We start from the raw sequence: 72089 nt of genomic DNA on the forward strand, positions 1-72089 counted from the left end.
AAAAAGTAATTAGGGTAATTAATTTAGATCACTTTGTAGTGCTATGTTTTCACCTTGACACGAAAGAGTGTTTTTCTGTTGATCGGTGTCAAAATAGCCAAATTAAATCCACTGTGAGTCAACGTTGTAAAACAATGAAACATGAAAACTTCCGGGGGTGGAGGTTGGTCAAATACTTTTTATAGGCATTGTATGTATATTTTTTGTAAATTCTATTGTTTCTTTATTTTCCCATAAATGCTTACAAGAAAATGAATCTCAAGGTAGTAATTATATATTGATGATAAATTTACTTTGAGAATATGGCAGGTGCAATAAAATACTTACTTTGGTGCACAAAACTGAAAAGCAGTGTATTCATTAAACAGGCTGGAATATCCAAGTGGCCTGAAACACAAATGTCAGAGCCAACAGGTGCATGAATGTTGCAATGAGGAAGGGAAAGGGCATGATGGTCTTTGTTAGGAGAGTAATGAAGAATGGTAGCACCCAGTTATATACCCAGATGTACAGGTAGGTGCCATTAAAGAAACAGCAGGGACCAATACAGTTTGGCACCAGTGGTGTTGCAGGAGTTGCTGGTCAGTGGTGAACTCAACATACTACTGACCTAGGGACTCCAGCTCTGTGCTTACTCCTGAAGCTTGAGGTTTGAGGTCAGTGTTTTCCTTCTAGATAGATGTCAACCACAGCTGACAAGTTCCATCTGCCTGAAGTGATTGGTTTTAAGGCACCAGTAACTTGCCTTTGCCCTTCCTCCTGCCGGTAGAAACAGTTCTGCCAGGCTTAGTAGCTAAGCCACACATGAAGGGCAGGAGCTGGATTTGGATTTCAGAGGCTATTTGAGACGTACGCCATTGGGAGCATCCCCACCAGCTATGACAATCTTAAGGATCCATCGTCATAATAAAATGGCATCACACAAATTTGCTCATTAAATCTTTTATATCATTTATTGTCTGTTAAAATTATAGGTCACAATAAACATCGGCTTTAACAAATATTTTATTGCATGTCCACACTTGCATATAGCAGTAGTTTATAACCACTATCAATAAGAGTCCACAAACATTTTCATAAAACAAAAGCATTTGCAGCTTGTTAAAGCACCAAGCACTGGTTCATCAGTTGCTGATGAGTTGTTGCTTCCCGTGACACCCACCACCACCACCAGAGGGCCTGTACTGCGCTGTGCTTTTCTATGTTATTTCCACGCAGCAGTTCACTGAACGTTAATAGTGAATCCCAATACTCAACGATTAGGACATTTGGAACCAGTTCCTTTGACTAGGTCCTTAATCAGTATATCAATGAGAAGATAGTGAGGCAAGTTCTACACGACGCCAGGAAGTAAGAAACTGCACCATGTGGCACCACAAAGACTATCTTAAAAAAACAAACACCAAAACGTGCTCCAAGAAAAAGAGCAACCAAGAAGTTCCTTACGAGGAAGTAAAATTAAAAGACCCATCCAGTTGAGGCACAACCTAGAAAACCATCAGAGCACCTTGGAGAGTGGACTGTATGATGCTGGGGTCCGGGGAATGTAAAGGAAATGGAAAAACCTTAAGGCAATAGATGTTTTATCTCCTGTAGTGCCTAGACCAAACTGTTTAACCATATACAGGTGGCTACTCTCCACAGTCAAGGTGTAGTTTACATTTAGTGACTGATGAAGCGTGAACCAGTTCGCTGGTCTGAGAGCGGGAGATCACCTCTCACTGTCACGCTGCAGTTCATGATCACGTATTGCCTCAGGAAACCCTCAACTGGCCAAACCTGTCCCCTTAACATCCGACTTGCCCAAGCTTCCTTTATGAATTGCATCTGCCTTGCAACGTCTGCCCAGCTCCTTCACAAGGCAGGCAAACTGCAGGCTCAGAGCACAACATATGGTCTGCTCAAGATGTAGATCAGGAATCAGGAACTCTTTTCAGTATTTTGCAGCAAATTGACTTCAGCCCAGGTTTGCTTTGGAACAATAAATGCTGCAGACCGCAGCCCAGAGTAGTTCCAAGCTGTACCTAGAATACATCTCGGCAGTCCCAGGCCCCGGCACAATGCAGTCGATATATTTTTTTGCTTGCTTTATTGATAGTGCTTTGAACTTTAAGGAAGGAGCATAATCCTACATAAAAACTTTATGAAGGCACGCCTATGACAGCACCCTTTGTTTCTACCATTGGGCTGCAGCTGTTCCTGGTGTCTAATGAGCAGAGCCTTTAGCTGTCAGCCTCTCCCCGCGGCCTGTGGTCCCCAGTGGGTTGCTGCTCACCCACGCTGCCACTCAGCAAGCAGTTGATCAACTGGCTAATCTCATGCTGGCCTCGGTAGATGCGCTTTAGGTCCTGGGGCAGACAGCAACAGGATGTAAGGTTCAGGTAGCTGAGTTGTGAGCAGCTGCTCACCACCACCCTGGAGAACAGAGAAAGAGAAAAATCAAACCTCTCTCCACAGACCTAAAGCAACAAACAGAAACATTTCCTGAGAGAACTGTGGTAATGAAAGGCAAGCTCTGCTTGCAGAGATTCTGCATGGAAAGGAAGATTTAATTAGACCGAATGCTTTTGTGACGAGAAAGCATTTCAGGATGTATACTGTATACATTTCTGACATTAAACTTGACCTTTGAACTGAATTAAGAAAAGATTAACTTTATTTGTCACATGTATAGCGAAATAGCCATAGACCATAAAGAAAGCAAAAGCAATGTTAACATTCATTTGGAGAGGACTAGAATATAAAAAGCAAGGATGTAATGCTGAGGTCTATAAGGCATTGGTCAGACTGCACTTGGAGTATCGTGAGCAGTTTTAGGCCCCTTATCTAAGAAAGGGTGTGCTGGCATTGGAAAGGGTCCAGAGGAGGTTCATGAGAATGATCCTGGAAATGAAAAGGTTAATCCATCGGGAGTGTTTGATGGCTGTACTAGCTGAAGTTTAGAAGAATGAGGGGAGATCTCATTAAAAGTAGTACGTAAATGCCATTACATAGAAAGCACGGCAGTACCTCCACTTAGAATATTGAAAACATTTGGCATCGGTGTGCAGTGGGGAGTATATCGACCGGCTGCATCACAGGCTGGTATGGAATGCCCTTGCGTGGAAAATCCTACAAAAAGTAGTGGATATGGCCCAGTCCATCACGGGTATGGCCCTCCCAACCACTGAGTGCATCTACACAGAGAACTGTTGCAGGAAAGCAGTACCCATCAAGGACTGCTGCCACCCAGGCCATGCTCTGTTCTCACTGGTGCCATCAGGAAGGTGGTACAGGAGCCTCAGGACACACACCACCAGGTTCAGAAACAGTTACTGTCCCTCAACCACCAGGCTCTTGAACCAGAGGAGATAACTTCACTCACCACAACACTGACCTGTTTCCATAACTTATGGAGTCACTTTCAAAGACTTTTCATCTCATGTTCTCGAAATTTATTATTTATATAATTATTTCCTTTTATTCTTTTGTATTTGCCTTTTAAACACTGTTTATCCATGCTGCTGGTGTGGTCTTTCATTGATTCTATTATGGTTATTGAAGTTGCCAAAAGGATAATGAATCTCAGGGTTGTATACGGTGATATATATGTACTTTGATCATAAATTTACTTTGAACTTTGATTAGACCACACTTGGGAGTATTGTGTTCAATTCTGGGTGCCTCAGTAGAGGAAGGATGCGGAAGCTTTAAAGAGGGTGCAGAGGAGATTCACCAGGACACTGCCTAGATTAGAGAGCATGTCACATGAGGCAAGGTCTAGTGAGCGAGGGCTTTTCACTTTGGAGCAAATGAGGATGAGAAGTGACCTGATAAAAGTGTACAAGATGATATCAGGCATAGATCGAGTGGACAGCCAGAGACACTTTCCCAGGAGGAAAGGGCTAATTTGAGGAGGCAAGATTTTCAGGTGATTGGAGAACAGTATTGAGGAATGTCAGGGGTAAGTTTCTTTTAAAAAACAGAGTGGTGGGTGCATGGAATACACTGCCAGGGGTGGTGGGGTGGTGGTAGAGGCAGATACATTTGGGAATTTAAGAGCCTCTATGATAGCCACATGAATAAAAGAAAAAAAAATTTCGGTGGCTCAGGCACATTGAGTGTGAGTGTCAGTGTTGGAGCGATACAGTCGGGAGAGAGAGAAAAAAAGGAGTATAAAAGGAGCAGATTCGGGTAAGGCTGGGCTTTACTGGCAGCACAACGTGATAAGTGTTGGTATCAGAGGCCAAAACAAAACTCAGCTGCAAATAAAATCAAGGGTCAAGCAGAGATGCCAGTACGCCAGTGATAGGAAGGCTTTGGCTTAACAGTTTTCAGTGTACGCACGCAGGCGGAGGCACAGATAAGAAGAAATAGCCTTTCCTTTAGTATAGAGGAGTCAGGATGGAAGGCTCCTCCTGTCAGATGTGGATATTCAGGATACCTGACAGTTTCCCTGACGACTACACCTACAGGAAGTGCACCCAACTTCAGTGTCCAACTGACTGGGCCAAAGAGCTGGAACTGGAGTTGGATGTTCTTGGGATCATTTGGGAGGCTGAAGATACTAAAGCTGACTCTTTTGAAGAGGTAGTCAGACCCAGAGTACAGGCTTCGGACAGTAGATGGGTAACCACCGTGAGGAGTAAGAGGATTAGGAAGTATGTGCAGAGCGTCCTGTGGCCATTGTCCTCAGCAACAAGTATACCTATTTGGATACTGCAAGGGGTTGGGTTGGGGGTGGAGAGACATCCACTGGGGCACAGCAGCAGCAGCCAGGCTGGTGGGTGTGTGGCCGGCTCTGAGGCTCAACAGGGAAGTGTAAAGTTAGGCAGTGCAGTAGTTATAGGGACCCAATAGTTGGGGGGACAGAAAGGAGATTCTGTGGCTTCAAAAGAAACACCAAGATCGTGTGTTGCCTCCCGGTTGCTAGGGTCCAGGACATATCAGAGCATATGCAAGATATTCTCAATGGGGAGGGTGAACAGCTAGAGGTCCTGTTGCATATTGGCACCAACTACATAGGCAGAAAGGGGGAAGAGGTCCTACACAGTGAGAGTATAGAATTAAGCTACACAGGCCGATTAAGGTGGTTAAAGCAGCTTATGGAACACTTGCTTTTATTAGTCAAGGCACTGAGTCCAAAAGTCAAGAGGTTATGTTGTAACTTCATAAAACTCTGGTTAGGCCACATGGAGTATTACGTACAATTCTGTTTGACCCACTAGGAAAGATGTTGAGGGTGTAGAAGATGTTTACCAGGACTCTGCCTGGTTTAGAGGGCATGTGCTATCACGACAAGCTAGATAAGTGTAGTTTTCTCTGGAGCAGCAGAGGCTGTGGGGAGATCTGATAGAAGTTAATAAGATTATAAGAGACTTCGATAGAGTAGACAGAGAGCATCTGTTTCTCAGAATTGAAATGTTTAATACCAGAGGACGTGCCTTGAAGGTGAGGGGGTAGGTTCAAACTGGATGTGAGGGGTAAGATTTTTTACTCAGAGTCGTAGATGCTTGGAATGTGCTGCCTGGTATGGTGGTAGAGGCAAATACATTAGAGTCTCTTAAGAGATGCTTGGACAGGCACACGGATGTGAGGAAGGTGGAGGCATAGGACATGCTATATAGGTAGGAGGAATTAGTGTTTGGGTGTTTTTAATCTGCTTTTTAACTGGTTCGGCAAAACATTGTGGGCTGAAGTGCCTGATCCTGTGTTGTACTCTTCTATGTTCTATGTTTAAAAATGGAGGGCTATATGGAAGAGAAGGGTTAGATTGATCTTCAAGAGCACATTAAAAAGTTGCACCACATCATGGGCTGAAGGGCCTGTACTGTGCTGTGGTGTTCTGTAGTCTCTGATATTAATTGGTCTTTTCACACTTCAGATCTACAATATAGCAAATATACCACACTGATGACTACCTGACAGCATCCAGGGTGACTTTTGTCCCAGCCAGGTTGAGGGTGCGTAGGATGACATTGCCCTCGGTCCCTGCCAAGATCTCCATGGCTAGCTCAAGGTCCTTCACCTTGTAAAACTGACCACTGATATCCAGCACCTCCAAAGAGTGTCTCCACTTCAGAGCTATTTGCTGTGAGCCCTGCTTTACCAGCTGTAGCGTGCTATAATCCAGTCCCAGGAACAACCGCGAGAGGTCTGGTGATGGAACAAGCAGAGAGTTTCGTAAGAACCCAAGAGATTCCATAGATGCTGGAAATTATGCTCAGCAGGTCAAGCAGCATCTAAGGAGAGGAATAGTCAACATTTCAGGAAGGGTCTTGGCCCAAAACGTTGACTGTTGACTCTTTTCCATACGTGCTGCCTGACCTGCTGAGCTTCAAAAGAAATCACTTTGGCTCGTTAGCCTCAGATTGTCAGGGGCAGGCCATTCGGCCCCTCAAGTCTGTTCCACCATTCAGTAAGATCCAACTTTCCTTATGTTTGCTCTCCCCACATGTACTGGTTTTGGTTTATTATCATCACATGTACTGAGGTACAGTGAAAGCTTCTCTTCTGTTCATGCAGATCATTTAATTACACGGTGCATTGAGGTAGAACAATGGAAAATAATAACAGAATGCAGAATAAAGTGTTGCATTCAGAGGAAGTGCAGTGCAGCTAGACAATAAGGTGCAAGACCATAACACAGTAGATTGTGAGGTCAAGTGTTCATCTTATCGTACTATGCAACCGTTTAATAGTCTTATTACTGCAGGGTAGAAGCTGTCTTGAGCCCACGGCTGCAAGAAACTGCAGAGAGTTGTGGATACAGTTCAGCACATCACAGAAACCGTGGACTCTGTCCGCACTTCTTGCTGACTCAGTAAAGCAGAAGGACACCACCCACTCCAAGCATTCTCTCTCCTCCCCTCTCCCAACAGGCTCAAGGACAGCTTCTATCCCACTGTTATCAGAGTCTTGAATGGACTCCCTTGTACAATAATATAGACAATTGACCTCACAATCTACCTCGTTGTGATCTGTTTACCTGCCTTTCTCTGTAGCTTTTCCATTACACATATGAAAAAACTCTAAGATAAAGAACACAATAATAAAAAAACCACAATAAAGATAAATACATAGCTAGCTTTGATATATAGATTACATGCATGCCCGTAAAATGATGCCAGACACAGGAGTGTCTGTACATAAGGTGACTGACAGGATATGATGGTGGTTGGGGGGTGTGGAGGGGTGGGTTAGTGGGTGGAGGTGTTGATCAGCCTTAGTACTTGGGGAAAGTAACTGTTTTTGAGCCTGGTGGTCCTGGTGTGGATGCTACGTAGATTCGTCCCTGATGGGAGTGGGACAAACAGTCCACGAGCAAGGTGGGTGGGAGCCTTCATGATGCTACTGACTCTTTCTATATACATGTCCTTGATGGTGCCAGTGATACGCTGGGCAGTTTTGACTACCAGTTGTAGAACCCTTCTGTCTGCAGCAGTGCAGTTTCCACACCATGCAATGATGCATCTGGAGAATGATGTGAGTATAGATGTGCATACTGCAGCTCTCGTCAGCCTCCTCAGAAAATCAGTGAGCTTTCCTTTTCAATCTTTCTATTAATTTCAGCATCATAAACATTACAGAAAATAGATACAGAGCAATTGGGATTACACTATTGATAAATAGTTTATACAAGTATAAATTCAGTTGACACATAATTAATGAGCCTCCCAAAATCTCAAAAAGTACAAACATAATATAGGAAAATATAAAGTGAAAATATAAAAATATCATGAAAAAAGAAAAAATATATGTGTACACCCCAAAACAAAAAAAACCTAAACCAACTAGAAGAAAACTAAACTAAATTAAAGAAAAAAAAGAAAAAGAATGGGCTACACACATCAAAGTTGCTGGTGAACGCAGCAGGCCAGGCAGCATCTCTAGGAAGAGGTACAGTCGACATTTCAGGCCGAGACCCTTCGTCAGGACCATACACTCGTCAGGTCTCGGCCTGAAACGTCGACTGTATCTCTTCCTAGAGATGCTGCCTGGCCTGCTGCATTCACCAGCAACTTTGATGTGTGTTGCTTGAATTTCCAGTATCTGCAGAATTCCTGTTGTTTGCGTTTTAAAAAGAATGGGCTATTATGATACCTCAGATAAGACCATTAGTGTCGTTAACTCTGCTCCTCTCTCCGTACATTGAAGTAACAAAACAGAATTGGAAAGGGTCAAATTACATCATATGAAAGTATTGAATAAATGGTCTCCAAATCTCTTCAAATTTAATAGAAGGGTCGTAAATGACGCTTCTAATGTTTTTTCTAAATTTAAACAAGACATAGTTTGAGAAAACTATTGAAATGTAGTAGGAGGCTTAATCTCTTTCCAATTCAATAATATGGATCTTCTAGCCATTAGTGTAACAAAAGCAATCATCCGACAAGCCGAGGAGGTCAGATGACGTTGTTCTATCCCTGGTAAACCAAAGATTGCAGTAATAGGATGAGGTTGTAGATCAACATTCAAAACAGTTGAAATAATATCAAAGATGTCATCCCAATATTTCTTCACAAAGGGCATGACCAAAACATATGAGTTAATGAAGCTATCTCAGAATGACATCTATCACATACAGGATCTATATGAGTAATAACGAGCTAATTTATCCTTGGACATATGAGCCCTGAGCTTTCCTGATTGTGTGGAATGTGTTCTGGAACCATGACTCTTTATTCTGAACTGTTATTGTTTTACCTTAATGCACTCAGTGACAATTTGACATATTTGAGACCAAATAATTGTGTCTTACATTTTTATAAAAGTCTCTCATGACACACAAATCCTCAGAGAGGAATCAAACAGAGGAGAGAGACAGTTCTCCCTACCTTGGCAGGGCAGAAGCTGTAGCGACGCCGGTGTGATCCGATAACAACCTCGGAGGTCCAAGCTCCGCAGCTTGGTCGACAGGTGCAGCAGCTTTACCAGAACCTCATCTGTGACCAGCGAGCATGAGGTGGCCAAGCACAGCTCCTCCAACTCAGAGAAGCCGACCTCAGGGGAAACGATCATTGTGGAAACCCTTGGGAACCAGGCCAGGTTCAGCAGTCTTAGGACCTGCACGAAATGACACAATTGGTTAAAGACTGGCAGTAGCTGGTTTACTGCAAAGAGGCAAGTTAGCACAGACAGTAACTTCTACATATCAAAGGATTTGAGCACCTGAATCACCCTAGCATAGAAAACCACAAGCCAAGTGCTGCTAAATGGCAGTAACACAATGGGAGCCCTCCTGATCAGTACGGGAGCAAAAAGGCTTGCTTCGATGCAAAGTGATGTGATGCATTTCTACAATATAGGACAACGCAGCACAGGCACAAACCCTTTAGCCATCATGGCTATGACAACCACAATACCAAATTAAAGTAAACATAATGAGCAATTGGGACTGCTAAACACGAGAAGAGCCCATGGTGTTACAGGAAAGATACTATATAACCATATAACAATTACAGCAGGGAAACAGGCCATCTCGGCCCTTCTAGTCCGTGCTGAACTCTTACTCTCACCTAGTCCTACCGACCTGCACTCAGCCCATAACCCTATACTAGCATGGATAGAACAGCAACTTTGATGTGTGTTGCTTGAATTTCCAGCACCTGCAGAATTCCTGTTGTCCACAGATAGTGGGAATAGTTCAGTGATGGGGTTATTCCCTTCGGATCAAGAGCCTGTTAGTTGAGGGCTAATAACTGTTCCTGAACTGGTGATATTTGGCGTTCTATGCTGGCGGGGTGGTGGGGTTGGCCAAGTGGTTAAGGCGTTTGTCTAGTGATCTGAAGGTCGCTCGTTTGAGCCTTGGCTGAGGCAGAGTGTTGTATCCTTGAGCGAGGCACTTAACCACACACTGCTCTGCAATGACACTGGTGCCAAGCTGTATCGGCCCTAGTGCCCTTCCCTTGGACAACATCGGTGGCGTGGAGAGGGGAGACTTGCAGCATCGGCAATTGCCAGTCTTCCATACAACCTTGCCCAGGGCTGCGCCCTGGAAACCTTCCGAGGCACAAATCCATGGTCTCAGGAGACTAATGGATGCCTGTTAAAAAATACTGGGGGGGGAGGAGGAAGATGTCTACCTTATATATACTGCATACCCCTTGTAATTTTTGTAACTTCCAACACATGCAAAATGCTGGAGGAACTGAAAGGATAAGGTAGCATCAACAGAGCTGAATAAATGATCAACGTTTCATCTGATGAGGAGTCTCAGCCCAAATGTTATAATTGTATTCCCCTCCATAGATGCTGCCTGACCTGCTGAGTTTCTCCAGCATATTCTTTGTATTGCTCAAGATTTCTAGCACTTGCAGAATCTTTTGTTGCTATAAACTTCAATAGGTCTCCCCTCAGCCCTTGTAGGTGGAATGTAAATCGACAGGCAAGGATGTTCTTTATGAATGAGGGGTCATTGAAAGAGAGTTCAATAGACAGGCAGTAATTTTATTTTCATTTAGAAATAAAGCACCTTAACGCAAGCCCACACCACCCAATTAGACTCCTGTGACTAATTAACCCACTAACCCATAAGTCTTCAGAATATGGGAGGAACCAGAGCACGCAGAGCCATCACCCTCAACACCCCAAGTACCTGTAGTTTGGGGCAGCCAGTCTGTAGCATCTCAAGGCACAACGGGAAGAAGGGATTAGTCTGCTTGATCTCGGAGTTGATCTCCAGTACTCTGAGTTCAGTGCAGCAGCCAGCCTAGGAGACAGGAGCACACAGATTAGGTGAACGAAACTGTTAGCAAACTGGACCAAATACCAACCAGCTGCATAAAGACATCAAATAAAACATGGTGATTGTCAGCTAATTGGAAGATTGGATCTCACCTATATCAAAACACCTCTCCAGTAACTTTACAGAGATAGTCCATTGTGGGTAAAGTCCTCGCCACCATTGAGCACATCTACACAGAGCACTATCGTAGGAAAGCACCATCAAGGACCCCCACCATCCAGGGCATGCTCTCTTCTTGCTGCTGCCATCAGGAAGGAGTTACAAGAACCTCAGGATCTTCACCACAAGTTCAGGAACAGTTATTACCCCTCAACCATCGATAAAGCTCTTGAACCAAAGGGGATAACTTCACTCACGCCAATAGTGAACTGTCCCTTCAACCTATGGACTCACTTTCAAGGCCTTTTCATCTCATGTTTTTGATATGTATTATTGTTTTCTTTGTATTTACTGTGAATGCCTGCAAGAAAATTAATCTCAGGGTTGTATATGACGTGTTGGCGTGTGGCCAAGTGGTTATTAAACATTTGAATAAGATTGTATGTATCAGAATCAGGTTTATTATCACTGACACGTTTCCTATACTGGGGGAGTCTAGGACTGAAGGGCACAACCTCAATTTAGAGGGACACCTACTTAGTACAGAGATGAGGAATTTCTTTCGTCAGAGGGTAATGAGTCTGTGGAATTCATCGCCACAGATGGCCGTAGGGGCCTAATAATTGGGTACATTTAAAGCGGAGGTGAACTCCACCACGAGTGTCCCCAGCCGACCACAAAAGGAGGAGGGTTGGGCATGGGGCTAGCAACCCCATCCTGTGGAGAAAAAAAAAGCAGAGCTACTGAAACACCAACGGAAGCTCTAAAGACACCATCCCTGGGACAGGAAAGATAAACCAAGAGGCAGGACAGAGGACTCTGGCGAGCTACTGTCAGTGGCCTTTGCCCCAGCAGGGGTGTTGGGGCTTAAGTAAAGCAGAGGTTGGTAGGCTCTTGATGCCTTGACTCAGAAGTTATTGGGAGAAAGCAGGAGAACAGGGTCGAGAGGGATAATAAATCAGCCATGATGGAATGCCGCAGCACCTGCGATGGACCAAATGGCCTAGTTCTGCTCCTAAGTCTTACCTGATGTGAAATCTGTTGGTTTGCAACAGCAATACAGTGTAAGAACATTTAAAAATATATAAATAACAAAAATAAATAAATAGTACCAACAATGAAAGGAATAATAGGTGGTGTTCATGGCTTCATGTGTGTATATATATTCATTTAATATAAGTATACAAGCTCTCACATATTTGGCGATACTCAAACTTGTACATATGTTTTTATGATTGCTTTTACATTTTACATTGTGTTTTATGCTTCTTATCTTTTTGAAATATGCTGCATCGGATCTGGATCTGGAGTAAAAATCATCTTGTTCTCCTTTGCACTCATGTAATGAAAAATTACAATAAACAACCTTGAAATTGTGCTGGGGTGGGGGCTGGTCCCTCCTGTCAGTGCTGTCCTCCAGGGTTGGCTCAGTGGAAGGCAAGCTGAACTGCATTCATCTGCAGCTGCACTTGCGCGACATGTGGAACTGCTGTGGGCTGTTCTTCCAGAAACGTGGCTCCGGGACAACATCCCATGTACCATCATTCTACAGGCCATGACATCCAGGGGCTTGGCTATATATGTTTTTGTGTAACTGTATGTTTCACTGACAATGTAATTCTATGTGCAATATGTGCTGTGTGACTGTTGGTACTACACTTTGCATCGAGGTCCCAGAGAAATGATGTTTTGTTTGGCGATATACATGTGTATGGTTGAATTACAATGAAAACTTGAACTTGAAGGGATGTGGGCTTCACAGGTTGAGCCAGCATTTAATTACCTGTCCCTAGTTGCCTTCAAGGAGGTGCGTGGCCTTCTTGAATCGTTGCAGTCCCTGGGATGTGAACACACCCACAGTGCAGTGGAGGAGGAAGTTCCAGGACCTTGACCCAGTGACACTGAAGGAATGGTAATGTATCTCCAAGTCAGGATGGAGTATGGCTAGGAGGTCGCTACTGAACATTCACAAATTTCCTAACAGCAGGTGACCAGAGTTGGATACAGTATTCTGGAGGCAGTGTTCATGGATTATTCAGAAATCTGATAGTGGAGGAGAACAAGGTGACCCTAAAACATTGAGTGTGTTTCTTAAGGCTCCTGTACCTCCTTCCTCATGGTAGTAATGAGAAGAGAGCATATCCTGGGTGATGGGGTCTTTAATAATGGATGCCACCTTTTTGAGGCATCGCCTTTTGAAGATGTCCCAAATGCTGGAAAGGATAGTGTTGAGGATGTTTCCAATGGAGGTTCCCTCCATATCAGATGGTGATGCAACTAGTCAGAATGTTCAATCAAAATTTGCTGGAGTTGGAGATAACTCAGAAAATGTGTAGCTCGGGTGGTTGATGGTAGGGTTGCTAGAGTCTTTGGCCACATACCAGATCTCTTCAAATGTCTAATGAAATATGACTGCAGGCGTGACTTTTTCATAACTGCACAAATAAGTTGGGCCCAAGACACATCTTCAGTGATGTTGAGACCCAGGAACTTGAAGCTGCTCACCTTTTCAACTGCTGATCCCTTGTACAACCAAACAAAATAACGTTTCTCAAGACCATGGTGCACCCACAAAACATATCACTCACACACACACAGGATACAAAACAAAATATACCATAAATAAGTGAAAATATAATATAAAAAAGACTGTAGTATGCAGCACAAAGAAACAGTAAACCACTCTCTGTCCAAGTGACAAAAGCTCAGTGGTGAAAGGGTATTTATTAGTCTCACAGCCTCAGGAAAGAAGTGGTTACCTAGTTTGGCAGCCCTAATCCTGATGCTCCTGTACCTCCTTCCTGTTGGTAGTGGGTCAAAGTGATTGTGGAATAGGTGGTGGAGAACCTCAACAATACTTCGGGCCCTTCATCTGCAACACTGCTGGTAAATGTCACAAATGGGGGGAAGAAGAGGCAGGAAACCCCGGTGTCCTCTCAGTTCATCCCTTCCTTCCCATGGCACAACCCAATTATACTGGGATCCTGCAACTCCATCCCATTGCCCACCCCCTGAGCACAAGGTAACCTTACCATAATGGCATTCAAGATGTTGCGCGGGCGAATGCTGTACGTCACAAAGAGCTGTCTGAGGTTCAAACCTGCTGTCTCCAGAAAGCTGACTACTGCTGCTGTGTCAACCTGCAAAGCAAGGTCAGAGATAGTCAATCAATCGTGACCCCTCAAACCCTCTTTACCTTCGTAAGATCTAGGATCAGAAGATCAATTAGATTATGCCTAATTGTATTTCAATTTTAGTTCATGACTTGGCTTCCACATTCCTGTCTAATCTTCTTTCCTTATTTACAGATAGAGTGCAGAACATGCCCTTCTGGTCCTTTGAGCCACAGTGCCCAGCAACCCCCATTTAACTCTAGCCTCATCACAGCACAACTTACATAACACCATAAGAAATAGGAACAGAATTTGGCCATTTGGCCCATAAAGTCTGCTCCACCATTTCATCATGGCTGATCCATTTTTCCTTTCAACATCAATCTCCTGCTTCCCCGCATCCCTTCATGTGTTGACCAATCAAAAATCTATCAGACTCTGCCTCAAATATACATAAAGACTTGGCCTCCAGAGCTACCTGTGGTGAAGAATTCTACAGAATCACCACTCTGTCTGAAGAAATTCCTCATCTCCGTTCTAAACCGACACCCCTCTATTCTGAGGCTGCGTCCTCTGGTGTTAGACTCTCCCACCATCAGAAACATTCTCTCCACATCCACTCGATCAAGGCCTTTCACCATTCGATAGATTTCAATTAGGCCACCCCTCATTCTTCTGAATCTAATGAATACAGGCCCAGAGCCATCAAACGCTCTTCATATGGTAAGCCATTCAATCCTGGAACCATTATCATGAACATCCTTTGAACCCTCTGCAGTTGCAGCATATCCTTCCTAAGATAAGGGGCTCAAAACTGCTCACAATACTCCCAGTGAGGCCTCACCAGTGCTTTATAAAGTCTCAGCATTACATCCTTGCTTTTATATTCTAGTCCTCTTGAAATGAATGCTAACGTTGCATTTGCCTTCCTCAGCACAGATTCAACCTGCAAATTAACCTTTATGGAATCCTGCACATGACTCCCAAGTCCCTTTGCACTTCAGATTTTTGAATTTTCTCTCCATTTAGAAAATAGTCAGCCCTTTCATTTCTTCTACCAATGTGCATGACCACACAGTTTCCAACGTTGTATTCCATCTGCCTTTTCTTTGCCCATTCTCCTAGTCTGTCTAAGTACCCCCTCTTCTTCCTCAAAACTACCCGCGCATCCACCTATCTTCAAATCGTCTGCAAACTTTGCAACAAAGCCATCAATTCCATTATCCAAATCATTGACATATAACACAAAAAGAATCGGTCCCAACACTTTGGAACACCACTATTCACCAGCAGCCAACCAGAAAAGGCTCTTTGCCTCCTGCCTATCAGCCACTGCATTATCTATGCTAGAATCTCTCCTGTAGTACCATGGATTTAAGGCCTTCTGAAAATCCAAGTACACAACATCAAGCGATTCCCCTTTGTCTATCCTGCTTATTAGTTCTTCAAAGCATTCCAACAGATTTGTCAGGCAAGATCTTCCCTTGAAGAAACCACCCTGACTACAGCTTATTATCATATGCTTCCAGTACCCCAAAACCACACCCTTAACAATCGACTCCAACCACTGAGGTCAGGCTGACTGACCTATAATTTCCTTTCTTCTGCCTCTGTCCCTTCTTGAAGAGTTGCAATTTTCCAGTCATCCGGAACCATTCCAGAATCCAGTGATTCTTGAAAGAACATTACTAATTTCACCACAATCACTTCAGCCAACTCTTTTAGAACCCTTCGTGTATATCATCTGGTCCAGGTGACTTCATTTACCTTCAGACCTTTCAGTTTCCCAAGAACCTTCTCTCTAGTTATGGTAACTTCACATACTTTATGAACCCTGACTCCTGGAATTTCTACCATACACAGTGAAGATGGATGGAAAATAATTAGTCAGTTTGTCTGCCATTTCTTTGTCCCCCATTACCACCTCTCCACCACCATTCTTCCAGCGCTCTGATATCCACTCCCCCCTCCCTTTTACACTTTATGCATCTGAAGAAACTTTTGGTATCCTCTTTGGCTAGCGTACTTTCTGATTCCATCTTTACCTCTTTAATGTCTTTTTAGTTGCCTTTTGTTGGTTTTTAAAAGCTTCCCAACCCTTTAACTTCCCACTAATTTTTGTTCTATTATATACCCTCTCTTTGGCATTTATGTTGGCTTTGACTTTTCTTGTTAACCACAGTTGTGTCATCTTTCCTTTAGAATACTTCTTTCTCTTTGGGATCTACATATCCTGTGCCTGCTGAATTGCTTCCAGAAATTCCAGCCATTGTTGCTCTGCCCTCATCCCTGCCAGTGTTCTTCTCCAATCAGTTCTGGACAACTCCTCTATCATGCCTCTGTAATTCCCTTTACTCCACTGTTATACTGATACATCTGACTTTAGCTTCTCCCTCTCAAATTTCACAGTGAATTCAATTATATTATGATCACTTTCCTCTAAGGGTTCTTTTCCCTTAAGCTCTCTAATCACTATTGGTTAATTGCACAACACCCAGTCCAGACTAGCTGCTCTAAAAAACCAATTCATAGGCATTCTAGAAATTCCCCCTCTTGGGATCTAGCACCAACCTGATTTTCCCAATCTACTTGCATACTGAAATCCCCCATTCCTATTGTAACGTTGACCTTGGCCTTCATTTTCTATCAGTTTGAGGTCTGCATATAACTCCCATCACAGCTTTTTTACCCTTGCAGTTCCTTCATTCTATTCACCAAGATTTTACACCTTCTGACCCTATGTCATCTCTTTCAAATGATTTGATTTCATATTTTACCCACAGAGCAATGCCACCCCCTCTGCCTTCTTGCCCATCCTTTTGAAACAATGTGTATCCTTGGACATTAAGCTCCGAGCTATAATCTTCTTTTAGCCATGATTCAGTGAGGCCTAAAACATCATACATGTCAACCTGTAACTGTGCTACAAGTTCATCCACCTTATTCCCGTATACTGTGCACATTCATAGACAACACCTTCAGTCCTGTATTCACCCTTTTCGATTTTGTCTGCCTCTTACATTGCAACTCATCCTGTTGACGGCAATTTTGCCCTATCACCAGCCTCTCCTTGCTAGGAATCTCACTACTCACTGGCTTTGTTTATAAACCAAGCACCTCATCCTCAGCACTATACTCCAGTTCCCATTCCGCTGCCAAATTAGTTTAAACCCTCCTGAACAACTCTAGCAAAGGTGCCACAAGAGTCTCAGACTCCTCGGGTTCACGTGTAACCGATCCCTTTTGTACAGATTGCATTTTCCCCAGAAGAGATCCCAATGATCCACAAGTCAGAACCCCGTCCCCTGCATCAGTTCCTCAGCCACGCATTCACTTGCCAAGTCATCCTATTCTTACCCTCATTGGCACGTAGCATGAACAGCAATCTAGAGATTACTATCCTGGAGGTCCTGTTTTTCAGCTTTCTACCTAGCTCCTTAAAATCTCTCTTCAGGACCTCTCAACTTACCTACCTATGTCATTGATGCCAATATGTACCAAGACTTCTGGGTGCTCACCTTCACTCTTGCAAATGTCATGGAGCCAGTCCAAGACATCCCTGAACCTGGCTCCAGGAAGGCAACATCCCACCTAGGTGTCTCTATAACACCCACAGAATTTCGTCTCTGTTCCTCTGACTATGTATGGAATCTCCTATCAACACTTCACCTATCTCCTCTTCACCTATTCACCCAGTCACTGTGGCTTCCCCCAGTAGGTCATCCCCCTCAATAATATCTAAAGTTAGATATCTATTATTGAGGGGAATGGCTACAGGTGTACTCTGCACTGGCTGTGTATTTCCCCTCCTTCTCCTGACTCTCACCTGTCTCCTACAATCTAGAGGTGACTACCTCCCTCCAGGCTCCTGTCTATCACCTCCTTATTCTCCCGCACAAGTCCAAGGTCATTGAGATGCAGCTCCAGTTCCTTAACATGTTCTCTCAGGAGCTGCAACTCGGTGCACCTGGTGCAGATACGTTCAGACTTCCCACGTCCCACACAGAGTACAAAACACTGTCACTGAACTACTATGCCCAATACATGAGGAAGGAACAAATAAGAACAGTAAGAGTGAAACCAACCAGAGCCTTTACCTCGCCCTGCCTGATGAGCCAAAGTCACTCTGCTTGCACGCAGACATCGAACGGTAGCCCTTTTTACGTACTACCTCTTGCTGATTAGCCGCTCAATGCAGAGAAAATGCCAGAAAGCAGTTACAAAGGCCAATTAACCTACTAACGGGTAATCTTTTTACTGTGGGAGGAAATGCACACATTCCACTGGGAGAACGTACATACTCCTCACAGAGAACATCGTATTGAACTCCGAAGTCCAACACCCTGAGCTGGTATAGTGTCATGCTAACGGCTACATTACCGTGGCACCCAATTACATCAGTTCAATTAGATTAGATAAATTCAATTAGATCGTGACTAATCGTACTTTAATTATCTCATTACTTTGCTTGCATGTCCCTTTCTTATCTTCTCAATAACATGTTGTTCAAAAAGCAAAGAAAACTGTAAATCATAAGAGATTCTGCAGATGCTGGAAATTCAGAGCCACACACACAAAATGTTAGAGGAACACTGCAGGTCACACAGTATCTATGGAGAGGAATAAACAATCAACGTTTTGAGATGAGATCCTTCATCAGGATAGGAAAGGAAGCAGGCAGGAGCCAGAATGGAAAGGTGTACAAGCTGGCAGATAAACATTATTAATTGGAAAGTACATGGCTGGAATCACCCTATTAAGCAAGAGAAGACTTTTAAAATTATTAATCGATTCCAGCCCGATATAATTTTTGTTCAAGAAAGGCATATCAGAATGGGCGAACAAAATAGATTTTTTAAAACATGGAAGGGCCTTCAGTATCATGTTACTTGTCAAAATAAAACAAAGCGAGTATCTATTTTTATTAAATCTAATATTTTATTTATCCAAGTAGATATCGTCTCAGATATCAATGGTAGATTTTTAATTATTAAAGGAACAATTTGTAATAGAAAAATTGTCTTGATTAATCTATATGCACCTAATGTAGATGATCCTTCTTTTTTAAAAAATGTATTTGGTTTATTACCAGACTTAAATGAATATAAGCTGCTGATGGGAGGTGACTTCAACTGTTGTTTAAACCCTGTGATTGACAAGAGTTCAACCACTCAGCAGCTTCTGAGTTGTTCAGCATCACTTATTAATTCCTTTTTAATTGATTATGGTTTGATAGAAATCTGGAGAAATCTACATCCTAATGATAGAGATTATTCTTTTTATTCACACATGTCCATAAAAAATACTCGCGAATTGATTATTTTATAGCTGATTTCCAATTTTCGTCCAAAGTCCAGAAATGTGAATATGATGCTATTGCTGTCTCGGATCATGCACCTTTAAGCTTAACTTTTGAATTGAATGATGTTAGTAATGTAAACTTGCCTTGGCGTTTTCCAGAAAACTTATTACAAAGTTCGGACTTTGTCAGATTTATAGAGATTCAAATAAAAGATTTTTTTCTTTTTAATAATGCGGGAGATGTGACGAAATTGATTATATGGGATATATTTAAAGCGTATTTGCGAGGTCAGATAATCTCCTATTTGTCTAAGCTTAAGAAACAGACAAAAATAGAGTTGGATAGGATTTCAAAACAGGTTAAAGACCTGGATAACACTTCTGCAGTTTCTCCTAATATTGATTTATTTAAACAAAGGGTTGAACTTCAATCACAATATAATTTATTATTAACTTATCCTATTGAAAGAAATTTGCTTAAATTAAAAAGTAAATTTTATGTGTTTGGAGATAAAAGTAATAAGCTACTAGCATCCTAACTAAAAGCAGTTAGAGCTAAGAGACAATTTTTAAAAATTCATCAGGGAGATGGCAGTTTAGCTTGTAACTATGAAGATATTAATAAAATTTTTCAAGACTATTACAGTGAACTCTATAAATCTCAATTTCCAGCTGATCCTTCTAAAATGAATGCCTTTTTACAAAAGATTGATTTTCCTAGAATATCTGTTGAAGATCAACAAATTCTTGATACTCCTTTTACTGAAAGAGAAATTCAGAAAGCTATTTTTTCAATGCAATCTGGTAAAGCTCCTGGACTAGATGGTTCTTCTGCAGGATTTTATAAGAACTTTGAAAACTTGCTTACTCCTTATATGTTGGAAATGCTTAAAGATTCTTTTTTGTTAGGACAGTAACCTTCTACATTTTATGAAGCTTCTATTTCTTTAATTCTTAAGAATGATAAAGACCCTACGGATTGTGCTTCATATAGACCTATCTCATTATTAAATGTAGATGCCAAAATTCTTTCAAAAATAATGGCTAATCAGTTGGAGAATATACTAGCTAAAATTATTTCTCAGGACCAAACAGGTTTTATAAGAGGCCGTTATTCTTTTTCTAACACTCGGAGACTGTTAAATGCTATATAACTCATCCCCCTCGAAAACTCCCCAATGTGTTGTTTCTCTTGATGCTGAAAAGGCATTTGATAGAGTTGAATGGAAATATTTATTTAACGTTTTAGAGAAATTTAGCTTTGGTACTAATTTTAATAAGTGGATTAGAATGATATATAAAAGCCCTATTGCCACTGTGATTACTAATAATTGTAGATCCCCCTTTTTTCGACTTTCACGGGGTATGAGACAAGGATATCAGTTAAGTCCTTTGTTATTTAATTTGGTGCTGGAACCTTTGGCTATTGCACTTCATGAAGCTAAGGATACTCAAGAAATTTCCATAAATGGGTTTATTCAAAAGATTTCCCTTTATGCTGATGATCTCTTAGTTTGTATTTCGAATCCTGAAGAATCTATTCCTAGTTTATTGAAATTATTAAGTGAATTTGGAATGTTTTCAGGATATAAATTAAACCTGCATAAAAGTGAATTATTTCCTTTAAATGATTCTGCTTTTATATATGATGTTCCTTTTAAAGTTACGGATTCTTTAAAATACTTAGGTATTATCATCACTAAAAATTATGGAGACCTTTATAGAGCTAATTTAGTTCCATTAGTGGATTTTATGAAGCAATTATTTTCTATATGGAATCCCCTTACACTTCCGTTAGTTGGTCGAATTCATGCAGTTAAAATGATGATCTTACCAAAATTTTTATATGTATTTCAAGATACTCCTATTTTTTTAACTAAGAAGTTTTTTGATCAGATTGATTCTATTATTTCATCTTTTGTTTGGAATAATAAAAGACCAAGGAAAATGTCATTTACAAAAATTACAAAAGGATGGAGGTCTTGCTTTGCCTAATTTAAGAATGTATTATTGGGCAGTTAATATACGCTATGCGTGTTCTTGGTTATATTGGACCGATAAAAATGAACGACCGCCATGGGTTGACTTGGAATTGAAAGCTGTGAAACAATTTTACTTAAGTTTGTTATTAGGAGCTTCTTTACCTGTACAACTAGCCAAAAATTCTATTTTAAATATATTATCCTATGATTAAGCAGTCATTACGAATTTGGTATCGGTTTCGTAAGTTTTTTAATCTTAAAAAATTTAACCTTCCTAGTATAATTTATCAAAACTATTTATTTAAACCTTCACTTAGTGATCCTACCTTTTCTCTTTGGAGGAAAAGGAATTTATTCCTTTATGGATTTGTTTCAAGAAAGCCGATTGATGTCCTTTGAGAAATTAGTAACTAAATACTCTCTTTCATACTCACACTTTTTGCAATATCTTCAGGTCAGACATTTTTTACAATATTTAAGTAATTTTCCATATATACAAGATTCTGACCTGTTAGACACTATTTTAAAAATGAACCCTTTAGTGAAAGGTTTCATCAGGAAAATTTATAATTTACTATTACAACAGGATAATTATCCTCTATTTAAGATTAAGCAAGATTGGGAAAGAGAGCTTAACATGACCTTGATAACAGAGGATTGGTTGCGAATTTTGAAGCTGGTTAATGCTTCTTCGATTTGCGCCAGTCATTCGTTAATTCAATTTAAAATTGTACCTCTATTTCCTAATGTTAATAGTCAGTGTGATAGCTACATTGGCACATATGTTTTGGTCATAGAAACCATAGAAAAACTACAGCACAGAAACAGGCCTTTTGGCCCTTCTTGGCTGTGCCGAACCATTTTCTGCCTAGTCCCACTGACCTGCACACGGACCATATCCCTCCATACACCTCCCATCCATGTACCTGTCCAATTTATTCTTAAATGTTAAAAAAGAACCCACATTTATCACCTCGTCTGGCAGCTCATTCCACACTCCCACCACTCTCTGTGTGAAGAAGCCCCCCCCGCCCAATGTTCACTTTAAACTTTTCCCCCTTCACCCTTAACCCATGTCCTCTGGTTTTTTTCTCCCCTTGCATCAGTGGAAAAAGCCTGCTTCCATTCACTCTATCTATACCCATCATAATTTTATATACCTCTATCAAATCTCCCCTCATTCTTCTACACTCCAGGGAATAAAGTCCTAACCTATTCAACCTTTCTTTGTAACTGAGTTTCTCAAGTCCCGGCAACATCCTTGTAAACCTTCTCTGCACTCTTTCAACCTTATTAATATCCTTTCTGTAATTTGGTGACCAAAACTGAACACAATACTCCAGATTCGGCCTCACCAATGCCTTATACAACCCCATCATAACATTCCAGCTCTTATACTCAATACTTTGATTAATAAAGGCCAATGTACCAAAAGCTCTCTTTATGACCCTATCTAGCTGTGACGCCACTTTTAGGGAATTTTGTATCTGTATTCCCAGATCCCTCTGTTCTACTGCACTCGTCACTGCCTTACCATTTACCCTGTATGTTCTACCTTGGTTTGTCCTTCCAAAGTGCAATACCTCACACTTGTCTGCATTAAACTCCATCTGCCATTTCTCAGCCCATGTTTCCAGCTGGTCCAAATCCCTCTGCAAGCTTTGAAAACCTTCCTCACTGTCCACTACACCTCCAATCTTTGTATCATCAGCAAATTTTCTGATCCAATTTACCACATTATCATCCAGATCATTGATATAGATGACAAATCACACTGGACCCAGCACTGATCCCTGTGGCACACCACTAGTCACAGGCCTGCACTCTGAGAAGCAATCCTCTACTACCACTCTTTGGCTTCTTCCATTGAGCCAATGTCTAATCCAATTTACCACCTCTCCATATATACCGAGCGACTGAATTTTCCTCACTAACCTCCCATGCGGGACCTTGTCAAAGGCCTTTCTGTATTGAAACAGTTTTGGAAATCTATTTTTTCTACAATTTCTAAAGCTTTAAAAATTAATTTACAACCTAATAAATTGACAGTTTTGTTTGGTATAATTCCTCAATATATTCATGGTATTTCTATATCAGACCAACATGTAGTTGCATTTGTTACATTATTGGCTAGAAGGGCTATTTTATTAAAACGGAAAGATGCTTCTGCTCCCACTTTGACACAATGGTTCTCTCAGGTGATGCTATGTCTTCATTTGGAAAAAATCAGAAGTCGAACTTTTAATCCTCGATTGGATTTTGAGAAAAGGTGGGGCTCTTTTGCCTGCTACTATCATTTGATTTGAGTTAATTAAGATGGTCCCCTTATGATTCTTGGGTAAATAGATTTGGTTGGCGGATTGATGTCTTTTTTTTTAATAGAAGCTTTTATAGCGTACAGCTCCGGGTTTGTGCTCCAAATGGGGTCTTTTTCCTCATTTTTTTTTGTTAGCTGGGGTTTTTTTGTTTTAGTTAGTAGGGGTTCTTTTTTCCTTCTTTCTTTTTTCAAAAAAAGTAGCTTTAACGTTTTTTAAAATTATTATTATTGATATACTGTTTAGCTTGGTTAATAGTTTGACTCTTATACATATTGATATATTGACTTGATTATGTTAATGTATTTTTTGTTGTGAATTTTCAATAATAATTGATAAAAAGATTTAAAATAAAAAATAAAAACACTGACTGGCAATATCTGCAGTGCTGCTGGTGCCAATCTGAGTTCATCAGATGCATGGAAGGGGGGAGCTTGCTACATGGACAACAGCTTCTTCTCCATACTGAGCTGCCCTGGCAACATCCATGGTCGACCCTGACCAACAGAGGTCTCACTGCTAAAGGAGGAGTCTGACTGGAGAGGAAATTGAACAAAGAAAACACAAAAGTGCTGCAAATTCTCAGCAGGTTAGGCAGCATCTATGGACAGAAAACCAGGAGTTGATGTCTCACCAAGGTGAAACTGAAAATTAATTCTTCACTCTTCAAGGTGTACGATGACACACTGGACAGTGCTGCTGCCTCTCAGCTCCAATCAGCCATGACAAGATAGGCCAAAGCCAGCATGGTTTCCTGAAAGGAAAATACTGCCTGACAAACCCACTGCAATTCTTTGAGGAAATTACAAACAGGGTAGACAAAGCAGATGCAGTAGATGTGGTGTACTTGGATTTACGGAAGGCCTTTGACAAGGTGCCGCACATTAGGCAACATAAGAGCCCATGGAATTACAGGGAAGTTACAAGCATGGGTGTAGCACTGGCTGATCGGCAGAAAACAGAGAGTAGAAATAAAGGGATCCTATTCTGGCTGGCTGCTGGTGACCAGTGGAGTTCCACAGGGGTCGGTGTTGGGACCACTGTTTTTTAATGGTGTATGTCAATGATTTGGATTATGGGATTAATGGATTTGTGGCTAAATTTGCCCATGATACAAAGATAGGTGGAGGAAACAGAGAGACTTAGATAGTTTAGGGGAATGGGCAAAGAAGTGGCAAATGAAATGCAGCATTGGAAAGTGTATGGTCGTGCAAAGGGACTTGGGAGTCCTTGTGCAGGATACCCTAAAGGTTAACCTCCAGGTTGAGTCGGTGGTGAAGAAGGCAAATGCAATGTTGGCATTCATTTCCAGAGGTATAGAATATAAGAGCAGGGATGTGATGTTGAGGCTCCATAAGGCACTCGTGAGACCACACTTGGAGTATTGTGTGCAGTTTGGGGCTCCTTATTTTAGAAAGGATATACTGACATTAGAGAGGGATCAGTGAAGATTCATGAGAATGATTCCAAGAATGAAAGGGTTACCATATGAGGAACGTCTGGCAGATCTTGGCCTCTATTCCTTGGAGTTCAGGAGAATGGAGGAGGGGGATCTCAAAGAAACATTCCAAATGTTAAAAGGCCTGAACAAATTAAATATGGCAAAGTTACTTCCCATGGTAGGGGAGTCTAGGACAAGAGGGCTTGACTTCAGGATTGAAGGACATCCATTTGGAACTGAGATGCAGAGAAATTACTTTAGTCAGAGGGTTTGTGGAATCTGTGGAATTTGTTGCCAAAAGAGGCCGTGGAGACCAAGTCACCGGGTGTATTTAAGGCAGAGATAGATAGGTTCTTGATTAGCCAGGGCATCAAAAGGTATGGGGAGAAGGCAGGGAAGTGGGGATAACTGGAAGAATTGGATCAGCTCAAGACTGAATGGCAGAGCAGACTCGATGGGCCGAATGGCCTACCTCTGCTCCTATATCTTATGGTGGCACGGCTCATTGGGTGGAAGGACCTGTTTCGCACTGTATCTCTCAATAAATAACGGGGAATTCATTCACAACTCAGCTGCAAAAAACTTACGAACACCTTACCACTGAGTGCTGGAGATTCAGACTTTCCAGCTTCTGGGAATGGGTGGCCAGCGCTTCAAAGACATCAGATGAGATATCGTTACAGTTGGTCAGTCGCAAGGAGGTTAAGTGAGGACAGGACTCAGCGACAACCTGGAGAGAGATGGTGACATTGTAAGAACAGTGGAATAACTTAGTCTCTACATCTTAAGTTGGACTCTACAACTCACGTTACCAGCACTGCTTATTTACTTACTTATTCATTTATTATTAGTATTTGCACTTTCTGTCTTCTGTTGTGCATTAGTTGTTTGTCCACCTTTGTGTGTAATTTGTCATTGATTCGATTGTATTTTCAAATTCAAAATGTTTAATGTCATTTCTAGTACACAATGTAAAGAAGAATGAAGTAATTGTTACTCTGGATCTGATGCAGAACAAAAATAACTCAATAGGATAAAAAACAATAAATATAAATACATAACACATCTGATATGAATAGATTGATTGTATTCCTTATTCTACTTTGAATGCCTGCAAGAAAATGAATCTCAGTGCAGCACAAGTACATTGAAATTAAATTTACATTAAACTCAACACTCTGCTCCTAAATCAAACAGAATTAGAGTGCATAAAACAGATTTACTGTATTGGAGTTCTCCATGGATGAGGGATTAAGCAAGTCTACAGGGGGTTTGGCCTCATCACGTAGGACATCAATAGTGTAGCTCCTTAGCAGCTAGCCAGCTAGTTTAAATAATGTTAGCTATGCTAATGAACGAATGACACCTGTTAAACTCACCTCAACATGTCTTTTACATTTTAACCCACCATGGGCAATAGGAAAGTCACCGTTGCAAACAGTGCAGCGAGCAACACTGTCATTCTTTTTGAGGTCGACTGTAAAGCCCGCCCACAGAGAAAACTGATAGGTCTACTTAGCAGGGGTCCCCAACATTTTTTGCACCGCAGACCGGTTTAATATTGACAATATTTTGCGGACCGGCCGACGGTGGGGGGCAGGGGTGTTAATCACGACCGGAATATAGGTAATAAGTCAACTACAAATCACTTATAAGTGGCTAATACACTCAATTTCATTTTTAAAAGGGTTTATCTAATGAATTTAATATTAAACACACAGCGCATATTTTCCTCGCATGAATATAGTGAGAAGTCAATTATAAGTCAATAGCATCATAACATTTTAAGTAACATTTGGATATTAAACACAGCGCATATATTCCTCGTATGAACATATAAAATCATTGTAACACACCAATATCGCTGAATCAGTGGGAGCCCTGGGCTTGATTCCCTGCAACAAGATGGTGCCATGGAGGGGTGATGGGAGACAGTGATACTCAAAGGGGGTTCCTTATGTCCAGTCTATTCCACAATTTAGCTTTCGTTGCATTCATTGCAGAAAACTCCACTTCGCAGAGATACATTGGAAATGGAAGCAACATTTTCAGTGTTTCCATGGCAATCTCAGGATATTCAGCCTTGACTCTGATCCAGAATGCCGGCAAGGATGTTATGTCAAACATACTTTTCAGCCCACCGTCATTTGCAAACTAGAGGAGTTGATCTTCTTCCCACGCTGACATGGACGTTCACTCTCCCTCTCCCTCTCTTTCTCAAAAAAATCTATTTCCGGGATATTGTATATAATTTCCAGGCATCAGGGAGCAACTATCAATATGCGGGAGACTCCCAGAACTTCCGGGAGAGGTGGGATATCTGGGTAAGGTACAGTAAGAAGTGTGTCCTGCATACTGTTCATAGAGATCAATTCATTTAACAGTGTATTGAGGTACAAGAAGGGAAAACCCCAAATGTACAAAAAGCGTAAATCAAGTGGGCACCCAGAGACTTTTTCCTGGAGCAGAAATGGCTAATATCAGGGGCCATAATTTTAAAGTATAGGATGGATGTCAGAGGTAGGTTTCTTACACAGACAGTAACACACACAGAATGCTGGAGGAACTCAGCAGGCCAGGCAGCATCTAAGGAAGAGAGTGAACAGTCAACCTTTTGGCTGAGACCCTTCATATTCTCTGCCTGAAATGGCGACTGTTCACCCTTTTCCATAGAAGCTACCTGGCCCTGCTGAGTTCCTCCAGCATTAGGGTGTATTACTTTGGATTTCCAGCATCTGCAAATTTTCTGTTGTTTGCAGTTACACAGAGTGGTAGGTACGTGGAACACACTGCTGGGGTGCTGGCAGAGGCAGGTACATTTAAGTGTACAAACATAAGACACAGATGAAGAATTAGGCCAATCAGCCCATCAAATCTTCTCTGGCAGTCCATAATAGCTGATCTATTATCCCTCTCAATCTCATTCTGCTGCCTTTTTCCCATAACCTTTGACACCCTGACTAATCAAGAACCAATCAGCCTCTGCTTTAAATAATCCCAATGAACTGGCCTGCACTGCTGTCAGTGGCAACAAATTCCACAGATTCATCACCCTTCATCTCCATTCTAGAAGGATGTCCCTCTATTCTGAGGCTGTGTCCTCTGGTGGTAGACTTGCCCACTACAGGAATCATCCTCTCCACATCCGCTCCCTCTAGGCCTTTCAGCGTTCGATAGGTTTCAATGGGACCACCCGCCCCCCCCACCCCACCATTCCAGCAAGTACAACCCTGGAGCCATCAAATGTTCCTCATATGTTAACGCCTTTATTCTCGCACGCTTCTCCAATGCCAACCCATCTCTTATGAGGTAGAATGGAGTACTGTGTGGGAGGGAAGGATTAACTTGATCTCAGAGTAGGTTAAAAGGTTGGTACAACATTGTGGGCTGAAGGACCCGTACTGTGCTGCAATGTTCAATGTTCTAAGACAACAAAAGAATGCAAAATAATGTCCTAATAAAAGGACATCATATTAAACTGATGGGCAAAAGATGTTGGATGACATTAGATCTTTTGTTTTCAGTAACCAGTCTAACCACAACTGCTCAAGTGCACCCTCATGAATTTTCCACAACCAATATCAGGATCCTTCTATCTTGAATGACAACTACCACATATATACAGCAGTACAACACAGTACGGGCCCTTCGGCCCACAATGTTATACCAAACTTTAACCTACTCTGAGATTAATCTAACCCTTCCCTTCCTCAAACCTCTCCATTTTGCTATCATCCATGTGTCTATCTAAGAGTGTCTTAAATGTCAATAATGTATCTGCCTCTACCACCACCTCTAGTTCCAGAACCTAGCTCTGATATCCCTGCTATACTTCCCTCAAATCACTCTTCCTCACCCTAGGAAAAAGTTTCTGGCTATCCACTCGATCTATGCCTCTAATCATCTTGTACACCTGTATAAAGTCACCTGTCATCCTATTTCTATCGAAAGACAAAAGTCCTTTCTCAGTCAATCTGTCTTCCTCTCTAATCCAGGCAGTATTCGGGTAAATCTCTTCTGCACCCTCTCTAAAGCTTCCACATCCTTCCTATGAGGAAGTGACTACAACTGAATACAAACTGTTACGTATATGTGGGTTTTGACTAAAGAAGAGACGGTTGGAGTCGTTTCGCACTTTTGTGCCTGGGTGTTTACTCAGTGAGTCAAAAAAAATCAATCTTATAAAAGAATCGAAAAAAGAATTCTACCAATATTTACAAAAGATATCTACCAGAATAGGTCCCCACTACTTCCAGTGTGAACTCCTGGCAGCTTGATCTCTTCCAGCTACTGACAGCAATCAGCTCTGTTATGTTTTTTAGACACGAGGACATGCCATCTTTGATTCAGCAGAAAATCCTACAAAAGGTAGTGGATTCAGCCCGGTACATCATGGGTCAAACCCACTAAGAACATCGACATGAAACGCTGCCATAGAAAAGCAGCATCAATCATCAAAGATCCTCACCACCCACGCCATGCTCTTTTCTCACTACTGTCATCAGGTAGAAGGTAGAAGTACCTCAGGACTCACAAGGGAATAACTACACTCAGTTACCTTTCTATAGCTTTGCTAAGTATGCCCGCAGAAAAAGAATCTCAGGATTGTATGTTCTCTGAAATAAATTTTACTTTCAACTTTGAATTAAAATATGATGCACCCACAATGTAGTTACAATCACACTACAAAATAAACAGAAGTAGCTACTTTAAATACAGTATACAAACAACATAAACATATTTTCACATCCCCGTTACTAAAGAGATGGAATATTCCACTGTGCATGGTGGGAAGGGCACCATAAAGCCAACCCTTTACAAGAATATACTTGGGGGGGAAAGACACTGAGGTGCGCACTCCCAGCACCTTAACAACAGAATGACAAAGTAATGTCTGTATGTTTATAAATGCTATGTTTTTTATTGCACCTCTACATGCATGTACATTTGACAATGAACAAAGTTAATTCTCATCTATATTTCAAGAATAACTTCATTTGTCTATCACATGTACATCGAAACCTACACTTAAAATACATCAGATGCAAGCATTGCATTTCACTGTGTTTCAATGTACATGTAACAAATAAAGCTCATCTATTATCTGAAATGTGTCTTATGCATCAATGGTCAAAGTAGTCCGAGCATGTGCTGGGGGCATCTCGCAAGTGTCACCACATCTCCAGCACCATCAGAGCATGCCCATAACTTACTAACCCTACCAATTTCAGATTCCCTCATTGCAATTTCACCATCCAGCACAGATGTACTGTGGAGGGCATTCTGACTCTCTGCAACACCATCTGATATTGGGGGCTACCGCACAAAATCAAAGTAAACTACAGAGAGTTGTAAAATTAGTCAGCTCCATCATGGGTCCTAGCCTGCATAGTATCCAAGACATCTTTAAGGAACGCTGCCTCAGAAAGGCAGTATCCATCATTAACGATTCCAGCCACCTAGGACATGCTCCCTTCTCATTGTTACCATCAGGAAGGAGGTACAGATGCCTGAACACACAATCAGGCAACAAATTCACCGCCCTCTGGCTCAAGAAATTTCTTTGCAGCACTGTTTTAAATGGACCCCTCTCTATCCTGAGGCTGTGCCCTCTTGTCCTAGAGTCCCCCACCATGGGAAACATCCTTTCCATATCTACTGTCTTGGCCAGGGGTCGGCAACCTTTTTGCCTCTGTGGGCCAGATCGCGTATTAATCAGCGGACAGTAGGCCAGATAAATGCCATAAGGAACTTGAAATATGGAAATTATCCATTTAAATACATCATTTGTGCTTAACCAAGGATGCCAATTAGTAATCAAAGAACTCAGTTTAGTTGCAATTTATTCCAATCAAGGCATCTTCTGAATCTATTAAAAGGACACAAAGAATCCTTAAACATAAAACGTATGAACATGATGCAGTCAATGGTGGTAAATTAAGTGTAATAAAAAAGAACATTTTAATGCAAACAGTGGATAAATCAATGTGAAACTTGATGCTGTTTGTTGCTTGAAACTTCTCAATACTGGGTGTCAGATTTGTTGATGCCAAGAGCGAAACATCATCCAGATGGGCATTAGTCAATCTTGTTCTCAAATGGTTCCTGGTGTGCTTCATTTTTGAAAATAATTGCTCACACAGATAAGTGCTGCCAAACAATGATGCCATCTTTTTTGCATGGTCCACTAAGTTAGGAAAGATGAATATATTTTCTATAGAAGTCAAGCACTGACACATCTTCAGAATGAAATTTCAATCTCAATCTATCATCACACTGCATCTCAATCAATTCCATTTGAAGAATTTCTGATGCAGTGTCCACTTCCACATCATATGGAGTAGCAAACAGCTTGAACTCATTTGCATGTAAGCGAAAATCAGCAAAACAAGATGAAAACTCTTTTCTCAATTCTTGGACCATATTCACAAAACTGCCTAGATCTTGTGCTTTACTTTTTTGACATTTCTTCAAGTTGCCCTGTGATCGTTCTTGCTGACAGGCTGATAGATGCAAATAAAGATTTCCTTTCAGGACAAACAATATCCACCACTGCCAGTAAACATTCTTTGACAAACTCTCCATCTGTAAAAGGCTTTATCTTTTCTGCAATACGTTTTGAGACTTCGTAGCTGGCACAGGTATTTCCTTCATTTTCACTGCTTTCCTTGGGGAAAAAATGATGTTTATTTTCCAAAACTAGCCTTCATTTGCTCAACTTCATCTTTCCTTGCTTGCCCAGTAAACTTGTTAAAATTTCCACTATGGCGGGTCTCGTAATGTCGCCTGATATTTGCCAGCTTCTTCACAGCAACATTTTCCAGGCAAATCAGACAAACTGGTTTCCCAGCTTGCTCAATGAAGAAGTTATCGAGTGTCCAAGTGTCTTGGAAATTTCGGCACTCAGTGTCTACCTTCCTGCATTTTGCGTTCATTGCCATTGGAATTTTTTTCTTCAATTTTATTTCGAAACGCGAGTTATTCAACAAGCACATGTAAGTATCTGGATATTTAGCGTGGATTTCTTGTTAAAACACATTGACGCTGTTTCTGTTTACAAATTTGAATGATCCCATCTGAAAACCTGTGCGTGCATGGAGTGTATCTAATACATATTAATAAGGTAGTCTATCTTCCCGTCATTCGTATATGACCAATGTTTGGTTTGGAAGAAAACAGAACCTGGGGCCAGTGTAACAAGATGCCATGCATGTCCATCAATGTGGTCGTGCGAAACACTCAGAATAAGGAAAAATCGCTCATGGGCCGTATAAGCATAGTTTCCTAATATTTGCTCGTGGGCCAGTCAAAATACCTTCACGGGCCGGAATATGCTGCCTACCCCTGGTCTAGGCCTTTCAACATTCCAAAGGTTTCAGTGAGATTCCCCTCCCTCATCCTTCTAAGTTCCAGCGAGTACAGACCCAGAGCCATCAAACTTCCCTCGTAAAATAACCCTTTCATTCCCAGAATCATCCTTCTGAACCCTCTCCAATGCCAGCACATCATTTCATAGATGAGGGGCCCAAAACTGTTCACAACACTCAAGGTGAGACCTCAGCACCACATCTGCTCTTGTATTCCAGACCTCTTCAAATGTATACTAACACTGCATTTGCCTTCCTCAGCACCAACTCAAACCTGCAAGTTAACCTTTAGGGTGTTCTCCGCAAAGACTCCCAAGTCCCTTTGCATCTCAGATTTTTTGAATTTTCTCGCTTGCTTTCATATTTCAACTTTTCCTTCCTTATGATTCTTTTACTTTCTCTCTGTAGGTTTTTAAAAAGCTTTCCAATCCTCTGTCTACTCACTAATTTTTGCTTTGCTGTATGTCCTCTCTTCTGCTTTTACATTAGCTTTGACCTCCCTTGTAAGCCACGGTTATACTATATTGGCATTTGAGTATTTCTTTGTTTTTGAAATACACCTATCCTGCGCCTTCCTCATTTTTCCCAAAAACTCACACCAATGCTGCTCTGCTGACATCCCTGCCAGCAGCTCCTTCCAATTTACTTTGACCAACTCCTCTTACATACCACTGTCATTTTCTTTACTCCACTGCTACATCAGACTTCACTTCCTCCCTATCAAGTTTCAAGTTGAACTCAATCATATTGTGATCACTGTCGCTTCGGGGTTCTTCTACCTTCAGCTCCCTGATCACCTCCACTTAATTACATAACACCCAAACCAGTATAGCTGATCTCCTAGTAGGCTCAATGACAAACTGCTCTAAAAAGCCATCTCGTAGACATTCAACAAACTCACTCTCGAGATCCATTACCAACCTGATTCTCCCAATCAACCTGCATGTTGAAATTTTCCCACGACTATCATAACATTGCCCTTTTGACACGCCATTGTACTTACCATTGTAATCTGTGGTCCACATCTCAGCTACTGTTGGGAAGCCTGTATATAACTGCCATGAGGGTCATTTTACCGTCGCAGTTTCTTAACTCAACCCACAAGGATTCAACGTCTTCTGATCCTATGTCATATCTTTCTACTGGTTTGATGCTATTCTTCACCAGCAGAACTACACCATCCCCTCTACCTACCTTCCTATCCCTCTGATACAACATGTACCTTTGGCTATTCTGCTCCCAACTACAACCATCCTTTAACCACAATTCAGTGATGGCCACAACATCATACCGGACAATTTGTAATAGTGCAACTAGATCATCCACCTAAATTCTTATACTCTGTGCATTGAGATACAACACTTTAAGAGTACTGTATTCGCTACCCTTCTTGATTCTGCATCCCTAATGCACTGGTACTCACTCTGATAGCTACAATTTTGTCCCATCATCTGCCTGCCCTATATTAAGTCTGACAGCATGCAATCTTTGCTTTTTTTTTTACCATCCTTCCTATCCTGAGTCCCTTCACTCCAGTTCCACCCTGTCAGATTAGATAAAAACCTCCCCAACAGCTCTAACAAATCTGCCCGCGAGAATATTGGTCCCCCTTGGGTTCAAGTGCAACCCATCACTTTTGAACAAGTCATACCTTCCCCCAGGAGATCCCAATGATCCAAGAACCTGAAGCCCTGCCCCACTGCACCAGCATCTCAGCCACACATTAATCTGCCAAATCATCCTTTTTCTACCCTTATTGCTGCATGACGCTGGCTAGCTTTCTGCCTGGCTCTCTAAATTCTCTTTTCAGGAGCTCTTTGCCTTTCCTTCCTATGTCACTGGTACTAATATGTACCAAGACATCTGGCTGCTCTCCCACCCTCTCCAAAATGTTATGGACGCGATCTGAGACGTCCCTGACCCTGGCACCTGGGAGGCAACATACCATTCGGGTGTCCCATTCACGTCCACAGAACCTCCTGTCTGTTCCACTGACTATTGACTTCCCTATCACTACCACAACCCTCTTCTCCCTCTTTCCCTTCTGCGTCACAGACCCATGCTCTGTACCAGTACTCTGCCGTGGCATTCCTCAAGGAGGCCATACCCCACAACAGTATCCAAAACAGTATACTTACTTTTGAGGGGAATAGCCACAGGGGTGCTCTGCACTAACTGCCTATTCACATTTACATTCCTCCTGACAATCACCCAGCTACTCACCTCCTGCGACTTAGGGGTGACTACTTCCCTGTAACTCTGATCAATTATCTCCCCACTCTCCTGTACAAGCTGAAGGACATTCAGCTGCTGCTCCAGATCCTTAACATAGTCTCAAGGTGCTGTAGCTACACGTATTTCACGCAGATTTAGTTCCCTGGGAGATTCTGGGTCTCCCAGGACTCCGATATCCAGTATGGAGAACACATAACAGCCAGGTACAGCAAGAGAGAAAAAAGGGAACCTTAACAGAAGATAACCCAGAGCCAATGCCTCTTTGAGCCGAAGCCTGACACTTCTACTCTCATCACTGGCCTACTCTGCCCCAACAATGGCCATCCCTTTTTTACTTTTAAACTGCGAGAAACCTTGTTGCTATGGCCTGCTCCTGCCACTGATTGTGCCACCAGAATGACCCTGAATGCCACGAAGCTCTCCTTTTAAACAAACGTTGCTGATCTGTGACAAACCTCGTCGCTGTGGCCTGCTCCTGCCGCTGATGGGCCACCGCAATACAACCTGAGAATCTTTTTCTGTGAGCATATAGAACAGTGACTGTAAACAGGGTCAGTGCACAACACACTGTGCAAATGCAGATATGAATAAATAACAATAAATAATAAGCATGAAATAACAACATAAAAGAGTCCTTAAATGAGTGTAGTTATCTCCTTTTGTTCAAAAGCCTGATGGTTGAGGGGTAGTAGCTGTTCCTGAACCTGGTGGTATAACAGCTTCTTCCCCTCTGTCATCCGGTTTCTGAATGGACATTGAACCCATGAACACTACCACACTACCTTGCAAAATTTCTGTTTTTGTATTACTTATTTAATTTAACTATTTAATATACATACAGTGCCTATAAAAACTATTCACCCCCCTTGGAAGTTTTCATGTTTTAGTTTTACAACATTGAATCACAGTGGAGTTAAGTTGGCTTTCTTGACACTGATCAAGACAAAGTGAAAGCAGATTTCTACAAAGTGATCGAAATCAATTACAAATATAAAACACAAAATAATTGATTGCACAAGTATTCACCCCGTTCAAATCAGTATTTAGTAGAGTAGATGCACCTTTGGTGGCAATAATAGCCTTGAGTCTGTGTGAATAGGTCTCTATCAGCTGAGCACATCTGGACACTGCAATTTTTCCCCATTCTTCTTTAAAAAACTGCACAAGCTCAGTTAGATTGCATGGGGATCATGAGTGAACATCCCTTTTCAAGTTCAGTCACAAATTTTCAATTGGATTGAGGTCTGGACTCCGACTTGGCCACTCTAGGACATTAACTTTGTTGCTTTTAAGCCATTCCTGTGTAGCTTTGGCTTTATGCTTGGGGTTGTTGTCTTGCTAGAAAACAAATCTTCTCCCAAGTCGCAGTTCTCTTGCAGACTGCATCAGGTTTTCCACCAGGATTTCCCTGTATTTTGCTGCATTCATTTTACCAGCACCTTCACAAACCTTCCAGACCCTGCAGCAGTGAAGCATCCCCACAAAATGATGCAGCCACCACCACCTTTTACGTTAAGGATGGTGTGTGTTTGGCTTACACCATATATAGAAACAGAAAATCAACAGCACATTACAGCCCTCAGGCCCACAGTGTTGTGCCGACCGTGTAACCTACTCTAGAAACTGCCTAGAACTTCCCTACCGCACAGCCCTCTATTTTTCTAAGCTCCATGTCCCTATCTAACAGTCTCCTCAAAGGCTTTTATATTCTATTCCCTTTGAACTGTGTGTTATTTCCCTTAAGTGTGTTGGACACTTTACACCCTGGTTCGAAGAAACGTTGTCTCATTTCTACGTACATTATATATGTTATATACATTTATGCAGTTAAACGACAATAAAGTTCACTTGATTGGAGTTGAAGAGAACACTGGCAGGGATGGCAGCAGAGCAGCAATGGCTGGAATTTCTGAAAGAAATTCGGAAAGAACAGGATATATACATCCCAAAGAGGAAGAAGTATTCTAAAGGAAATATGAAGCAACTGTGTCTAACAAGAAGAGTCATAGCCAGCATAAAAGCCGGAGAGGGCAGCTAATAAAGGAAAAATCAGTGGGAAGTTAGAGGATTGGGAAGCTTTTAAAAAGCAACACAAGGCAACTAAAAAAGTCAATCAGAAGGTAAAGATGGAATACAAAAGTAAGCCAGCCAATAATATTGAGGAGGATACTAAATATTTCTTCAGATACATAAAGTGTAAAGGAGAGGTGAGAGTGGATATCGAGCTGCTGGAAAACAATGCTGAAGAAGTAGTAATAGGGGATGAACTGAATAAATGTTTTGCATGTCTTCACTGTTCATGTTGTGTAGTTGGATGTTCAGAAGGCCTTTGACAAGGTGCCACACATAAGGCTGCTTAACAAGCTACGAGCATGTATATGACAGGAACGACCCTAGCATGACCAAGAACATAGAAATCTATCTCACATTACAGGACCTTTGGCCCACAATGTTGTGCTGACCATGTAACCTACTCTTGAAACTGCCTACTATTTCCCTACTGCAGAGCCCTCTATTTTTCTAAACTCCATTTATCCCTCAAAAGACCCTATTGTATCCACCTCCACAACCATCGCTGGCAGTGCATTCCACGCACCCACCACTCTCTGTGTAGAACAACTTAGTTCTGTCATCCGCCTTGTACCTACTTCCAAGCACCTTAAAACTATGCCCCCTCGTGTTAGCCATTTCAGCCCTGGGAAAAAGCCTCTGGCTATCCACACGATCAATGCCTCTCATCATCTTATATTTCTCCCTCACCAGTCCCCTTCTTGCACGGTCACTCAGTTTTTGAGGATGGCCCGCTCTAGGCAGATTTACAGCTGTGCCATACTCTTTCCATTTCTTGATGATAGACTTAACTGTACTCCAAGGGATATTCAGCGACTTGGAAATTTTCCTGTATCAATTTCCTGACTTGCGCTTTTCTATAAACTTTTTGCGGAGTTGCTTCAAGTGTTCTTTTGTCTTCATGCTATAGCTCCTGTTAAGATACTGACTCACCAGCAGTTGGACCTTCCAGATACAGGTGTATTTTTACTACAATAAATTGAAACACCTTGATCGCACACCGCGATCTCCATTTAACTAATTATGTGACTTCTAAAACCAATTGGCTGCACCAGTGATGATTTGATGTGGCATACTAAAAAGGGTGAATACTTATGCAATCAATTATCTTGTGTTTTATATTTGTAATTAATTTAAATCACCTTGTAGAGATCGTTTTCCCTCTGAAACAAAAGTGTCTTTTTCTATTGATCAGTGTCAAAAAAGCCAGACTAAATCCACTGTGATTCAATATTCTAAAACAATAAAACATGAAGACTTCCAAGGGGATGAATAGTTTTTATAGGCCCTGTATATATACTTACTGTAATTCAGTTTTTTCTTTGCAATATTTATCACATATTGCACTGTACTGCTGCCTCAAATTTAACAAATTTCATGACATATGCCTGTGATATTAAAACCGATTCTGATTCTGAGGTCATGATCTGTTCTTACTGCTACCATCAGGAAGCGGGTACAGGAGCCGTAGAACACACACCACCAGGTTCAGGAACAGTTATTACCCCTCAGCCACCAGGCTCTTGAACCAGAGGGGATGACTTCAACTCAGTTTCACTTACCCCAACATTGAACTTTTCCTGCAACCCATGAACTCACTTTTAAGGACTATACAACTCATATTCTTAATATTTATTGCTCATTTATTTTTAATTTTTTCTTTTATTTCATATTTGCACAGCTTATTGTGGTTTGCACACTGGCTGTTTGTCCATTTCTGTCGTGTGCAGGTCTTCAATGAAGTTCCATGTTGTATCCCAATAAAAAATTACAATGACATATCGGTACTTTAATAATAAATTCTGAGGAGCCGAACTGAAACAAAGTAATGCTGCTGATGTGTCAGGAGAGGAAGTTACTGGCTTACCTTCAGGGTGTAACCCACTAGGCTGTTCCAGTGGCAGAGAGAGAACACGCGAAGTTGTGAAAACCTGTGTGTAAAAAAGCACATCAATGCAGATCAATCAGTTGGCAACTTCTCTCTCTGTTCCCTACCTCTATAGTAGGAAAGGAACCTGAATTCGGAGAACCAATAACTATCTGCACATTAAACTCATTTCACTGCACGTTTCTTAGCAACTTGGGTAGCACGGCCAGACACAGGAGCAGAATTAGGCCATTCTGCCATTTATTTTCCCTTTCAATCCTGCTTTCTCTCTGTGACCTTTGATGCCTTTACTAGTTAAGTACCCATGAACCTCTGCTTTAAATATACCCAATAAATTGGCTTCCACAGCTTATAACAGTGGGACAGTGGGATAGAAGCTGTCCTTGAGCTTGGTGGTACGTGTTTCCAGGTCTTTGCATCTTCTGCCCAATGGGAAAGGGAAGAAGAGAGAATGTCCGGGGGGGGTGGGGAGGTTTGGTCATTGATTATGCTGGCCGCTGTATCAAATCAGCGAGTCCATTGAGGGAGGCTGGTTTCCATGATGTGCTGGGCTGCATCCCGAAGACATGGAGGTTGGTGGGGTGATTAGCCAATGTATGTAGGCAAGTGTGGAATCTTGGGCAGGGAGAATCAAAAAATGGATCTGCAAGGACTCAGTGGGCCAAACGACCTTTGCTATTGTCTCTCTTTCAGAGGTAGAATCCAGGTAAGAGGGTTGACAGGATTAAGGGGGGAATAAAACAGGATTAGTGAAAATAGGTGCAGACTCAGTGGGCCATAGGACTATGTTTAAAATACCGTATGAATGTTTGATGGCTCTGGGTCGGAACTCACTGGAGTTTAGAAGAATGGGGGGGATCTAATTGAAACTTAACAAATATGAAAGCCCTACATAGAGTGGATGTGAGAGGATGTTTCCTATAGTGGGGCCTCAGAATAGAAGGATGTCCATTTAAAACATTGTTTTGCGGCAGCAGCACAATGCCAATACATAATAAATTACAATATGAAATACATACTGTACATAAAACAAATTAAATTAAATAAGTAATGGAAAAAGGGAGCAAAGAAAAAAGGAAAAAATAGTGAGTTTGTGTTCAGGGTCCATTCAGAATTTGGATAGCAGAGAAGAAGCTGTTCCTGAAACATTGAATATGTGTCTTCAGGCTCCTGTACCTCCTCCCTGATGGTAGGAATGAGAAGAAGGCATGTCCTGGGTGATGGGGGTCCTAAGTGACTGATGCCGCATTGCCTTTTAAAGACGTCCTCGATGCCCTCCTGGGGTATGACTCGATTCCTCTGCAGACTTGCAGTTCTTGTCCTCAAGTTTAAGTCCATTCAGAGACAGACCATTTCATCTCTCTTCACGGTACATCAGAGCCCTCATTTATGTCCCCCAGCTGAAAATACATCAGCTCTGACAACCTCAACCAATCATGTCGAAACCACTAATGACAACACTTTTGCCTTAACAAACCTGTTCTTTGTCAGCCAGCTTAAGGTGTTCTGGATTTTTTGCTGAACCGGAGGCTGCAATTTATTTCCAGGCCTGGCCCAGCAACGAGAGATGGTAACCTTGCGCCACAGTGTGGGGGTTTCAGCGGCTGCGTTCCATAGCTGACACACTCGAGCCATTCTGTTTCAAAATGCAGGATCAAAGATCAGATCAAAAGAACACCTCAGCCAAAAGATAGAGATTAGCTTTAACTGTCACACGTAAATCCAAATGCATTGAAACAACCAACACAGTCCAAAGAAAATGTGTGGCCTACAAATGTCGCACACTTCCAGTGCCAACAGAGCATGCCCATAACTTACTAACTCTAATCCGTACACCTTTGGGATGTGGGAGGGAAGTGGAACACCCAGAGGAAACACACATTCACACGGAGAATGTACAAACTGCTTGCAGGCAGTGGTGGGAATCGAATCCCCATTGCTGGCGCTGTAAAGCACTGTGCTAACCACGCTACCATGCCGTGTATGTCCAGTCTGTAACTCTCAGGATGCAGCAGAGGCATTCTTGTTCTATCCAACTGTATGAAACAGAAATTTAAAGTCACCATCCCACCTCCAACTTCGAGCCCTCTCACGATCCTCCACCTACCAAATCCAGAGTACTCCCAAGTTCATTGACGGTACAGAACACCCAAAGGGTTAATTAACTAGTATAAACCTGGAGCACCACACACCAAGTGCTGGAGGAACTCAGCAGGTCAGGAAACATCTATGGAAATGAACACATTTGACGCTTTGGGCTAAGACCCTTCATCAGGACTGAAAAGGAAGGGGGAAGATGCCAGAATAAAAAGGTGGCAGGGAGAGAAAGGAGGACAAGCTAGAAGGTAATAGATGAAGCCAGGTGGGTGGGAAAGCTGAAGGACTGGAGAAGCAGGAATCTGATAGGAGAGGATAGGAGAAAGGGAAGGAGGAGGTGATAGGTAGGTGAGAAGAGGTAAGGGGCCAGAGTGGGGTCTCGAAGAGGGAAGGGAGTGGGGAAAAGAAAAAAATGTGAAAAAAAGTTACCCGAAGGAGTAATTGATGTTCATGCCATTAGGTTGGAGGCTCCTAGACCTCCTCCACCCTGAGAGTGGCCTCATTGTGGCACACGTCAGAACAGGAATAGGGATAGGAATTAAAATGGTTGGTCACCAGGAATTTCTGCTTTGGCGAATGAAGTGAGGTCCCCAATGTATACTGTAGCTGAGTGGTGGAATCAAAGGGGAGCTAATGGGAGTGCAGGGAGAATGAAATAGGATTGGTTGTGGGATTGGCATCAATGGGTGTTTAATAATTAGCACAGACATTGGGACAAAATTCCTGTCCTTGTCTAAATTCTGTACTCATCACCATCCACCTCCCATCCACCCCACCCTCCCCTCCATCTCCAAATCCCACTTTCATCAGCCCTACACTCACATGCCACTAGTCACCACACATGTGCGTCAATACCTCAACGCAGAACATAGAACAGTATATCACAGTACAGACCCTTTGGCCCACAATGGTGTGCTAAACTTTTAACCCACTAAGATCAATCTAACCCTTCCCTCCCACATAGTGCTCCATTTCTCAGTCATCCATGTACCTATAAGAGTTGAGAGTCGAGTCATATAACACTACAGCACAGAAATAGGCCATTCAGCCCATCTAGTCCATGCCAAACTAATCTGCCTAGTCCATTGACCTGCACCTGGACCATAACCATCCATGTACCTATCCAAATTTCTCTTAGGCGTTGAATTTGAACCCACATCTACCACTTGCACTGGCAGTTTGTTCCACACTTTCACCACCTTCTATGTGAAGTTCCCCCTCATGTTCCCCTTAAACATTTCACCTTTCACTCTTAACCTCTAGTTCTAGTCTCACCCAACCTCAGTGCAAAGTGCCTGCTTACAAATTAGCCCATCTATACCACTCATAATTTTATATACCTCTATCAAGTCTCCCCTCATTCTCCTACACTTCAGAGAATAAGGTCCTGACCTGTTCAACTTTCCCCATAACTCAGGTCCTCAAGTCCTGACAACATCCTTGCAAATTTTCTCTACACTCTAAATATTTCTAATGTATCTGCCTCTACCACCACCCACACATCCATGCATCTACCACTCTCCAAGTAAAAAGCCTACCTCTGAAATACCCCTATACTTCCTTCCAATCACTTTAAAACTACACCATTTCATATTCACCATTTGGCCCTGAGAAAAGGTCTCTGGCTGTCCACTCAATTTACACCTCTTATCATCTTATACACCTCTATCAAGTCACCTCTCATCCTCCTTCACTCCAAGAGAAAAGCCCTAGTTCACTCAGTCTATCCTTATAAGACATGCTCTCTAATCTCGGCAGCAACCTAGTAGATCTCCTCTGCACCCTCTCCCACCTTGGCCCCTCACCTGCAGAGAAATGGTACAGCTCCTCTGGATGACACCACGGAACGGAAGATATGAACCAACACTTCAATCGGAAGCTGTTGACCCCACCAGTCGACTTCCTCTTCTTTCTGGTCCTCTGGTTCTGGACCTGTTGCTTTGTCCTGACCTTCAGCACGTTCGGAGCTGGTGCCCCTCATCTTTGTTTTGGGCAGAGAGAGATTCACCGCACGGGCATTAGGCGTCTTGTTCAGCCGGCAGTTGTTTCTCTTGCCACTTGACTTTCTGGGCCTGGGCTTCCTCTGCCCATTGCCCCCATTGGAAGTCATCAGGAGCCTGTCACTGTCGGTCTCATGAACCGTATCATTAGTGCCATTGCACCGCCTTGTCCGCACCATTTACTTCGCTGGCTTGGTTGTCACCCAGCTGCGTGATCCACCCCGACTTTCCACACTCCCTTCCCGTTTGCGAGATGCCTGCCTGGAGGTGTAGGGAGACAAACAGCCTCTTATCGGGGTGTACCCTCTCAGTCCTCCTCATGAAATACTTTGGCTGAACAAGTCCTTATCCAACAGCAAAAGCACCAAGAGGAACGTCACAGTGTCACTAGAGAAAGAAAAAAAAATCATTTCACTGTTTGCTGACTGAAATCTCACCCGTGGCAGTGAGGTAAAATAGTATATAGAACAGGCCCTTCGGCCCACAGTATCTGTACCAACTACGATGCTGTTGCAGTGAGCGTCCATCATCGAAAGCCACTCCCCCGTGGTAGCCAGCGACTGGCCCATTTAAGAAGCATCGCAGCCCATCTCACTAGATGCTGTTTAGCTGATGAGACCACGGCATCACTGGAGTTCACATCTAGCACATGGAAAGCAACCGCTCTCCTTTTGCTCTGTGGGTCACTGTGACCCAAATCACAGATGGTGCCACAGAAAGTGGAAGTTTGCTGCAGGAAGAGAGGGCCTTGCGCACAAGCAGTAGTAACAGAGTATAACTTGAAGGGTTTACTGAATGTTTAGTGCGTTTTACCTGGCAGATGACCAGGCTGGCTTAAGCTGACAGGAAGGCAACAGTAACTGAAATAACCACGCGTTACAACAGTGGTGTGCTGAAGAGTGTCTCCGAACACACAGCTCGTTGAACCTCAAAGTGGATGTACTATAGCAACAGAAGACCACACACGTACAGAAACACACTTCGTATATTTGGATGCCACAGTGGCGTAGCGGTTAGTGCAAAGCAATGGCAGCTCAGGGTGTTGGAGTTTCAAGTTCAAATCCAGCATCATCCATACGCAATCTCTGTACGTCCCACACGTGGAATGTGTGGGTTTTCCCTGAGTGTCCTTCCTCAGTCCAAAGACATACTGTGTAGGTTAAATGGTCATTGTAAATTGTCAAGTGATTAGTTTAGGGTTAAATTGGGATTGTGGGGGTTACTGAGGCAGTCGGCTTGAAGGGCCGATTCCACACCATCAGCAAAAGAGCTCCCAACCACTAAAGAATTTACTGGATACGCAAGAAACAACGGGTGCTGGAATCTGGAGCAACAAACAATCTGCTGGAGAAACTTGGCAGGTCAAGCAGCATCCCAGTGGGGAGAGGAGTGGTAAGGAATCGGTGATGTCTCCACCCAATTCCTCACCAGTCCCCTAGCCACAGATACCATTCAACCAGCAGACTGCTGCACACAGCACTGTTGTAACACGTGGTTATTTGAGTTACTATTGCCTCACAGTCAGTTTGAACCAGTCTGCCATTCTCCTCTGACCTCTACCATTAACAAGGCATTTTCACTCACAGAACTGCCACTCACTGTATGTTATTTGGTTTTTCACACCATTCTCTGTAAACTCTAGAGAATGCTGTATGTGAAAATCTCAGGAGATCAACAGTTTCTAAGATACTCAAACCACCCCATCTGACAACAACAATCATTCCACGGTCAAAGTCACTTCGATCACATTTCTTCCCCCACTCTGATGTTTGGTCTGAACAACAACTGAATGTCTTGACCATGTCTGCGCACTTTCATTCATTGAGTTGTTGTCACAGGATTGGCCGAGTAGATATTAGCATTGATGTGCAGGTGTACAGGTGTACCTGATAAAGTGGCCACTGAGTGTCATAATGAGAACAAAAGAGATAAGATGATGGTGAGGCCTAATTTGGAGTATTGTGTGCAGTTCTGCTCACCTACCTACAGGATTGAAAGTATCAGGGAAAATTTACAAAGATGTTGCTGGCACTTGAGGACCTGATTTATAAGGAAAGATTGAATAGGTTACAGCTTTATTTCCTACAGTGTAAGAGAATGAAAGGAAATTTGATAGAAGTTTATGAATGGGGATGTGATTTTCACAGACATATTTTTTAAACTCATTGTAAATATCCTCACCTCTCGTTCTTTCCTTTAATTGCAGAAGAGTGAGGAAGTCCTCCTTTGCTGTAAGATCCTGGAAAGCCATTCTGACAAATACAACATGATGAGCTGTTTGCATTACATCCAGGGATTCATCGAACTGTAGTGAAAAATATCCACGTCCTCTGACAGTGACTCTACCCTCCTTGTCACTGTTGCAGGGGCAAGCGGTATATTATGTATTGCGGTTCTGATGTCGTTTTTGTTTTTAAAGTCATTAAAAACAGTTTCTGCAGTAATGGCCATTGCTTCCTTGAATAAAAATCACCATCTGTAAAAGGCTTCTTGTGTTCCAGTGGTCCCCAACCTCTGGGCTGCTGACCGATATATTGCCACGAAGAATGCAGGGGTGCAGCGGTAGTCGGAACACACCCAGCACTTCTTTAAGAAAAAAGCCAAAATAAAGATCATCTGGGCCGACATTAGGACATTAATTAGGGCGGCACTTAATTAATTAGCTTGTTTATTTTGGCTTTTTCTGGTGGTTGGTGTTGTGGTGCCGCTCCAGATTCCCTCTTTTAGTCTGTGCTTGTGTTTGGTGGCACAACAGACATACACACTTGTCTTTCACCAAGGTAAATAGAAATTCTTCTTCCTATTCTGGATGGGATTTGTAAGTTTTTGCCTTCTTTCGTGTAGCCTCCGCCATGCTATCAGGATATCACCAGCGAGTGTTGTATATTGATGTTTGCGACAGTTTATACTCTTATCTAATCTAATTGGTCACTTTGATGCAGCACAAGCTACGCTGAAAACACGGTGCATGGCGGGGGAGCTACACACATGCACACTGGGGAGAAAGAACAGAACTAAAACCCCACAACCTGGAAACAATCTCTCTTTACAAACAGCTTCCAGTAGTGAAAGGATTGCTATATTACCATTATCCTAATTAGTATTACTTATTTTTATAATGCTCACATTACAGCAGTATTTGTGTATTTATTTTTGATCTTTTTCGGGATCTGCTGGGAAAGTCTCAAAGATCGACCAGTCGATCACGATCGACGGGTTGGCGACCATTACTCTACACCTTCTTATCCTATGTCATCCCTTTCTAATGATTTAATATTATTTCTTATAAACGTTTCCACACTCCCTCCTCTGTCTATTAACCTATCTTTCCGATACACTGTATATCCTTGGATGTTCAGCTCCTAATGGCAGACATTCTTTAGCCAAGTTTCAGAGATGGCCACAACGTCATACTTGCCACCCTGTAGATGAATTTCAAGGTCGTCTATTGTATTGGTGTCAAATATAACACTTTGACACAAATATAACACTTTCAGTCCAGCATTTGTTGCTTTCTGTTGTAAATCATTCCACCTACTGTGATTATGCCTCATTTCCTGCCTAGCCTTTCTATCATCTCTGCTGCACGCCATCTTTGATTTATTTATTTTCCCCTTCCTCAGCCCGATCACTCCGGTTCCCATCCCCATGCCAAATTAGTTTAAACCCTCCCTGACAGCTCTATTAAACCTGCATGCTAGGATATTGGACCCCTTTGTGTTCAGGTGTAACCCGTTCTTTTTGTACAGGTCATATTTCCCCCAGAAGAGGCCCCAATGATCCAGGAATCTGAAGCCCAGTCTCTCAGCCACGCATTAATATGCCTGATCATGCTATTCTTGTGCTCATTAGCATGTGGCACAGGCAGCAATCCTGAGATTACTACCCTGGAGGTCCTGCTTTTCAGCTTCCCGAATTCTGTCTTCAGGACCTCCCTCCCTCTTTCTACCCATGTCATTGGTACCAATGTCTACCAAGACATCAGGCTGCACCCTCTCCCTTCAGATACGCTGCACCCGATCCAAGACATCCCATACCCTCGCGCCTGGGAGGTAACACACTAAGTTACCAGCCAGCTATCTATCCTGGAAGGCAAGCTTTCACAATGCTGTGGAAGAACTAAGTCTTAAACTTAGTGAAGAGCTGGACCTTCTCTGTAATTGGCTTGGCTTCCATCATGCCACAAGGGTTAAGGCAGTGTACACTGCTAATGCAACTCTGGGTCTAAAAATGCTGGGGCAGAGGCTGGTCAATCGAAGAATGTCTTTTCAGCAGTCTCGACAACTTTCCAAAGCTCTCACACAGAACCGTGGGAGCTACTGGAACGTGCGGATCTGTCGTTGGAACTACAACCAACAAAAAATGAGGGTTACCTACCAGGACTGAATTTCTCAGATGCTGTAAGAGGAATGAACCCCACAGTGGAGAAGCGAAACAAGATGAAATTCATCTGCCGATACACAAACTTTGAAATTACCCTAGTTTTATCCGTTTAACTTCTGGCAACACCTCATTCAAAGAGAGGTCATCAGCAGAAAGACGGAAAACCAAAACCCCTATCACGATCAATAAAAAGAAATAGAAAGCTCTGCCACAGACAATTACCCGTCCATAAGAAACTTCACTCCCTAAAGGAAATGCAGCGGTTTCAGAGAAAAACCACTGGCAGCCTGGCAGCACTTTCTAAAAGAGCACTCAGTATGTTTCACATCTTGTGCTTCAATGGGACACCAAAGGACGGTAAGGCTATCATACACTGCACTGACAGCAACAGTGACCAGGACATATCAGTGCTACATTTAGGGCCAGTACCTTGGCTTCTACCGGTTCCAGCATACCCACAGCAGAGTACGGTGAGGAGCCAGATGATCGTCCGTCAGATGTAGCTACTTCTCAGGCACAGAGGTATGTGGGAAAGGGTTCCAAGGCAACCGGAGAAGATAACTTCACTTGCCCCATCACTGAACTATTCCCACATCCTATGGACTCGCCTTCAAGGATTCTTCATCTGTTCTTGATATTTATTGCTAATTTATTATTATGATTGTTTCTTGTCTGTTTCTTTGTTTGTACTTGCAGTTTGTTGTTTTTTTTTGCTCATAGGCCATTGTCCGTCCTGTAGGGTGTGGTCTTTTATTGAATCGATTGTGTTTCTTGCATTTACTGGGTTTGCCCACAAGAAATGAATCTCAGGGTTGTATATGGTGATAAATATGTACTTTGTTAATAAATTTACTTTGAACTTTTTCCCCCCTCGGCCCTTTAACAGCAGTGTGACGAACTCACTAAGTGTGTTATCCACAACATTCCCAGCATCGCAGAAGCTCTAAAGCAGAGGTTCCCAACCTGGGTGTACAGACCCCTCAGTTAATGGTGGGGGTCCGTGGCATAAAAAAAGTTGGAAACCCCTGATCTAAAGTGAATCCATGCACAGATCCAGGGCCGTCACGTGGACTGTCAGGGGCTGCACACACACAGTCATCCGGGACTCCAATACCCTCCCTGAGTTTCCACATTGCACAGGAGAAGCACGATACAGAACTGAGCTCATCTGCAATAACTAAAAAGCTTTTGAGGGTGGAAAGAAAGACAAAAAGAATGAACCTACGCTCACCTCAATGTTACTCACCTCCTCACCAAAGTCCACACTATGACAGCCATCAGGACTCAGACTAGAAATCAACCCTCTCCAACGGGCCACTGTGCGTGACCCTACTTCTTTTTATTGGCTGCTAGTACTTAGCCAATCATCTATTAATTGACAGGTGACATGGTAGCGTACCAGTTAGTACAAAGTTATGACAGCTCAGGGCATTGGAGTTCGGAGTTCAAATCACCCCGTGAACCGCGGGCGGTTCAAAGACCTACCGGTAGGTTAATTGGTCATTGAAAGTCGTCCTGTGATTAAGGTGGGTTGCTGGGTGGTGCAGCATATTGGGCCGGAAGGGCCTGTTACGCACTGTATCTTTAAATAAATAAAATTAACAATCAGCTGACCCACCTCTTTTCCTGCGAGTGAAATTCTCGCACAGGCAACAAGAATCGCTTCTTTTCAATTTTCCTGTTCTTGCTCTGTCCCGGGCCGGGTCCTGCGAATGAAACTAATAATAAAACAGAAAGATGTTCCTCTTAGCCTTGGCCTCGGAGCCAAAGCCTCAGCTCCCTCCTCTAACCCTGTCCACTCAGACTGCAGCTGCTCCCAGAATAGCTGTGCCACTTAATCCCAACTTTTATTGGCCCTAGGGAAACACACAACCAAGGAGGCTTGTTCTTTTCAATGTTTTCCACTGCTATTCACAATCCTTCAAGTCCTCAGGCAACATCTATGGGATGAGAAACAGAGTTAAAGTTTCACAGGTGCAAGCACCTCGACCTCAACGAGAAAAGAGCAATAATAAAGAAAGTTAAGATGCAGAGAAGGCAGCAGGATGAATGAGAAGAACAAAGGTGAAGGTCTGTGAAAAAGGTGAAGCCAAGCTCAACCAGCCGCAAAGAGTCATAGAGCCCTTCAGCACACAGAAGATGAACATGGACCATCTAGTCCATGCCTAACTTAGAAACCATAGAAACTACAGCACAGAAACAGGCCTTTTGGCCCTTCTTGGCTGTGCCGAACCATTTTCTGCCTAGTCCCACTGACCTGCACACGGACCATATCCCTCCATACGCCTCCCATCCATGTATCTGTCCAATTTATTCTTAAATGTTAAAAAAGAACCCACATTTATCACCTTGTCTGGCAGCTCATTCCATACTCCCACCACTCTCTGTGTGAAGAAGCCCCTCGTAATGTTCCCTTTAAACTTTTCCCCCCTCACCTTTAACCCATGTCCTCTGGTTTTTTTCTCCCCTTGCCTCAGTGGAAAAAGCCTGCTTGCATTCACTCTATCTATACCCATCATAATTTTATATACCTCTATCAAATCTCCCCTCATTCTTCTACGCTCCAGGAAATAAAGTCCTAACCTATTCAACCTTTCTCTGTAACTGAGTTTCTCAAGTCCTGGCAACATCCTTGTAAACCTTCTCTGCACTCTTTCAACCTTATTTATATCCTTCCTGTAATTTGGTGACCAAAACTGAACACAATACTCCAGATTCGGCCTCACCATTGCCTTATACAACCTCATCATAACATTCCAGTTCTTATACTCAATACTTTGATTAATAAAGGCCAATGTACCAAAAGCTCTCTTTACGACCCTTTTCGAGAATTTTGTATGTGTATTCCCAGATCCCTCTGTTCCACTGCACTCCTCAGTGCCTTACCATTAACCCTGTATGTTCTACCTTGGTTTGTCCTTCCAACATGCAATACCCCACACTTGTCTGTATTAAACTCCATCTGCCATTTTTCAGCCCATTTTTCCAGCTGGTCCAAGTACCTCTGCAGGCTCTGAAAACCTTCCCCACTGTCTACTACACCTCCAATCTTTGTATCATCAGCAAATTTGCTGATCCAATTTACCATATTATCATCCAGATCATTGATGAAGATGACAAATAACAATGGACCCAGCACTGATCCCTGTGGCACACCACTAGTCACAGGCCTCCACTCGGAGAAGCAATTCTCTACTACCACTCTTTGGCTTCTTCCATTGAGCCAATGTCTGATCCAATTTACCACCCTTCCATGTATACCTAGCGACTGAATTTTCCTAACTAACCTCCCATGCGGGACCTTGTCAAAGGCCTTACTGAAGTCCATGTAGACAATATCCACTGCCTTCCCTTCATCCACTTTCCTGATAACCTCCTCGAAAAACTCCAATAGATTGGTCAAACATGATCTAATAAGTCCCTGTCTATCCAAATGCTTGTAGATTCTGTCTCTTAGTACTCCCTCCAATAACTTACCTACTACCAACGTTAAACTCACCGGCCTATAATTTCCCGGATTACTTTTCGATCCTTTTTTAAACAACGGAACAACATGAGCCACTCTCCAATCCTCCGGCACCTCACCTGTAGACAGCGATATTTTAAATATTTCTGCCAGGGCCCCTGCAATTTCAACACTAGTCTCCTTCAAGGTCCGAGGGAACACCCTGTCAGGTCCCGGGGATTTATCCACTTTAATTTTCCTCAAGACAGCAAGCACCTCCTCCTTTTCGATCTGTACAGTTTCCATGATCGCACTACTTGTTTCCCTTAATTCCATAGACTTCATGCCAGTTTCCTTAGTAAATACAGACGCAAAAAACCTATTTAAGATCTCCCCCATTTCCTTTGGTTCCGCACATGGCCGACCACTCTGATCTTCAAGAGGACCAATTTTATCCCTTACAATCCTTTTGCTCTTAATATACCTGTAAAAGCTCTTTGGATTATCCTTCACTTTGACTGCCAAGGGAACCTCGTGTCTTCTTTTCGCCCTCCTGATTTCTTTCTGAAGTATTTTCTTGCACTTCTTATACTCCTCAAGCACTTTAATTACTCCCTGCTTCCTATACATGTCATACAACTCCCTCTTCTTCTTTATCAGGGTTGCAATATCCCTTGAGAACCCAAGGTTCCTTATTCCTATTCACTTTGCCTTTAATCCTGACAGGAACATACAAATTCTGCACTCTCAAAATTTCTCCTTTGAAGGCTTCCCAGCTACCGATCACATCTTTGGCAGAGAACAACCTGTCCCAATCCACGCTTTTTAGATCCTTTCTCATTTCTTCAAATTTGGCCTTCTTCCAGTTCAGAACCTCAACCCTAGGACCAGATCTATCCTTGTCCATGATCAACTTATTCTGCTTGGTCTCATCAACCCACACCTGGGCCATATCCCACCATACCTTCCCTTCCATGTACTTATCCAAACTTCTCGCGTGTTAAAGTCAAGTAACACTCTGAGTGAAGAGGTTCTCCTGAAATATTTCACCTTTCACCCTTAGCCTATGACTAGAGCTCTAGTCTCACCCAACTTCAGTGGAAGGAGCCTGCTTGCATTTACCCTCTCTATACCCCTCATAATTTTGTATACCTTTATCACGTCTCCCATCATTCTCCACATCAACATGAGAATTCCTAGTGTATTCTTACCATGTGGAGAAAGATATCAAGTTGACTTCATTCAAGATCGTTAAGCTAAGTATTGTACTGTGGTGCAAGATATGAACAAGACTCTTAATACTAAATACTGTGACTGTCCTCAAAAAAGGGGGCAGTAAATCATAAATACAAGAGACTGCTGGAAATCGAGAGCAACACATACAAAATGATGGAGGAACTCAGCAGGTCAGGCAGCATCTATGCAAATCAATAAACAGTCGACATTTTGGCCCGAGACCCTTCATCATGGTTGGAAAGGAAGGGGAAAGAAAAAAATGGGGGGAAGGGAATGAGTACAAGCCAGAAGGTAATGCAGGTTTCCCCCGCCATCCGAAGGTAGAGCCTTCCTATGAAACGGTTCGTAAGCCGGAATGTCGTAAAGCGAAGAAGCAAATGCCATTTATTTATATGGGAAAATTTTGTGAGCGTTCGCAGACCCAAAAATAACCTACCAAATCATGCCAAAAACCTAAAATAACAGTAACATATAGTAAAAGCAGGAATGATATAATAAATACACAGCCTATATAAAGTAGAAATACTTTTCCACAATCATTGCCGGCACTGTTCCCCATAGCGAAGATCTCACGCAAGCGCTCTTGGCAAAACACGACGCAAGCGCTCTTGGCAGAAAATCTCATGCAAGCGCTGTTGGCAAAAACACTCTCTCCAGTAACCTTCAAGCTATGAAGTTGCCAAATCATACCAAATAACACGTAAAAATACACAGCTGATATAAAGTAGAAATAATGTATGTACAGTGTAGTATCACTTACAGGAACCGTGAAGACATCGAGCACACTTATGATGGTGTGTTAGACTGACTCATTGGAGTTTGGGGTGGTGTAGTGGCCCCCACCCTCCGGGCCGCCGACCGATACCGATCTGCGAAGCATGCAGGGCTACAGTGGTAGCCGGGAGGCACCCAGCACATCTTTAAGAAAAAAGCAAAAAAAAACATGCTAATTAATTAGGTGCCGCCCAGCACGTAAATGTCGGCGCAGATCAGAGGCGATGCAATCGGCAATCCCCTCTGATCTGGGCCGACATTTACGTGCCCGGCGGCACTTAATTAATTAGCATGTTTATTTCGGCTTTTTTTTTAAAGATGTACTGTGTGCCTCCCGGCTACCGCTACATTCTCCGCGAATCAGTATCTGTCCGCGGCCTGGGGGTTGGGGTGATGGGACACTGGGGTGTCATCTCATCATCGTCTGTTTCCATCAGGGCAGGCAGCTCATCTTCTCCTATGACTGCCCGTCCCGATGTCGAAAGTCGAGGTTCGTCGTCTGCTATGGCTGATGTGGAAGGCTTGCTTGACTGCTGAGTCTCGCGCATTTTTCTATCATACAGTTCTTTGTAAGGACTCAAACCATCTTGCAAATATGCCCTAAACGGGCGTATCCTTTCAAAATTAAAGTCGTACTTTATCATTGCAGCAAAAATCTCACGCAGTTGCTTCATGCTCAGTTCCTGGACGACTTCACTTTCGCTGCTGAATTCGGTTTCGATTGTTATCCTTTCCTCTTGCAATTGCAGCAGCTCTTCATCTATCAGTTCTTGGTCATGGGATGCCAAAACCTCTTCAACATCATCTTCGTCAGCTTCCACAAGCCAAACTCACTTTGTCCTTACTTCGTTCACCACGATCGAAACACTTAATTATGTCTAGCTTTACACTAAGTGTACCACCCTTACGAGTTCTTTTAGGCTTTTCCGATGCCTTAGAACTCATCTTGCTAACGGCTGCTCACAGGTACGTGTTTAAGCAATGCCAGCGAGAATGCCGTTCCGAATCCGGGGAGAGCGGCTGCTCGGGGCGCGTGCTGATTTTTTTCATCGCACGTTGATTTTTTTCGCGCGCTGATTTTTCTGCACGCTGCCTTTCTTCGTAACAGTGAAAACACCTTCTGTTAGCGAAAACAGGTAACTAATGTAGGCCTTTCGTAACAGTGAGGTTTCGTAAAGCGGAAGTTCAAAAAGCGGGGGACACCTGTAGGTGAAGCCAAGTGTGTGTGGGGGGGGGTGAAATAAGAAGCTGGGAGGTTATAGATGGGAAAGGCAAAGGTCCGGAGAAGTAATCTGATGAGAGAGATTGGATCATGGAAGAGAAGGAATGAGGAAGGGCCTGGGGGGAGGTGACAGGCAGGTGACGAGACTTGAATTGAATTGACTTTATTTCTTACATCCTTCACATACATGAGGAGTAAAGATCTTTACATCTCTGTCTGAATGTGCAATGTGCAAATTAGAGTAATTTGTAATAAGTAATATGATTAACAACACAACATTAAGACATACAACAGAACAGTCAATATAGCTAAGAAATACGATTCTGTCAGTGTGAATTAGTCAGTGTGATTGCCTGGTGGAAGAAGCTGTTCCAGAACCTGTTGGTCCTGGCTTTAATGCTATGGTACCATTTTCCGGATGGCAGCAGCTGGAACAGTTTGTGGTTAGGATGACTCGGGTCTCTAATGATCCTCTGGAACCTTCTTACACACCTGTCGCTGTAAATATCCTGAATCATGGGAAGTTCACATTCACAGATGTGCTGGGCTGTCCACACCACTCTGCAGAGTCCTGCGATAGAGGAAAGTACAGTTCCCATACCAGTCAGTGACACAGCCAGTCAGGATGCTCTCAATTGTGCCCCTGTAGAAAGTTCTTAGAATTTGGGGACTCATGCCAAACTTCGTCAATCGTCTGAGATGAAAGAGGTGCTGTTGAGCTTTTTCTACCACACAGCAGGTATGTACAGACCAAGTGAGCTTCTGGGTGAGGTGTATACTGAGGAAACACAGAAACATAGAACACCTACAGCACAATACAGGCCTTTCGGCCCACAATGCTGTGCCAAACATGTGCTTACTTTAGAAATTACCTAGGGGTACCCTTAGCCCTCTATTTTTCTAAGCTCCATCTACCTATCCAGGAGTCTCTTAAAAGACCCTATTGTATTCACCTCCACCACCATCGCCGGCAGCCCATTCCACGCACTCACTACTCTCTGCATAAAAAACGTACCCGACATCTCCTCTGTACCTACTTCCAAGCACCTTAAAACTGTGCCCTCTTGTGCTAGCCATTTCAGCCCTGACTGAGGGAGGGAGGAGAAGATGGCAGCACGACATAGCTTGCAGCAGCCACTCCGGTGATGAATATCTGTTATCTGTCAAGTAGGGTGCCGTGCACAATTCTGATTTGATGGAAGCAGACGTGAGAGCCCGGAGGAACATCTGGTGAAACTTTTGCCTGCTTTGCTGCCGCTGCTCCTGTGTGATCCAGAATCTCCGGAGGGGAAGGCCCCAAGTCCTCGGCTTTGCTTGTTGCTCGGCGGCCGTGGCGGGGTCGAAGCGCTCGGCAGAGGATGGTGCTCGGTGTTCGGTGTCGGAGAGCTGGTCGGAGGCTCGAAGTTTTCGGACGGACTCAGAGTCCGCTGCGGTCGGGTGCTTCCAATGGCACTGCATCGGCAAGTTTGCGGCGCTTGGAGGTTCAGGGCAGGGAGAGTTTCTCCCTTCTACCACCTGCATGAGATGATGGGGCTATGAGGACTTGAGACTTTTTTTATCGTGCCCATGGTCTGCTCTTTATCAAATTACGGTATTGCTTTGCACTGTTATAATTAAGTGGTTTTGTCAGTTTTAGGCTTGGTTTGTCCTGTGTTTCTGTGATATCATTCTGGAGGAACACTCATTTTTTAATGCATGCATTTCAAAATGACAATAAACGAGGACTGAGTATCTTCATAATCTAATCTATCCATGCAACCTATCATCATCTTATACACCTCTATCAGGTCACCTATCCTGCTCCATCGCTCCAAGGAGAAAGAACACTGATCACCTGGAGTGGTCAAAGAACACTGAGGCTGTCAACAAGAAGGGTCAGAGCCGTCTCTATTTCCTGAGGAGACTGAGGTCCTTTAACATCTGTTGGACGATGCTGAGGATGTACTACGAGTCTGTGGTGGCCAGTGCTATCATGTTTGCTGTTGTGTGCTGGGGCAGCAGGCTGAGGGGAGCAGACACCAACAGAATCAACAAGCTCATTCGTAAGGCCAGTGATGTTGTGGGGATGGAACTGGACTCTCTGACGGTGGTTTCTGAAAAGAGGATGCTGTCCAAGTTGCATGCCATCTTGGACAATGTCTCCCATCCACTACATAATGTACTGGGTGGGCACAGGAGTACATTCAGCCAGAGACTCATTCCACCGAGATGCAACACAGAGCGTCATAGGAAGTCATTCCTGCCTGTGGCCATCAAACTTTACAACTCCTCCCTTGGAGGGTCAGACACCCTGAGCCAACAGGCTCCTGGACTTATTTCCTGGCATAATTTACATATTACTAGTTAATTATTTATGGTTTTATATTTCTATATTTATACTGTATTCTTGGTTGGGGCAACTGTAACGAAAATCAATTTCCCTCGGGATCAATAAAATATGATGATGACTATGACTAAAAGGCCAAGTTTACTCAACCTATTCTCATAAGGCTTGCTCCCCAATCCAGGCAACATCCTTGTAAATCTCCTCTGCACCCTTTCTATAGTTTCCACATCCTTCCTGTAGCGAGGTGACCAAAACTGAGCACAGTACTCCAAGTGGGGTCTGACCAGAGTCTTATATAGCTGTAACTTTACCTCTCGGCTCATGAACTCAATCCCACGGTTGATGAAGGCCAATACACCGTATGCCCTCTTAACCACACAGTCAACCTGCGCAGCAACTTTGAGTGTCCAATGGACTCAGACCCCAAGAAACCTCTGATCTTCCACACTGCCAAGAGTCTTACCATTAACATAATATTCTGCCATCATATTTGACCTACCAAAATGAACCACCTCACACTTATAGACAATTGACAATAGGTGCAGGAGTAAGCCATTCGGCCCTTCGAGCCAGCACCGCCATTCACTGTGATCATGGCTGATCATCCACTATCAATATCCAATTCCTGCCTTATCCCCATAACCTTTGATTCTGCTCTATCCATCTCTTTTTTGAAAGCATCCAGAGACTTGGCCTCCACAGCCTTCTGGGGCAGAGCATTCCATATATCCACCACTCTCTGGGTGGAAAAGTTTTTCTTCAACTCTGTTCTAAATGGCCTACCCCTAATTCTTAAACTGTGGCCTCTGGTTCTGGACTCACCCATCAGCGGGAACATGCTTCCTGCCTCCAGCGTGTCCAATCCCTTAATAATCTTATACAGTTCAATAAGATCCCCTCTCAACCTTCTAAATTCCAGAGTATACAAGCTTAGTTGCTCCAATCTTTCGACATATGACAGTCCCGCCATCCCAGGAATTAACCTTGTGAACCTACGCTGCACTCCCTCAATAGCAAGAATGTCCTTCCTCAAACTTGGAGACCAAAACTGCACACAGTACTCCAGGTGTGGGCTCACCAGGGCCCTGTACAGCTGCAGAAGGACCTCTTTGCTCTTATACTCAATTCCCCTTGTTATGAAGGCCAGCATGCCATTAGTTTTTTTCACTGCCTGCTGTACTTGCACGCTTGCTTTCAGTGACTGATGTACAAGAACACCTAGATCTCGTTGTGCTTCCCCTTTTCCTAACTTGACTCCATTTAGATAATAATCTGCCTTCCCATTCTTACCACCAAAGTGGATAACCTCACATTTATCCACATTAAACTGCATCTGCCCACTCACCCAGCCTGTCCAAGTCACCCTGCATTATCATAACATCCTCCTCACATTTCACACTGCCTCCCAGCTTTGTGTCATCAGCAAATTTGCTAATGTTACTTTTAATTCCCTCATCTAAATCATTAATATCTATTGTAAACAGCTGCAGTCCCAGCACTGAACCCTGCGGTACCCCACTGGTCACCGCCTGCCATTCCGAAAGCGACCCGTTAATCGCTACTCTTTGTTTTCTGTCAGCCAGCCAATTTTCAATCTATGTCAGTACTCTGCCCCCAATACCATGTGCCCTAATTTTGCCCACTAATCTCCTATGTGGGACTTTATCAAAGGCTTTCTGAAAGTCCAAGTACACTACATCCACTGGCTCTCCCTTGTCCATTTTCATAGTTACATCCTCAAAAAATTCCAAAGGTTTAGTCAAGCACGATTTCCCCTTCGTAAATCCATGCTGACTTGGACCAATCCTGTTACTGCTATCCAGATGTGTCGTAATTTCATCTTTTATAATTGACTCCAGCATCTTTCTCACCACCGACATCAGGCTAACCGGTCTATAATTCTCTGTTTTCTCTCTTCCTCCCTTCTTGAAGAGAGGGACAACATTAGCCACCCTCCAATCCACAGGAACCGATCCTGAATCTATAGAACATTGGAAAATGATTACCAATGCGTCCACGATTTCTAAAGCCACCTCCCTAGGTACCCTGAGATGCAGACCATCAGGTCCCGGGTACTTATCAGCCTTCAGACCCAACAGCCTATCCAACACCATTTCCTGCCTAATATAAATTTCCTTCAATTCATCCATTACCCTAGGTCCTTTGGCCACTATTACGTCTGGGAGATTGTTTGTGTCTTCCCTAGTGAAGACAGATCCAAAGTACCTGTTCAACTCGTCTGCCATTTCCTTGTTCCCCATAATAAATTCACCCGCTTCTGTCCCAATTCAAGGGCCCAATTTTGGTCTTACTATTTTTTCCCTTTTCACATCCTTAAAGAAGCTTTTACTATCCTCCTTTATATTCTTGGCTAGTTTACCTTTGTACCTCATTTTTTTCTCCACGTATTGCCTTTTTAGTTACCTTCTGTTGCTCTTTAAAAGTTTCCCAATCCTCCGACTTCCCACTCGTCTTTGCTATGTTATACTTCTTCTCTTTTATTTTTATACTGTCCATTACTTCCCTTGTCAGCCACTGCCTCCCCTTAGGATCGTTCTTCCTCTTTGGAACAAACTGATCCTGCACCTTCCGCATTATTCCCAGAAACACTTGCCATTGCTGTTCCACTTATCTGGGTTGAACTCCATCTGCCACTTCTCAGCCCAATTTTGCATCCTGTCAATGTCCCATTGTAACCTCTGACAGCCTTCCACACGGTCCAAAACACCTCCAACCTTTGTGTCATCAGCAAATTTACTAACCCATCCCTCCCCTTCCTCATCCAGGTCATTTATAAAAATCATGAAGAGTAGGGGTCTGAGGTACCACCAACCTCCATGCAGAATATGACCCGTCTACAACCACTCTTTGCCTTCGGTGGGCAAGCCAATTCTGGATTCACAAAGCAAGGTCCCCTTGGATCCCATGCCTCCTTACTTTCTCAATAAGCCTTGCATGGGGTACCTTATCAAATGCATTGCTGAAATCCGTATACACTACATCTACTGCTCTACCTTCATCACATCCTCAAAAAATTCAATCAGCTCGTAAAGCACGACCTGCCTTTGACAAAGCCATGCTGACTATTCCTAATCATATTATGCCTCTCCAAATGTTCATAAATCCTGCCTCCCAGGATCTTCTCCATCAACTGAAGTAAGACTCACTGGCCTATAATTTCCAGGGCTATCTCTACTCCCTTTCTTGAATAAGAGGACAACATCTGCAACCCTCTAATCCTCCGGAACCTCTCCCATCCCCATTGATGATGGTCTTTGCCAAAGCCTCAGCAATCTCCTCCCTCGCTTTCCACAGTAGATTGGGGTAACCTCATCTGGTCCTGGTGACTTATCCAACTTGATGCTTTTCAAAAGCTCCAGCGCATTCTCTTTCTTAATATCTACATGCTCAAGCTTTTCAGTCCACTGTAAGTTATCCCCACGATCACCAAGGTCCTTTTTCCGTGGTGAATACTGAAGCAGAGTCTTCATTAAGTACCTCCGCTACCTCTTCCAGTTCCAGACACACTTTTCCACTGTCACACTTGATTGGGTCCTATTTCTCACGTCTTACCCTCTTGCTCTTCACATACTTGTAATCCTGCTTGACAAGGCCTTCTCCTGGCTCTCCTCATTTCATTCTTAAGCTCATTCCTGCTCGCCTTATAATTTTCTAGATCTCTAACATTAACTAGTTTTTTGAACCTTTCGTAAGCTTTTCTTTCCTTCTTGACTAGATTTACAACAGCCTTTGTACACCACAGTTCCTGTGCATACCATCCTTTCCCTGTCTCATTGGAATGTACCTATGCAAATATCCCCCCAACATTTGCCACATTTCTTCCATACATTTCTGAGACCATCTGCCCCCAGTTTATGCTTCCAAATTTCTGCCTGATAGCTTCATATTTCCCGACTCCAGTTAAACGTTTTCCTAACTTGTCTCTTCAAAGAAGATAAAATTGTGATCACTATCTCCAAAATGCTCTCCCACTGAGAGACCTGACACCTGACCAGGTTCATTTCCTAATACCAGATCAAGTACAGCCTCTCCTCTTGTAGGCTTATCTACATATAGTGTCAGGAAACCTTCCTGAACACACTTAACAAACTCCACCCCATCTAAACCCCTTGCTCTGGGGAGACACCTATTAATACTGGGGAAAATAAAATCTCCCATCACGACGACTCTGTTACTACTGCACCATTCCAGAATTGTCTCCCTATCTGCTCCTCGATGTCCTTCACCCTCTCAACTCTAGATCCATTGATGTCAATAGGCCTGTCTCTATTTCTCCTGTAGCCCACAACCACCTTCTTTGTTTTTGCAACATTGAGGGAGAGGTTGTTTTCTTGACACCACTGTCAGGCTGATGTCTTCTCCTCTGGAGGCTGCCTCGTTATTATTTGAGATAGGGCCAATCAATGTAGTATCATCTGCAAATTTAATTAGCCAGTTGGAGCTGTGGATGGCAACACAGTCATGCGTGTACGGACAGTAAAGGAGGGGGCTTAGGACACAGCCCTGGGTGGCTCCTGTGTTGAGGGTCAGAGGGGCAGAGGTGAGGGAGCCCACTCTTACTATTTGCCAGCAATCTGACAGGAAGTCCAGGATCCAGCTGCACCAGGCAGGTGAAGGCCGAGGTCTCTGAGTTTCTTGTCAAGCCTGGAAGGTATTACGGTGTTGAATACTGAACTGTAGTCCAAGAACAGTGTTCTCACATAAGCATCCCTATTCTGCAGGAGTGTAAGGATGGTGTGTACAGCTGTGGCTATTGCGTCACCTGTCCATCGGTAGGCGAATTGTAGGGGGTCCAGTGTGGGTGGTAGCATGCTGCAGATGTAGCCCTTGATTGGCCTCTTAAAGAGATAAGAGACCAGAGTGGGGAATAGAAGAGGGAAGTGTAAAGGAAAAAATAAAAATAGCAGCAGGAGAAATCGATGTTCATGCCATCAGATTGGAGGATACCTAGACAGAAGCTGAGGTGTTGCCTCTCCACCCGGTCTCATTGTGGCAGAAGAGGAGGCCGTGGGCCGACGTGTCAGAATGGGATCGGGGATAGGAATTCCAAAGGAAAAGTGGGAAATACTGACTGAGATTAAACAATCTAAGAGAGAAAATACTGATGGTGCTTGAAGGCAGATAAATCACTGGGCCTGCATGAAATCTAACCCAGACAGTGGAGGGGCACGTTCCATTGGAGCAGAAGGACCTCTCCGGATCTGCCTCTCGGTTTTTTTTGCACTACCTTACTTCCCATTTTTCTATTTTCTATCTATGATTTATAATATAAATATTTACTAATTTTAACTATGTTTAATATTTAATATGTGTAATCCAGGGAGTGTGAAACGCAGAACCAAATATCGCTGTGATGATTGTACCTTCGAGTACCAATTGTTTGGCGACAATAAAGTATCATGGGGTAAAGAAGGTGCGGACGGTCACAAGTTCAAGTTTATTGTCTTTCAACTGTCAGTATGTGTACCACCAAACAATGTGATGTCTCACACACCTAACACTTCAGATAACATTACCACAAATAAATTAACAAATAATAAGGTGCATATATGATACAAGTTAAAAAGTAAACAGTATAGTGCTGCTGGCACTTCATATTGTGAGGAAACCTGGGTGGTGACAGGGAGATCTGTAGTCCTACGGGTTGGGGGGAGGGAGATTTTCCCATCCTAATTCCAATGCTGTGGTACCTCCTGCCTGATGGTAGGTCGAAGAGATTGTTGGACAGATAGGAGAGACCAATGGCAATGCTAAAGGCCCTGCATACACAGCGCTTCTGATAAATATCTCTGATGGGTGTCAGAAAGGCCCGGATGGTCTTTGGATGACAGGGTGAAGTAGGGGAAAGGATGCCACAGGGCAAGGAGTGGGTTATTGAACGATGGGCTGGAGGTCCATAGAGGGGAGGGTATCACAGAATGGGAGGGTCATAGATTGTAGGAGGGTAGCCACAGGGTTGGAGGGAGAGGCAAGATTGGAAAAGGCTGTAGAAAGTGGTAAACTCAGCCAGCTCTATCAAGGGCACTACCTCACTACTACTACTTTATTTCTGCTTTTGCACTACTTACTTTAATTTAATACAGTATTTAATATCTATTAACTGTAATTGTTTGTTATATTTTTCACGTATTACACTGTACTACTGACGTAAAATTAACAAATTTCACGGCATGTGCTGATCCTGAATTGTGATTCCAAAGGTGATGCCTCAGAAAGGCAGCATCTGTCATTCAGACATGCCCTCTTCCCCAATGCCATGAATAGAGAATAAACTATCTCACTACTTTTCTTTCTCTTTTTTGCAATGTATCGCAATGCACTGCTGCAGTAAGACAACACATGCCACGGACATTAAACCTGATTCACGAAGAAGTGGATGAGGTAACTCAGAGAGTGAGAGGGTCACGGGTGAATGAAGTGATATCGGGGGTGAGAGAGTCATGGGTCGACGAAATCGGTAGCAGTAACCATGGCAACAAAGACTTGACTTTACAGGCACCGCCCACTCCTCTAAGGCGACATCCTCATCTTCATCCTTATCCTCTACTGCCGTCCAAAGCTCACCCTCCGACCGCCGTCCCTCTGATCCCGCACTCACTCCGCTCACTCCCTCAGGCGTCGCCACACTGAAACTTCCCGCCGTTAGCCGCCTCTCTTACTAACCCGATAACTGGTTCTAGGTTCCGCCCACACCTCAAGACAATTGGCTCTGTCACCACAGCTCCACGAATAGGAAACCAGGGTCCTGCAGATCTATTGGTCCAACTCTCCCGTCAATCACCAGACGCCGGCGGCCGCTCGCGATCAAGTGGGGTTGACACCTTTAAAAGGACGCGCGACTTTCTTTTCAAACTGGCAGTGAGACGCTTTAAAACATATATGTTGTTTTGAATTTGCGTAACGCGTGTGACACAAAGCAAAACGCTGACGTTTATGTTTTATTGTGCTGCTTATTTGCATGAACAGCCACTGCTAGAGGCATTTTGAATCATCTCGGCTGTAAATTATTAAACGTACCATTTAATTTATTGTTTCATTTTACTTAATAGCTCTTTAGAGGTTTGGTAAACGGATTCTTGGCTGTTCTAAATTTGTAATAGCGACATCCAGTTCTCATTTGGGGGGCGGGGGCATTAACTGAGAGGCTGTCACAAACACACATATCCAAGGTACAAATACCATGACAAATGTTTTTTTTACAGCAGCAGCACGCTAGATTACAAACATAAATGTTGCATGAAATTATGGAATCCCTCCAAAAGTCTCTTTGAACCCCAACCATCAGGCAGGAGGTATTGGACAAGGACTGTTTTTTTATATTTCAAAATATACTTTATTCAAAAATAAAATTATATACAATAAACCATTCAATAACTTTCCATCCTTTACATACGTTTCCACTGTAGTCAGTACATATCCACCCACGTGGCACTCCAGTAGTTCACCTTACCACATCCTTGTTGAGGGGTATACTCCCCGCCACCCGACCACTCCTACTCCAGCGGGTGTAGAAACCTATACCGTGGTCCTTCCCCACCGGGCCCTTGCGGTGGCTGCACCGAGTCTCTGTTAGGATGGGAAACAGGTTCATCCTCCAAGCCATGAGGCTACTGAACTCTCCACCACATCACATATAAATAAAGCGCACGTACTTTTAAATTGCCTATACACGTGCCTTACTGTTTGTTAATTTATTTGTGGTTGTGGAACTTCATGTGTGAATGATATGTATGGTGTTTTACAGTTTGGTCTGGAGGCATGTGGTTTCATTTGTCGGTATACATGTGTACAGTTGAATAACAATAAACTGAAATTGAACTTAAATTTGAATTATGAAATTATGGATCTGGTGCTCCCAACATAGTGATACAATTATGACGAAGAGTCGCAGGGGAATGGGAACCAGAGTGCCAGAACAGATAGTGGAGAGGTTGGGGAGACAGATGTTGATAATACATAAGACTAAGTCAGGAATCAAAAGGTTGAGCAGAGTGCGACTACAGTCCTAAACTGCACCTATTTCAATGCAAGAAGTATCGTAGGAAAGGCAGATGAGCTCAGTGCATGGATCAACACATGGAATTATGACATTGTGGCCATTAGTGAGACTTGGTTACTAGTAGGGCAGGACTGGTGGCTCAATATTCCGGGGTTCACTTGTTTCAGATGCGACCGACAGGAGTGATTAAATGGGGAGCGGTAGCAGTACTAGCCAGGGGAGATGTCACGGCAGTGCTCAGTCAGGACAGGTTGGAGAACTTGTCCAGTGAGGTGTCAGGGGTGGAAATGAGAAATCAGACAAGCATGACCATGTTAATAGGCTATATTACAGACCACCTAACAGTCCGAGGGATTTAGAAGAACGAATTTGTAAAGAGGTTGCAGACTTGCAAGAATAATAAGGTGATTTTAAGTTTCCACATATTGACTGGGACTTCCATACTGCAAAGGACTGGATGGGATAGGGTTTGTTGTATGTGTTCAGGAACGTTTCCTTCCTCAGTACATAGAAGTCCCAATGAGAGTGTGTGATACTTGATCTGCTATTAGGGAATGACAGGGAGTTTGTGTAGGGGAACAATTTGCATCTAATGATCACAATGCCATTCGTTTCAAAACAAATATGGAAAAAAATAGGTATGGTCCACAGGTGAGATTCTAAATTGGACAAAGGACACCATCCCCTTCTCGCAATTCCTCCGTCTCTGCCGCATCTGCTCTCAGGATGAGGCTTTTCATTCCAGGACGAGGGAGATGTCCTCCTTTTTCAAAGAAAGGGGCTTCCCTTCCTCCACCATCAACTCTGCTCTCAAACGCATCTCCCCCATTTCACGCACATCTGCTCTCACTCCATTCTCCCGTCACCCCACTCGGAATAGGGTTCCCCTGGTTCTCACCTACCACCCCACCAGCCTCCGGGTCCAACATATTATTCTCCGTAACTTCTGCCACCTCCAACGGGCTCCCACCACTAAGCACACCTTTCCCTCCCCCCACCTCTGCTTTCCACAGGGATCGCTCCCTACGCGACTCCCTTGTCCATTCGCCACCCCATCCCTCCTGATCTCCCTCCTGGCACTTATCCTTGTAAGCAGAACAAGTGTTACATATGCCCTTACACTTCCTTCCTTACCACCATTCAGGGCCCCAGACAGTCCTTCCAGGTGAGGCGACACTTCACCTGTCAGTCGGCTGGTGTGATATACTGCGTCCGGTGCTCCCGATGTGGCCTTCCCGACGCAGACTGGGAGATCATTTTGCTGAACACCTACGCTCTGTCTGCCAGAGAAAGCAGGATCTCCCAGTGGCCACACATTTTAATTCCACATCCCATTCCCATTCTGATATGTCTATCCACGGCCTCCTCTACTGTAAAGATGAAGCCACACTCAGGTTGGAGGAACAACACCTTATATTCCGTCTGGGTAGCCTCCAACCCGATGGCATGAACATTGACTTCTCTAACTTCCGCTAATGCCCCACCTCCCCCTCGTACCCCAGCCGTTATTTATTTATATACACACACATTCTTTCTCTCTCTCTCCTTTTTCTCCCTCTGACTATACCCCTTATCCATCCTCTGGGTTTTTTCCTCACCTCCCCACTTTCCTTCTCCCTGTGGGCCTCCTGTCCCATGATCCTCTCATATCCCTTTTGCCAATCACCTGTCCAGCTCTTGGCTCCATACCTCCCCCTCCTGTCTTCTCCTATCATTTTGGATCTCCCCCTCCCCCTCCCACTTTCAAATCTCTTACTAGCTCTTCCTTCAGTTAGTCCTGATGAAGGGTCTCAGCCCGAAACGTTGACTGTACCTTTTCTTAGAGGTGCTGCCTGGCCTGCTGCGTTCACCAGCAACTTTAATGTGTGTTGCTTGAACTTCCAGCATCTGCAGAATTCCTTGTGTTTAAGTCAGAGATTCAGCCAGTTAGAGTGTGTTAAAACAAAGGAATCTGAGAATACAGATCCATAATTTCTTAAAAGTGGAATCACAGGTAGACAGGTTTGTAAAGAGAGCTTTTAGCACATTCGCCTTCATAAATAAAAAGTATTGGAGTACAGGTGTTGGGATGTAATGTTGAAGTTGTGTAAGATGCTGGTGAGGACTAATTTGGAGTATTGTGTGCAGTCCTGCTCACCTACCTACAGAAATCATATCAATAAAACTGAATGAGAACAGAGAAGATTTTGAAGATCATTGCCGGGACTTGAGAACCTGGGTTATAGGAGAAGTGTGAACAGGCTCCCTCAAGCATTGGAGAATGAGGGGAGATTTTTTTTTTAAAAAAAAGAGGTATATGAGGGTCATAGATAGTGTAAATGCAAGCAGGCTTTTTCCACTAGGGTTTGATGAAACTAGAACTAAAGGTTATGGATTAAGAGTGAAAGGCGAGATGTTTAAGGGGAACACGAGGAGGAACTTCTTCACATCACCCTGGGTGATGTGTTTCAGGGAATCAAGTCCTAGTCTATGCAACCTCTCCTTTAACCCAGTCCCCGCCCCAACAAATCCTGGCAACAACCCGATAAGTCTTTTCTGCACTCTTTCCTGTTTAATAATATACTTCCTATAACTGGGCGTTTAAAACTATAACTTTGACAGATTTGTTCAGAATTGCCTTGCACATTGTTAGTAGTCTCTGGCACTCTGGCCGGAGGTCGATGACTAGCGGGGATCCACAGGGATCTGTACTGCTACCTCACCTGTCTGTGATATATAAATGTCTTGGGTGAAAATACGAATGGATTGGTTGGTAAGTTAGCAGATGGTAAAAAGATCAGTGGTGTCGTAGATGATGTTGAAAATTGTCAAATGATACAGCAGGATATATGTCAGTTGCAGATATGTGTGGAGAAACAGCCTTGACGTATAGTGGGATCTTTTGGCTCCCTGAAGGTGGCTTCACAGGTTGTGAGGCTAGTAAAGAAGGCATATGGCATGCTTAAACACAAGATTCTGCAGATGCTGGAAATCCAGAGCAACATACACACAAAATGCTGAAGGATCCCAACAGTACAGGCAGCATCAATGGAAATGAATATACAGCCAACATTTTGGTCTGAGACCTTTCATCAGGACTGGAAGGGAAGTGAGGAAGACACCAGGATAAAAAGGTGGGGGGAGGGGACGGAGAACAAGCTAGGAGATGAAGCCAGGTGGGTGAGAAAGGTAAAGGGCCGGAGAAGAAGGAATCTGATAAGAGGGGAGAGTGGACCATGGGAGAAAGGGAGGAAGGAGGGGCACCAGAGGGAGGTGATAGGCAGGGGAGAGAAGAGGTAAGAGGCCAGAGTGGTGAATAGAAGAGGGAAGGGTGACGGGATAAGAATAAAAGAAAAAAAAATACCGCAAGGAGAAATCAATGTTCATCCCAACAAGTTGGATGCTACCTGGATGGAATATGAGGTTTTGCTCCTCTACTCAAAGCAGAAGTGGAGGCCATGGACCGACATGCTCCCCTTAAATATTTCCCCTTTCACCTCTAATCCTATCTTGGTTTGTCCTACCAAAGTGCAACACCTCATGTGTCTGCATTAAATTCCATCTGCCACTTTTTGGGCATATTTTTCTAGCTGGTTCAGATTCCGCTGCAAGCTTTGATATCCTTCCTCGCTGTCCACCATGCCCTCAATCTTGGTGTCATCCACAAATCTGCAGATCCAATTTACCATATTATCAGCCAGATCGTTTATATCGATAACAACCAACCACAGAACCAGCACCAATCCCTGCAGTACACCACTAGTCACAAAGCTCCAGTCATAGACACAACCATCTACTACCACTCTCTGGCTTCTCACACAAAGCCAATATTGAATCCAAATTAGTACCGTATCCTGAATGTCAAGCGACTGAAACTTCTTGAGCAATCTCCCAAAGGAGATTGGCTTTGCTAAAGTTCGTGCAGACAACATCCATTGCTGTCAGATTTCCTGGTGACATCCCCAAAAATCTCTAAGATTGGTTGGACATGACATGCCATGCACAAAGCCATAGTCACTATCCCTAACTAGTCCTTGTCCATCCAAATACTTACACACTCAGTGGCTTTATTAGATACACCTGTACACCTGCTCGTTAATGCAAATATCTAATCAGCCAATCACAGTCAAGAGGTTCAGTTGTTATTCAGATCAGACATCAGAACGGGGAAGAAATGTGATCTAAGTGACTTTGACCATGGGATGATTGTTGCTGCTGATCTCCTGGGATTTTCATGCAAAACAGTCTCTAGAGTTTACAGAGAATGTTCAGAGTATCAAAAGTACATATATGTCACTGTATACAACTTAGAGATTCATTTTCTTGCAGGCATACTGAATAAGTCTATAGAATAATAACCATAATAGAATCAATGAAAGACGATCAAAGAGGACGTTAAACCAGAGAGCAGAAGACAACACTGTACAAGTACAAAAGAAAGAAATAATAATAGAAAATAAATAAGCAATACATATCAAGAACATGAGATGAAGAGTCCTTGAAAGTGAGTCATTTGGTTGGGGAACATCTCAATGATGGGGCAAGTGAAGTTGAGTGAAGTTATCCCCTTTGGTTCAAGAGCCTGATGTTTGAGGGGTAATGACTGTTCCAGAAACTGCTGGTGTGAGTCCTAAGGTTCCTGTACCTCCTTCTTGATGGCAGCAGCGAAAAGAGAGCATGACCTGGATGGTGATGGATGCTGCTTTCTTGCGACAGTGTTTCATGTAGATGTGTCAGTTGTTGGGAAGGCTTTACCCATAATGGACTGGGTCACATCCACTACTTTTTGTAGGATTTTCCATTCAAGGGCTTGCTTTTTCCATACCAGACTGTGATACAGCCAGTCAATTTACATCTATAGAAGTTTTCAAAGTTTTGGATATCATGCCAAATCTCAACAAACCTTGGAATTTAAAGTTGCTAATGCTCTCCTCTGATGAGGACTGGCTCATGGACCTCTGGTTTCCTTCTCCTGAAATCTAGAACCATCTCCTTGGTCTTGCTGACATTGAGTGAGAGGTTGGTGTTGTGGCACCACTCAGCCAGGTTTTCAATCTCTTTCCTATATGCTGATTCTTCATTACCTTTGATTCGGCCTACAACAGTGGTGTTGACAGGTTAACGAAGGCATGGATGTTGAAAGTCCCGAATCACTGATGATGTGTCACAGCGCACACCAGGTTAATAAAGGCAAGTAATGTTGGACCAGGTAAGTGAAGGTGTGGGCCAGATCAAAGTGGCAGCGTCAAGGGATACTGAATCTCCAATAATGAGGTTAAGAAAGAAAGACAGGATAATTTTCCCACTGGCTACATAATTACATTCAAACCAAAAGTGACTTGCTTTTCATTATCACGAAACACCAATAACAAAATGAGGTACCAAGAAGGCAAGAAAGACCCAGAAAGTTAAACCCACGCTGGGACCACAGAAAACAAGTCACCACTAAACTACACACAGGGTCTCTAAGCAATGGGCTGCAATAATCCAACCTCCCTCACAATCCCTTAGCATATTCATAACCCAAAACCTTAAAATAGATGAAAGAAGGAGAAAGATCCCAATAAAGGCAAGTGGTGTTGGGCCAGATTAGTGAAGGTGTGGGCCAGATCAAAGTGGCAGGGTCGACTGATACTGAATCTCCAGCAACAAGATGAAGAAACACAGGAGGGATAATTTTCCCACTGCCCGCATAATTACATGCAAAAAATATAAACATCTAGTGAGCAACAGTTCTGCAGGCAAAAATGCCTAGTTAATGAGAGAGAACAGAAGAGAACTCTGAAAACTTGTGCCAACCAACTGGCGGGAGTATTCAAGGACATTTTCAACCACTCACTGCTACGGGCGGAAGTTCCCACTTGCTTCGAAAAGGCAACAATTATACCAGTGCCTCAGAAGAATAATGTGAGCTGCCTTAATGACTATCACCCGGTAGCACTCACATCAACAGTAATGAAATGCTTTGAGAGGTTGGTCATGACTAGACTGAACTCTTGCCTCAGCCATTGGACCCTTTGCAATTTGCCTATCACCACAATAGGTCAACGGCAGATGCTATCTCAGTGGCTCTTCACATGGCTTTAGACCAACTGGACAACACAAACACCTATGTCAGGATGCTGTTCATTGACTACACTCAGCATTTAATACCATCATTCCCACAATCCTGATTGAGAAGTTGCAGAACCTGGGCCTCTGTACCTCCTCTGCAATTTGATCCTCAACTTCCGAACTGGAAGACCACAACCTGTGCAGATTGGTGATAATATCTCCTCCTCACTGACGATCAACACTGGTGCACCTCAAGGATGTGAGCTTAGCCCACTACTCTGCTCTCTCTATACCCATGACTGTGTGGCTAGGCATAGCTCAAATACCATCTATAAATTTGCTGATGATACAACTATTGTTGGTATAACATCCAATGAAGATGGGAAGGCATACAGGAGTGAGATATGCCAACTAGTGGAGTGGTGTTGCAGCAAACAACCTTGCACTCCTTGTCAGCAAGTTGAAAGAGCTGATTGTGGACTTCAGGAAGTGTAAGATGAAGGAACACGTATCAATCGTCATAGAGGGATCAGAAGTGGAGAGAGTGAGCAGTTTCAAGTTCCTGGGTCTCAAGATCTCTGAGGACCTAACCTGGTCCCAACATATCAATGCAGCTATAAAAAAGGCAAGACAGTGACCATACTTCATTAGGAGTTTGAAGGGATTTGGTATGTCAACACATACACTCAAAAACCTTTACAGATATACCGTGGAGAGCATTCTGATAGGCTGTATCACTGTCTGGTATGAGGGCTGCTGCTGCACAGGACTGAAAGAAGCTGCAGAGGGTTGTAAGTTTAGTCATCTCCATCTTGGGTACTAGCCTACAAAGTACCCAGGACATCTTCAAGGAGCAGTGTTTCAGAAAGGCAGTGTCTATTATTAAGGACCCCCAGCACACAGGGCATGCCCTTTTCTCACTGTTACCGTCGGGAAGGAGGTACATAAGCCTGAAGGCACACACTCAGTGATTCAGGAACAGATTCTTCCCCTCTGCCATCCGATTCCTAAATAGACATTGAACCCATGAATATATATATTTTTTTAATATATATTATTTGTTTTTGCATGATTTTTAATAAATTTAATATACAAATACTGTAATTGATTTATTTATTTTTCTATTCTATATTACGTATTGCATTGAACTGCTGCTGCTAAGTTAACAAATTTCACAACACATGCCAGTGATAATAAACCTGATTCTGAATGGCCAGACTGGTTCTCGCTGACAGGAAGGTGACAGCGTATCAAATAACCATGTATTGCAACAGTGGTGTGCAGAAGAGTATCTCTGAATGCACAACACATCAAATCTTAAATTGGATGGGCTACAGTGGCAGAAGACTACGAACATACAGAAGTACATTCAATGACTGCTTTATTAGGTCCCTTCTGTACCTAATAAAGTGGCCACTGAGTGTATATCCGGTCCCTTAGAGTATCCTCCAACGACCTGCCAACTGCTGAAATCAGGCTAACTTAAACAACGGAACAATCCTCCAGCACCTCATTTTAAATACCTCTGCAGCTTCCACATTAGCCTTCCTCAAGGTCTGAAGGAACACCTTGTCAGGACCTGTGGATTAATCCACTCTAATTTTCCTAAAAACAACAAGCACCTCCTCCTCTGTAATCAGTACATGGCCCATGGTTTGCCTCAGTTTAATAGATTCTGTGTCTATCTCCCAACTAAATACAGATGCAAAAGATCCACTGACGATCTCACCCAACTCTTTCAGCTGCATGCACAGATGACCACACTGATCTTCATGAGGACCAATTTTGTCTCCTTCACATTGTCTGCTAGAGCAACCTAATGTCTTCTTTTAGTCCTCCTCATTTCCCTCATTTCTTATACTCCTCAAGCACCTCATATGTTCCTTGCTACTTGTGCCTGCTATGCTCCTCCTTCTGTCATGATAGTTTGATATTTTTTTGTTGTTGGCCAGAAAGAGCGGCAGTCTACAAATCAGTGAATTCAAATGAATCAAGGACAGTGGAAAGCAGACAGAC

The 72089-nt window shown here is 43.1% G+C and overlaps 1 pseudogene; it reads right to left on the reverse strand.

Moving 5' to 3' along the window:
* Positions 1 to 2222: 2222 nt before the first annotated feature.
* Positions 2223 to 43203, reverse strand: LOC140185456 (F-box/LRR-repeat protein 6-like; annotated as a pseudogene).
* Positions 43204 to 72089: the final 28886 nt, after the last annotated feature.

The sequence above is a fragment of the Mobula birostris genome, chromosome 20 (genome assembly GCF_030028105.1).
Source record: "Mobula birostris isolate sMobBir1 chromosome 20, sMobBir1.hap1, whole genome shotgun sequence".
NCBI lineage: Eukaryota > Metazoa > Chordata > Chondrichthyes > Myliobatiformes > Myliobatidae > Mobula > Mobula birostris.